The sequence below is a fragment of the Notamacropus eugenii genome, chromosome 1 (genome assembly GCF_028372415.1).
Source record: "Notamacropus eugenii isolate mMacEug1 chromosome 1, mMacEug1.pri_v2, whole genome shotgun sequence".
NCBI classification, from domain to species: domain Eukaryota; kingdom Metazoa; phylum Chordata; class Mammalia; order Diprotodontia; family Macropodidae; genus Notamacropus; species Notamacropus eugenii.
This window is the reverse complement of record NC_092872.1, coordinates 714,148,699-714,219,832: the sequence shown is the minus strand read 5'-3', so window position 1 is coordinate 714,219,832 and position 71,134 is coordinate 714,148,699. Positions and strand designations below refer to the sequence as shown.

At 46.0% G+C, this 71,134-nt stretch overlaps 1 protein-coding gene across 2 annotated transcripts; it reads left to right on the top strand.

The window, feature by feature from the left end:
- Positions 1–12,729: 12,729 nt before the first annotated feature.
- Positions 12,730–68,422, top strand: ST3GAL2 (ST3 beta-galactoside alpha-2,3-sialyltransferase 2). 2 transcript variants are annotated; one of them, XM_072636578.1, is made up of 7 exons: positions 12,730–12,929; positions 53,392–54,714; positions 59,132–59,325; positions 63,901–64,080; positions 64,461–64,506; positions 65,105–65,224; positions 65,871–68,422. In XM_072636578.1, exons 2-7 carry the CDS (start codon positions 54,376–54,378, stop codon positions 66,042–66,044), a joined length of 1,053 nt encoding a protein of 350 aa, XP_072492679.1. In that variant the 5' UTR covers positions 12,730–12,929; positions 53,392–54,375; the 3' UTR covers positions 66,045–68,422. The 2 variants fall into 2 exon arrangements, with proteins under 2 accessions (XP_072492679.1, XP_072492680.1); XM_072636579.1 differs by lacking the exon at positions 12,730–12,929 and adding an exon at positions 42,118–42,217.
- The last annotated feature ends 2,712 nt before the right edge of the window (positions 68,423–71,134 follow it).

Below are 71,134 nucleotides of genomic sequence, written 5' to 3'. Positions count from 1 at the left end.
GAATAGTAATAATTATAAGCCACAGTAATCAATATCTTCACCATTGTCAGTAGTCATTTTTTTAAAAATTCAGTAACCTTCTATAACTTTGTCTATTGGTTTTCCAATCAGGCTAAACATTTTCCTTTGCAGCCCCTGACACCAAAATTTCCTTGTGCTTTTTTCCAACATTCCCAAATCTTTTGACATGGGATGGGGGAGGGGGATGGCTGAAAGCACACGGGCCTATTGCTCCCCAACTCCCATCTAAACTATTCCTTTTTCTTCCAAATTTTCTCTCTCTCTCCCAATCTTTATTGAAGACTATCCCCATTCTCCTTTATATCCGTGTCTAACAATTCACATATCAAGAGAGCCACATGTTTTTTTCTTCTTCTAGTCTTAGCAAAGAGCTTTTTATAATGCATTTTAAACATATCCCTGAAATCCCAAAGCAATCCCATTACACAAACTTTAGCTCTGAGATCTCATTAAACCTGGATTTAAACCCTCAGCCTTCTTCTGGGCTACTTGCTTGAAATTTCTTTGCTTGCTAATTTTAACATTTCCCAATACAACCAGAATGAATTCAATTACCTTTTGGTTGCATCCTATCACAGAAAAACTGCACCTTTAGGTGAGGCAGGAAATGGCCAAATGCTAGGTCAACTCACCCCTCCCCAATCTGAGGGGAAAAGATTTCTCCAGTTCCTTTATCTTTCTTATCTTTCTTTTCACATTCAAAAACTTGGCCAGAGTTTAGAATGCAGAAATAAAGATTTTTTTTTAAAACAACTTTTAAAAGGTTTTCAAACTCTCTATTAACACCATTCCTGTGATAATGTTTAATATAAAATTTTGGAATAATCTCTTTGTTCTCTCTGAAGCAAACTCAGAGAGTGCCTCTTCCTATGTCGGCGGGGGCCAGCCAAGGCTGACTCTACATTCCTTAAAAGACCTTTAACCTAAGACACTATCTTGAATAATGGGACATTTTCCATATCTTAATATTTATAGACATATACTATGTTATGGCATATTAATGGTAAAGAAAATATAGACATCTTAGGTCGTAATTTCTATTGAACTTTGTTTACCCTTTCCTATGTCAGTTATCTGTTTAGGGCAGGAAGCCTGCCACTCACTACTGGTGGGATTTCCTTATCACCAAGACATATGTTTATCCAGCCTGGAATCCCAAGGCCTGACCAACATTGCTTTGTTAATCGTCCTGTCTCACTGAATTTATGATTTGCTCAATTAGGAGAGTTCCTTTCTCACGGCAAAATGTATATAAGCCAGAAGATTTCTGCACTGGGTAGCCAGAACATTTCTGGCTCCATAATGCATTATGTTACCGTTGTCTTTAATAGGGAATTAATTAATTAATTAAATTATAAAATGTATGCATTTAGCCTGTTGCCTTTTCTTGGTAAGTTTTCAGGTCAACACCTGCAAACTGATTAAACTAAACAGTGAAATACCTTTTTCTCTCTCTCCTTTCTACATGCTTAAACTTTCTTTCCATTCCCTCCATTCCCTGGATTAAAGCCTCTTTAAAACTGCACAGACCTTATTTCTTTCTAGTTCTGACCTGATACTTCTCCTACACTCTTCAACTTTCCTTTACCCATCATATAAGTTAAACAATAAAATATTTTTCTCTCTTTCTCTCTCATCCACTCACTCCTCTGATACAAATGCAGGGAGGGAGGAAAAAGGGGGAGATAAAGAGGAAAGAATTCCTTGCTGGTGGGCTGTATTTACAATCTTACACCACAAACATGAAAGATTTCACAAACACACATAGACAAGACATTTGACAAGATATTATAGAGTGTACACCAACTTCGAATTTGAATTCAGACCAGTAAAAAAATTCAGTTGTAATTTACTCTGACTGATTTCTAGCCAATTTCAAAAGGATCTTTCCCAGAATCTGGATTCACTTCTCTCTCGTCCTTTTTTCCTCCTCCCTTCTCTCTTCTTCCTTACTTCTCTTGGGAGCAGACGGGAGAGGAATAAGAAGAGGGTTTTAACCAGTATTCGTCCCCATGGGCTCTTTTGGACAAATACTCCAGGATTTCATCCACACTGGTACTAAATTTTTTAGAGCTCCCATTTCCCATTCTAGGCAATCTTTACTTCTGAGCCTAGAATTCAAGGTAAGACAAAGCAGTACTCAGATCCTGAATTTCCTCTTATTGCTCAGGTGACCCAATTTATGCTCCCTCCAGCCATTCAATCTAGTATTTTACTTGCGTTCCTGGGTTCACAGTGATTCCAAACAGTCCCTGGGAAGTTAGCCGTCCGAAGAGGAGGAACTTGCCTATGAAAGTTCGGGTTGTTAAAAACCCATGAGCTGCACCTCCCTTCCTCCATTGTGAGTTTCCCTTCTTCAGATGCCAGAGATCCTGGACAAGCCCCCAGCTGTGAGAATTGTGCTCATCTTAAACAAAGAACAAATACTTGTGAAATCAGGATACTTTTATTAATTTTTTACCTTCATTTTCCCGTCTCCCCATGAATGAACAGGTAGTTCCTAAGGGACTGCTACAATTTGTTCAGGCCAATGCAAGCCCTTTTATACTGTTCCAAATTGGATTCTCTTGCCTCATCTATTGGTTAGATGGAGCCCCCTGAACACCTCATTTCATGTTCTACTTCCTAATAGGCTCCCCTTCAAACATCTCATCAAGCCTGTGCACAAGTTTCTGATCTTTTACCTGACCATGCTAGGTCACAATTCTGATTAGCTGCTACCATGTAAAGCTGGGAGGAGTTTTAACCCTGTGGAAGCAGAATTCCTTCTTTTGTTTCCCACAGTCTGGCTGCCTATATTGATTACACAGCCTTACCCCAATGCAAACTTGTTTATTTGTGGTTATTCAGTCCCCTCAGATTCTGTTGTAGCCCTATGTGGGGTTTTCTGGGTAAAGACATTGAAGTAGTTTGTCATTTCCTTCTCCAGCTCATTTTACAGATGAGGAAACTGAGGCAAACAGGGTTAAATGACTTGCTCAGGGTCACACAGCCAGTAAGTGTCTGAGGCCACATTTGAACTAAGATCTTCCTAACTCCAGGCCCAGGAACTCTATCCACTACACCACCTACCTGTCCAAAATTTGCTTAAGCTCTTCTTTATAATTTGATTTGATTCAACAATACTTGCTTCAGGCCAGGCACTGTGCTATATTTTGAGAATACAAAGACAACAGAGGAAAAAGTCCCTGACCTCAACAAACTTATATTCTATCAGGGAGAAAACAGGCACCCATGTAAGGACACACACACACACACAAATTTGGGGAAGGAGGGCACAGGTCTAATATGAAGAAGGGTACAATGAAAGGATGAGTGGGATGGGATGACCTAGATGGAGATGGTAGCCAGAGAAGAGCTCTTTGTCCTGGGTGGCCTCCAGATCACAGGTGTTGTGAGCGGGACCATAGGGAAATTAATGGTCACACTCTTAAAGAAGCAATGGTAATGTTGATTTTATTTGGCCAAGATAAAAAAGTGTAAACAGTGTTGTGGAGGTAAGGAGGGTGGGTACAAGGTAGGAGTTTGTGGAGTCTTAGGCTAGGCTAGAGCAAAAATATAGAAAAAAGGAATTCATAAGGCATTGGAGGAGGGGTGAGACAGAGAGAATACTGTGGTGGGATAGGACAATTTATGTTAGAGAGAAAGAATTCCTTCTTTTGTTCCCCCCACCCCAGCCCTGCCCATCCAGTTTCTTCTCTGCACAGAATGAAATGAATGTAGTGCTGGGGTAGAATCTGCCCACTGCCACGTTGAACTGGTTCTAATTTATCCTTTAGTCCCTACCTAAGTGGGCAGCTAGGTGGCACAATGGACAGAGCACTGGGCCTGGTGTCAGGAAACCTCATCTTCATGAGTTTAAATCTGGCCTCAGACTAGCACTGTGTGACTGTGGGGAAAATTACTTACCTCTGTTTGCCTCAGTTTCCACATCTGTAAAATGACCTGGAGAAGGAAATGGCAAATCCTTCCAGGATCTTTGCCAAGAAAACACCAAATGAGGTTATGAAGAGTCAGATGAGATTGAACAACTCCACCTAGATCTAGGGGGAAGAGTCCTGGAGTTGGTGGGAGTCAGAAGACAAGGGTTCTGGTTCAGATAAGCTCTGAATAGCATTCCTTCCTTCCTTATGTGACCTTGAAAGTCACTTTCTATTTCAGTTTGTTCTCCTGCAAAATTACGGTGCTGGGCTAAGATCTCTGAGGTCTTTTCCAGCTCTGATATTCTATAGTTGTGAGATACAGCTGAAACTACTGAACTAATCTAATAGCTACCAGGGGTAGCTTAGTGGAGAGAGCTCTGAGCTTGGAGTCAGGGACACCTGGATCCAAATCTGGCCTCTGACACTTACCTGTTATGAGTATAAGAAGTCACTTAACTAATGTCAGCTTCATTTTCCTCAGTTGTAAAATCAGAATCATAATAGTATCTTAGGCACCTATAGCAAGTCACCTGTTAACCCTGTTTGCCTCAGTTTCCTCAGCTGTAAAATGAGCTGGAGAAATGGCAAATGGCAAACTACTCCAGTATCTTGGCTAACCCCAAGAAATAATAAAATACTAAATAGTTTTTTAAAAAGGATATAAGTTCCTTGAAGGGCAGGTACTGTTTTTGATTTTGTATTTGTCTCCCTGATGTTTTATCAAGTTAAAAAAAAAGTGTCATAAAGAGTCAGACATGACTGAAATAACTGAACCATAGTGTCTATCTCCCAGAGTTATGAAGAACAAATGAGATACTATTTGTAAAGGGCCTAGCACAGAGTAGGTGCTTGATAAATCCAATCACCCCCAGAGGAGCTCACCATGGAAGTGTCAGCTTGTCCTTGTGAATGAAAGGAATCACTCTAGGCAGATAGTGGGGAGGAGAAGCTAGTAGTGGGTGTTTAAGAGAGCTGTATATCTGTGAGTAATCGACAAATATCTGCAAAGGCTATGCAGGGAAAAATCATTGTTTGGCAACCAATTCCGGAGTAGCTGAGTATAGTATAAAATACTTTGTGGGGGTGGATAAGCTGCATGCCGGTGTTGCTTAGGTTCCCAATTTAAGGGTTATGAACTTGGTTTTAAAGATAGACAGATGGATAGGTAGGTAGGTAAGTAGGTAGACAGATAGACAGATAGATAGATGATAGATAGATAGATAGATAGGTAGATAGATAGATATGGATGGATGGCTAAGTAGATAGATAGATGGTGGACAGATGAATAGGTAGCTCAGCCATATTTCAGTAAACTTTATTTTCTTTGTAATTCTGTGTATGTTATGCATTTATAAATATTACTCTGAGAAGGGACCCATAAGTTTCAGCAGACTGCCAAAGAGATCTATGGCCAAAAAAAAAGAAAGGTAAAGAACGCCTGACCTCTTTTACTTCCCAAGCACTGCTTTTCCTTCCCAGATTCCCAGGACTTCTTAATTCAACTACCCTATACTCTTTCCTTGAACCCCAGCCCTTTTGTTTTCCATCTACCTGAACTTCCCCTACCTTTCCTCCCCTTTGCCCTTTACCCACATGCTCCCCAGGAGGCACTGGGAAAACAAGGAGCTGGTACTTGGGGTGCTGTTGCCAGCAATGCAGCACTGGAGACAGGGAAGGAAAAGTCTGCAGATATAGTCGTGATGTGGGTCAAGGAAACAGCTGAACCTGTGGTTTCTTAGATACTTTAAAGTGAAGAGCTTCTTGGACTAGATTCCCTGTGGATCCTTGCCCATTCATATTACCACCATGGTGGGAGATGATCTAGATGACCTCTCGGAGTCTTTGCCAACCTGAGGACTCCATGATTCATGATCACTTTCCAGAAGGCAAAATCATTGATTTAGACCGGGCAAAGACCTCACAAACCACCTAGTCTCACTTTTTCATTTTTACAGGGAAGGAAACTGAGGCCCAGGGAGGATACCAATCGTCACACAGGTAGTAAATAGTAAGGACAGAATTTGAACTCAAGTCTTCTCACTCCAGAGATAGTCTTCTTTTCTGTTGCACCTTGCTGTTTCCCAAAGAGTTGGGGTATTCCTAGGGGGCAGGAAAATTTAAGAGTAATGAGAAGGTATGGGATGAAGAAGCAGGAAAGCAGATTCTCCCATATTTAAAGGTCATCATGAGATCATAAAGGAATTAAAGAAACCAGTCTTGTAGGTGGATTCCTGTCATGGAGGGGATTTCTCATTCAGAAGGGGAATTCTTGGACAGGGGATTCCTGGTGCCAATTGTTTAGGAGTTGGACTGGGCAACGTCTAAGGCCCTTTTAAACTGTAGTTTCTTGAGTTCATAAATTAACTTCTTTAGTTTTAAACAACTGAACTACAGGCTTAACAAACTCAGGATTGAAAATTCAAAGCCCCAATCGTTTCCAGGACCCATTATCATTGTAGTTATCCGTTAATTAGCACCTTTCAACTCTTGGAGGCATTTGGAGTATTAAGGGGCCATAGGGGTGGTGCTGCCAGCAATGCAGCACTGGAGACAGGGAAGGAAAAGTCTGCAGATACAAATCGTGATGCACAGATGGCTGCGATCAGGTGGGAAATGTGGGTTTTACCTCCTACCTTCTTTGAGAAAAGAGGGACAAGGCAAAGAAGTGGAAATAATAATAACTGTCATTTGCATAGCCCCCTTAAGGTTTGAGAACCTCATGTGAGCTCCAGGGCAACCCTATGAGGCAGTTAAGTCAGGAAGACCCCAGTTCAAATCTAGCCTCAGACACTGGCTGTTTGACCCTAGGCAAGTCACTTAATCTCTGTTTGCTAGTAGCTAGTTTTTGTATGTTGCTTTTTAAGATTTGCAAAGGAATTGAGAAATAGCATTTCATGCTATCCTTACAAGAAGCCTGGCTGGTGGATGCTGTTATTATGTCCATTTTACAGATGAGGAAACTGAGGCTTAGCAAAGGCTAGAGTGACGTAAGCCATGGTCGTAGCTCAGCTAGTAAAAGTCAGAGACAGGACTTGGCCGCAGGTTTTCCTGAATTCAGATGCGGGTAGTCCCCACCTTACTGCTACAGCCTCTTAAGAAAAGTGCTTCTTCTTTCAGTTTACCAGCGCCATGGGGAAGACAGAGATTTCTGCCAGGCTGGTATTAAGAGGCTCAAGACTTGTGATGGTCACAGTTCACTTGGTGAACAGCACATGGGCTGCGAGATTCACTTTTCTTGCCTTCCATCACCTCTGAGGTCATTCTAGTCTCTGCTGACTATAAGCTCCAGGAAGGCAAGATGGTGTTTTCTCCTTTTACATTTTCCACAGGCTCTAACCTAGGGCAGTGCCTATGGAAAAGAGTCAATACTTACCAATGGGCTGGCAGTTCGGGGATAGGAAGCAACCTGAGTTCTGGAATTCATATCGCTGGGAGAGCTTTCTCAAAGTGATCTTCCAAAACCACATCACTCCCTACTCATTAATGGCTCCCTATTATCCCCAAGATAAAATCCTGTTTGGTGTTAAAAACCCTTTACAAGCTGGCGCTCTCCTTCCTTTCCAGTCTCCTTACACCCTACGTATTCTATGATGCAGGGACACTGGACACTTTGCCGTTCCGTGAATAAGACATTCCATTTCCATAATCCAAGTATTTTCTCTGGTTGTCCCCTGTGCCTAGGATGCTCTCACTCCTCATCTTCTGGCTTCCTTGGTGTCCTTCCAAGTCCCAGCAAAAACCCTTCTATAGGAAGCCTTTCCTGATGCCCCTTAATTCTAATCCCTTCCCTCTGTGGAGAATGTCTAATTTATCCTTTATTTTGTTTTCGTATATTTTCTCTCCCTATTAAATTGCGATTTCCCTAAGAACAGGAGTCTTTTGCCTTTCTTTCTATCCCCTACACTTCGCACTGTGCCTAACACATGCTTGTTGAGGTATTGCTTTCCTCATCTAGGCATTTAGAGCCCTCAATAGTCAAGTCCCAACCTGCTTATGAGACATTACTCCCCTTTATATATCTAGATTCTAGCTAAATTCTTACCATTCTTAAACGTATCCTATATTACACTGGTGACCACCCTCTCCTCCTGGATACCATCTTCTCTCTGTGTTTTCATGACACCACTTTCTACTGGTCCTGCTCCCACTGTCTTCTCAGTCTCCTTTGCTGTGTCATTACCAAGGTCATACCCCCTCTTTCTCCTTACCTCAACCTCAAGTGGTACAGTGGTCAGAGTGCCTGGATTCAGGAAGAACTGAGTTCAAACCTGGCTCTCAGATCTTCACTAGCTGTGTGACCTGAGTAAGCCATTTAACCTCTGCTTGCCTCAGTTTTGTCAACTGTAAAATGGGGCTAGCAATAGCACCTACTTCATAGGGTTGTTGTGAGAATCAAATGAGATATCCATTTATAAAATATTTAGCCCAGTGCCTGGCATACAGTAGATGCTTAATAAATGCCTCTTCTCTACCATCCCACCCCAAAGGTGTCTCCTTGGTGTTCTCTCTCAAGACTTTTACTTGGTGAGCTCATCATCTCCCATGTGTTAGATAAACATCTATATTCAGATCTTTATATCCAGCCCTAGTCTCTCTCCTGAGAGTTTCTAGTTTCTTGTCACTAATAGGCTAATGAACATTTCAAACCCAGTATCCTATAGGCATCTCAACAATGAACATGTCCAAAATGGAACTCACCACCTTTCCCCCAAACCCATCCCTTTTCTAAGCTCCCCTGTTCTAGAAAGAGCATCACCATTCTTCCCCTCATCCTGTTCACATTATGACATCTTCTGCTCCTTTCTCTCACCTCACCTACCTTACCAGTTACCAAAGTTTCTATTTCTATAACATCTCTCCCATCTGTTCCGTTTTCTGCCCTCACACAGCCACCATCCTAACCCAAGCTTTCATCACCTCTCACCTGGGTCATTGCAATAGATTCTTCATTCGTTTCTCTACCTCAAGATTGTTCGCTGCAATCTGTCTTCTGTACAGCTGCAACAATGATTTTCGTTCAAATTTTTTTACTTTTCTAAAACATAAGGTTGACCATGTTACTTCCTTGATTAATAAACTCCAATGGCTCTCTATTAATCTCTAGGGTCAAATGGAAACTCCTCTGTTTGGCTTTTAAAACTCCATCTTCCCTCTCCATGACATTGCATTGGCTATCTCCCATCCCTAGAATTAGCTCACTCCTTACCCCTGTCTCTTATAATCCCAAGGTTCCCTCAAAACGAGTATTGCCTCCTACATGAAGACTTTCTTCATCCTCCCAGAAGCCAGTTACTCCCTCCCTTGGGGGCAGCTAGGTGGTGCAGTGGATAGAGCACCAGTGCAGGAGTCAGGAGGACCTGAGTTCAAATCTCACCTCAGACACTTGACACTCACTAGCTGTGTGACCTTGGGCAAGTCACTTAACCCCAGTTGCCTCATCCTGGGTCACCTCCAGTCATCCTGAAGAATATCTGGTCACTGGATTCAGATGGCTCTGGAGGAGAAGTGAGGCTGGTGACCTGCACAGCCCTCCCTCACTCAAAACAAAGTCAAGTGCAAGTCATGTCATCATTTCTCTGATGGCGTGGTCTTCTTTGGCAATGAAGGACGAACACACACACACACACACACACTCCCTCCCTCCCAAAAATTACTTTGTATTTATTTCTTATATACATACATGTTATTTCTACAAGTTATTTCCTGATAGAATACCCTCCTGAGAGCAAAGATTGTTTCATTTTTTGTCTGTATCCCCAGTACCCAGCACAATGCTTGATGCCTAATAAGTACATAAAAAAATGCCTTTAAATAGATTGATCCATGTCTCATCTTTCACTGTCATGAATGCCAAGTCAGCATATCTGAAGAATAGTTAAGAGATAAACCTAAACCATGTTGTCCTAATTTCCATTAAAATCAAGGTTAACTTTGAGGGGGTATTATGAGTTAAAGCTAGCCCAGACCTGGTACCCAATAACTCAACAACTTTTTGCGTGTCCTGGACCTCTTTGGCAATCTGGAAAGCCTGTGGACCCCTTCTCAGATTAATGTTTTAAATACATAAAATTAAATGTATAGAATTATCAAAGAAATCAATTATGTTGAAGTAAGTTATGAAATATTTTTTAAAGTTTCCAGACCCCAGGTGAAGAACCTTTGCTCTAATTGTATAATCTCTTGGTCCCTAGAGAAATAAAGGCACATGATGCTTCGTCAAGTAGGTGTGAGTTCACAGAAAGCTATTTTCTAACTATTCTCAGAGAAAAGCTTTGAAACTGCAGATGTCAGATAAAGAGGAAAACCCAAGCAGGGGATGCAGCTATCTGCAGCTAGTTTATAGAAAAAAGACAAGAGACACATGGGGACTGCTTCACTCTCTCCTCCAGCCTCCCAGAGAGATGAAGCTTTTATCCAGGAGCAGGGCTCTCTCAGGACAACGGAAAACAACTTTCCAAACCAACCACGTGGTCAGGGTCAGATTCACCCAGAGGACAATTGGGCTTTTGCCCAGTGGCCTAAAGAATAACTTTGCTTTTTTTGTACCTGGGAAGAGGGAAAATGGAGGGGGGAAAAAAAGCAGAGACCTGAATCCCCTAGGCATTCTGCCCAATGCTCTGGTGTCCTGTAAATTTGCTGGGATCACCTTGGGGAAGCTGTGTTCATCTTGTACCTAGTGCTTAAAAAAAAAGAAAAATCAAACAAATCTTATTTCATTTGTTTCTTGAAACAACCGTGTGAGGCATGTACTATTCTTATCCTCATTTTACAGATGAGGAGGAAACTGAGGCAAACAGAGGTTAAATGACTTGTAATGGGTTACCTTGTTGTTGAATTTGTTCTGTCACTGTTAGATTCTTCATGCTCCCATGGACAAAGTCCTGACAAAGACCATGGGGTTTTCTTGGCAAAGATACTGGAGTGGTTTCCCATTTCCTTCTCTAGTATGTCCCCATTTTACAGATGAGGAACTGAGGCAAATAAGTGACTTGCCCAGGGTCACACAGCTAGCAAAGTGACTGAGGCTAGATTTGAATTCTGATCTTCCTGACCCCAGGGCTCTAGCCACTGTACCACTTAGGTTCCCTGAGGGTTACAGTTAGCTGTGTATAAATGTCTGAGGCTGGATTTGAATCTAGGACTTCCTGATCCCAGGTCCTGAGTTCTAGCTACTGTATCAGCAACAGCCTGTGAAAGTCAGAGTGGAGTGGTAGACAGAACCCTAAACTGGGAATCCAGAAGATTTGATTTCAAGTTCTACTGCAGAGATTTATTAGCTGTGTGACCCTGGGCAAGTCACTTATGCCTTAATTTGCCTTTTATAAAATGAGGGGGTTGGAGTCCATGGCTTCTAAGATCCCTTCCAACTCAAAATCTGTAGTAGAGATGCCTATTGTAGGCAGAGAGGTGCATATATGAGGTCCTTTTCTCAAGGAAAGAGGAGACCAGGACCCAGCTCTCAGGAGCTGGAAAGACTGAATATGTCAAAGAAGGGGTAGTTGAGGAGATTCTGATACTAGAATAATAACAGTCCCCTTGATTGTTTAATGGAGCTCTGTCCTTCAGAAATTTGAGGCATGACACCTCCATGAGCGCAAAAGTGGAAATTATTAGTCCGTTTTTTTCTTCTAGGGAAATTGAGGTACAAAGGCTGGTACAAGAACAACATAGACCTGTAACTCGACCTCCGAGCCCGTTCTCTGATTCCTCCTTTCAGGGCACTTTATTTCCAGATCCCTTGGAGACATTTCTCTCCTTCCGTTGTAGTGGGACCCTCAGCCTTGGGTCCGTGCCTCATTCCCTCCTCTGTCCAATTCAGCCTTCAGAACTCTGGGCACCTGGCCAACCCCAGCTCCAGATTCCTTGGTCTTTGTGGGTTAGATCAGATTAGTTTCCCCCCACCCCCCACCCCCTGCCCAGTTGTAGGCCTGGATTTGGGGGTGGGGGGGATTGATCCTGAGCCCAGGAAGCCCGAGTGGGGTGGGAGGGAGACCCCTTCTGAAATGAACCATTTCTGAAATGCAAGTGTACAGTCTTTAAGCACACTCTGGGCTCCCTCCCCCGGGCCCGGCAGCAGCTGCACAACAGCTGGCGTACTTCATAGCTGAGCAGGGGCCCCCACCCCGGCCAAGTTTGCATTTCCACTTGACTGGTCTCCAGCCTCCTTGGGGATGCAGGTACCGACGACGTGGCTCGGTGCATTGCAGACCTCTTGGCCATAATAGCTTCTTTTCATATCTGCTTTCCAAAGGTTAATCAATCTTCTTTCCCACCCCCACTCCCCATCCCCTTTCCCTGCAAACGGAGGGAGGCCGGGGGAGATCTGCATTCTGGGAATGGCGGTTCCAAAGCCCCTTTCGCCCTCCTTTACCAGGAGACGCCCCCCCAACGTTAGGCAGACTACAAGACCCACAATGCCACGCCCGCCGCGCGGCACCGCGGGGGTTGTAGTCTCTCTTCTCCCAGCTTGCTGTAGTCGGTCTGGGATGAGGGGGCCCCAAACTCCATTTCCCGGCATGCCCACAATGGAGAGGGAGGGGGAGTGGAGAGGATGGACGGGTGGGGGGGATAGAAGAGGGGTATGAATGGGGAGGGGGCAGCCGGCCCCGCTCCCTACGCGGAGCATCCAGCCTTCAGACCCGCGCCTGGGGTGGAGGTGGAGAAAAGAGAAGGGAGGGGAGGGAGAGGAGGAGAGGGGAGGCGAAGGCAGCTCTCCCAGCCAGGGAAGGGAGGAGGGAGGAGCAGAAGGGAGGAGGAGGAGGAGGAGGAGGAGGAGGAGGAGGGCACTCTCACTGGCGGCGGCGGCGGCGGCCAGCCGAGGGGGCCGGCGGAGCTAACGGATCTGGGGCGCAGGCTGCTGCTGCTGGTGGCGGTGCTGCTGCTGCGGCCCCTGCCAGGGCTGGGAGCTGACGACGACTGCCCGCACCCCCAGCACTGGCAGGAGGAGGAGGACGCGGCGGTGGCGGCGGCGGGGATGGCACCCAGGTATCTGGGCGGGGATGCGGGAGGGCGGCGTTGGGGAAGGCTGGCGCCCGGAGCCGTCGCTTTGTCCCCGCTCCGGCAACTTTCCCCTCGGGGACCCGCGCGCGGGGCTCCCCGCTCGGGAGCCACGTGGGGGGAGGGGGTGAGGAGAGGAAGGGGAGGCGCCCCTCCCCCGACTGCTGCCATCGGGGCCGGCAGACTCGCTCCAGACCCTGCCCAGCCTGTTCCCCAGGGACCAGAGTTGCCAAGGTGATGATCGTGCCCCCCCCTTTTTCTTCCCCTTCCCCCAACTTTCCAGCGCACACACCACCTTCCTTCCCTCCTTGGGGCATCCGGTCGCTTGGCCTTGCAGAGCCTTGCAAAGTCCCTAACCACGGTTTGGGGGCCAACCCTGCCTTGACTTGACAGCTGATCTCCCTGGTACGAGGGAGGGGACAGAAAGCAGGGCTCCTCTGTCCTCTGGAAACTCAGAAAACTCAGAGAGATGGGGAGATGGCTCAGCCCGGGAGCTTTGGACTCTGAATCCCATTGTTGGGTCCCGGGGACTCGGTGCTCCCCTGGAAGCAGGCAAAACTTGTCCGACCCAGTGGCGTGGGCTCTAGTTTTCCCAAGTGTCTTCCTGCTTCCTAGCCCCTGGTTTGCCCTCCCATCCCATCCCCCCAGTCCTCACGCCTCCTACCCTCTCCCAGAAGCTACTTCTCACTTCCTCTGGCCTACAAGTAAGTCTCTAGCCTCCTTCATGTGCCCAACCTTGTCTTTGGTTCCTGTTTCTTGCCGCTCTGCCCTACCCCCAGCTCCGCTCTTTCTTTCTTTTCTCCAATCCACAGAGCTTAAAAGGAGGGGGGATGGGGACAGCCAAGGTGAGAGTTGGGCAAGGAGGACTGTTTAAAAATTTTGCATCTCCCAGTCGGGTCCTGTCTCTTCGCAAGTAGCCTCCAGAGTTGTTTTTACTTTAACTGGGTGATTCTAGTCCTCTTCCTCTTCCTCTGGGACAGTTATCTAGGAACCTGGTTTCCTGTCCTTGGTGATCATTTCCTCCCCCCCCCCAACAATTTCTTCCAGGTGGGATCTTAAGATCCCCCAGAGACAATGTGGCTGGGAGAACCATCTCACCTTGCAATTGTCAGGCAATGGGACCTGTGAGGAGGGGCAGGTAGCCATCTGTGACTGGGACACAAAACTCCTGAGACTTATTTTGGATTCTGCTGCTGACTTCTGGAGTGATGCCTGCAAAATGCTTTGAGCTCTTTAGAGAGAGGCAATCTCTGTAGGCGGTGATCTCTGTTCTAGCAGAGAGCTGAAGAAGGTTAACAAGAACCGCAAAAGTATCTCTAAACTTAGGTGTCTGCATGCATAGGCAGGCGGTGGATGTGATGGTGGAGTTTCACAGTTGTATATTTCCTGGATGCCCAGTGGCTTCACTAGCTGGAGGCTTAGCTTTAATCTGAAGTAATGAAATCAAATGCTCATCAGTCCTTGACCACAGAAGAGGTAGTTTAGACGTTGTCAAGTTGTTACTTTGTTTTGTTTTGCTGTTTGGAACCTATCAAAGTCCTATCCTCTGTATCCACTCTCCTTTGGAGTCCTACCTATCACTAATTCCCTGTCCCACAGCCCAGTTTCCCAGCAAGGGCCCTGGCAGCTCTTGGAAGTGTGTGGGAGAGTGAGGCTCTCGAGAGTTTTGCTGTGTCCTGAATGAGCTGTCTTGATCCAAACCAGATGGGCCCCTCTCCTTCCATGGCAGCTAGAAAAAGAAAGCTATTACCCTTGTAACTTGAGAATGAAGGGAAGAAGGGTTGGGTGTGTGTGTGTGTGTGGGGGGGTGTCAGATGCATATTTTTCTTTCTAAGACAAGCCTCTCTCCTCTAACCTTGGGTGTATGTGTGCATGCATGAGCAGGCAGGTCCATGTGGTGAAATGGGTCAGTGGGTGGATGATTGTACTTTTCCTGGATTCCCTTTTCACCAGCCAACCTGAGTGAATTCCTGAAGTAATGAGATCAAACGCTCACCAATTCTTAAGAACACGTGCTTGATTAACCCCCTCCCCCAAAGTACACATACACACAGTCACACACACAAGAGTCTTGGAGAGAGACCTCAACAGGAGTTAGCCAACTCCAGCGGGAACAGGCAGCCTTGGTCTGAAATTGCTGATGGTTCTGCGGCATTGTTCTCTGCTTCCCTTTTGCTTAGGTTTCAAACAAGACAAAATTCAGGGCTAACAGAATCAGGGTTACTAGAACTAGGGGCAGGAGTCCAAGTAGAAAGTAGAGAAACTGATCCTTTCCCAAAGAATTCCTCGTGATGGTGGATGAGGAGCCGCTCTAGATGAAGAAATGTGGGGAAAAGAAGGAATAAATTCTCAAGGTGGAGGAGAGGTCTTCTTCTACACCTTGTTTCCTCCAACCATTTCCCAGGGAGAGAGCTCTTGCAGCCACTTCCTCTGGCCCCCACGTCTCATTGTTCAGCTGATGGTATGGATATTTTATATACTCAGGCCCATCCAAGCAGACTTAATCTTTCAGAAATTCTCCGTTGACACTGAAATCCATTGACAATATTAGCCTGTAGCTACTTAATAGAAGACTGTGAATTGAAAGACTTTAGGACTAGAGGAGTAGATGAAATTGCTTTTCTAGAATGACTTCAAGTTCAGGAAGAAATCCAGGCTTTCTTCTTTGTTGTTGTTGTTATAAAAGGAGGCTGTGGCTTCTTAGAGGCCTGAGGGCTCAGGTTTGTCCAGAGACCTCTTATTAAAGGCAGCAGATGTTGACAACCTCAAACAAAGAGAAGGGGAAGACCCAGTCAGGCTAGCTCCCAGGAGAGCCAAAACATCTGGAAAAAGATTAATAATCACTTGGGTTGAATTTAATACTCAAAAGGTTCTGGGATCTCTGATTGAGAGGGGAGCTCCCACCCATAAGACAGCTTGAATCCCAACTGTGCTTGCCCATTGAATAGGACTGCCATCCTCCAGAAAGTTCAGGTGGACCTCCTGGGGCGAATTTTTGGGATTTGTAGTTAAGCATTGTTTTTAGAAACTGCTGCCTTTTGTTTTTACATCATACTCATTTCTGAATGTTCCCCTCCCACCTCCCTTACCCAGTGAATCATCCCATGTTATAAAGATTAAAATAATAATAAAAAATAATAAAAATATTCAGCAAAGCCATCTTCATCTTAACTGTCAAGTATAAATATATAATTCCACATCTATCCTTCCCTGTTTCTGCAGTGAAGGGAAGAAGGTGTATCTTCTTATCTGAGCTTAACCTGGGCACTAGAATGATCACATTCTGTTTTTATTTCTCCAGACCCTTTCAATTTATCTCGTTTTTTCTTCCAACATCGCCGCCAGGTACACAGGGTGACTGCTCTTATCCCCAGAGAGGGAAGCTAAGATCCAGTGAAGTAATTGCCCTATATTACACAGAAGGACCAAAGCTAGTGCCGGGCCTTGACATTCAGGTTGGAGCACCCTAAAGTCTTCTGGGCAAATGTAGGATCACCCTCTGAAGTAGGTCTCCCCTGGAAGCCAGGAGTCAAGTGGGTTCCAAATTCCCTGGGCTGCTGAAGTTTTTAGGAGCTTACGGATCCATGTTTGTGGTGATTGTTGACTTTCTGGAAATCTGGGCTCACTTCCGTCCTAAAGAAGTGAAACATAAGGTGATGGACAGACAGCTGTTGGGATCTGAATCCTAGTAGATATTGAGGCTGGCTAGGTAGGAATAGGGCAGCTGAGTACAGTGACTACAATGCCCAAGTCTGGAGTTAGGAAGACTCATCTCCCTGTATTCAAATCCAGCCTCAGACACTTACTAGCTATGTGACCCCAGGCAAGTCACTTTACCCTGTTTGCCTTAGTTTCCTCATCTGTAAAATGAGCAAGAGGAGGAAATGGCAAACCCACTCCAGTATCTTTGACAAGAAATCCCCAAATCAGATCACAGAGAGTCAGACACAACTGAAAAATGGCCAAACAGCTGACACAGAGATTGAACCTCTAATTCATTGCTCACCTCCCTCTACCAAGGCAGGTTGGTACCTTAGAGCATTGCCCAGAATGTTGAGAGTTTACAAGACTTGCCCAGGATCACCCAGGGACATCATGATGGAGGTGGTATGAGAGGTAGCTTTGAAAAAGGCCAGGGGGCTGACCATGAAGCCAGCAAAGTTATTAGTATCTGATGTTAACAAGGCTTTAAAGGTTGCAAAGTGGTTTTAAAAATTTCTTTTAATCTCACAATAACTCTTTTAGTCCATTGTCAATAAATATTAAGTGCCCATTATGTGCTTGGCACAAAGTAGGTAAGTACTGAACGAATGACTCTGTTTAAAGAAAGTGGGGCTTAGAGAGATCAGGTGAGGGGCCTAAGGTCACATTTTGTCTCTGGACAGATGAGTGCCCGAAGCATCTTTCCTTCCCTTCCCTGTTTACACACACACACACACACACACACACACACACACACAGACACACACACACACACGCATGCACGCGCACACACACACACACACGCACACACACACACACACAGACACACACACACACACAGACACACACGCACACACAGACACACACACACACACAGACACACACACGCACGCACGCACACACACACACACACACGCACACACACACACACAGACACACACACACACAGACACACACGCACACACAGACACACACACACACACACACCCTTGTGAGCATCTTTCCTTCCCTTCCCTGTTTACACACACACACGCATGCACGCGCACACACACACACACACACACACATGCACGCGCACACACACACACACACACGCACACACACACACACACACACCCTTGCGATCCACATGGACTTGCCTAGTTTCCTGGGGGAGTTTCAAGGCCCTATTCCTGCACTGTACATTATTTACTGATAATAAAAGGGGATTGCCTCTTGGACAAAACAAGCTAAATGGCATTTGAGAGGGAAGGAGTTTGCAGCTCTCTGGCTATCTGAGGGAAATCAGGTTTTCATCCAATTTCTAATTCACTAGTAAGTAATTCCATTATGTTTCTGGTTGCTTATTAATAATATGTTATGTGCAATTATAAGCATGTGTAATTATAATTTTATCAGTAGAACTTTGATATTACTGGTACAAATTTCTGTTACTAAGCCCGAGGGAGACAGGCAGGGTTTGGGGTCACCCAGTTTTCCAGCTGACTTTGGGGCTGAGGAGACATATATCAAGGTGTCTCATGTGCTCCAGATTGTCTGCTTTTTCTAATTTTTTAAAAAAATTCAATTTTCTTTTTAGTTTTGCCTTTCTCCTCCTCTCCCCTCTTCCCCTACCCATCCCCAGATCCACTTATGACAAGGTGCATCCCGCTAAAGAAAAAGACAGGCATGTGAAGCAAAAACAGGTTATCATCCTGAGGACTGCCTAGGCTCAATGCCAGGATGGCCAAATGTTGCCTCAGATGGAAGGGACCGTAAGAGATTATCTGGTACATGTTTCTGGCTGCAGAAAAGTAAAATACGATTACCCTTGTTTTACCAGTGAGGCAGCTGAGGAGCAGAGAGAGAGAGAGAGAATGTATGTGTGTATGTGTGTGTGTGTGTGTGTGTGTGTGTGTGTGTGTGTGTGTGTGTGTGTGTGTGTGTATGTGTGTGAAGGAGACACACATGGTGTGGGGGGAGGATTCAAAACCAAGTCTCCAGATCATAATACAAAGATTTTTTTTCTAATGCCCCACCCATAGCATGTATTCTTTTGGCAGCAAATCCCCAGTATTCCTGAGGACAAGACCAGCCCTCCATCCCCACTTGGAGAAGAAGCAGTTGGGGTAAGGAGGTGGTGCTTTGGGTTCACTCTCTGCACTGGAATTAGTGGAGAAAGCATGAGAGTGGAGGGCTCATCTGTGAACCCAGACAGAATATCTTTGAAATCATCCAGTCCACCTGAAGTTGAAGACACTCAGGCATCTAGAATACAGCCAGAACCAGGAATTAATAGCCTCCCACAGGCCTACCCTCTGGCTTTCTCTGGGGACCAAAAAGTAAATAGCTAATTGGTCCTAAGGGACCTGGTTTGGTAAGGAAAAATCAACAAGTTATTTATTTTGGGTGACTACAGGGGGTATTTTATTTGTTGGGTATGTGTAGAGGAACAGGAGGAGAACTAGGTATAGACAGTGTGACTTGGCAGGTGTGTGTGTGTGTGTGTGTGTGTGTGTGTGTGTGTGTCTGTGTGTGTGTGTGTGTGTGTGTGTAGGGGGCACTTAATAGACTCCTGGTGGTCTAAGGCCAGGCTCCTAATTTCCTCTCTCTGGTTTGTCACTTGTCTCTTCCCCTCTCCCCGCCTTCGCTTCTTTTGGAGATCCAGAGGACAGTACTAGAGAGGGCAGAATCTCTCTTGTCCTACCTGTCACTCTCCCAAGGCCTATGATCTGATTGTCACCCCTACTGCCAGCACACACCCAAGGCTGCTCTTTAAAATACTCAAATGGCTGAGGCATCCTGGGTATCTGTCAGGCACTTCAACTGGAAAGGGAGAGCAGAGGCAGGGCTGGGCAGGCAAAAGTCTTTTTTGAGACTCTCCTCTACTACTCTCCTACCAGAGACTCTCCCCTGTTCCCAAATCTCTTGAGTTCTGTGATGCCTTCAATGGGTCTAGGGAAGTGCTTACCAGCTCTGGTTCAAATCTCCTCCCTTCCCCCAACATCAAAGACCCAGGATCCCAGGCCACTAGAAAGTTTCACTGTGTAGCAGGAAAGGGCAATTCATTACTCAAATTGCCTGGTCTCCCACATCCTGTATACTATAATGGGTTAGAGTCAGATAGTGCTGCTGTAGGGCAGGGGGGACATGTAGGACATACAGGGCTTGGGGAGAAATACTGAGCAAAATATGGGTATATTCTCTCAATAAAGAAGGGGAGAAAGGAGGTCTGGTCATTACATTGAAGTACAGTAGAATGAAACCCATGGAAACAAAGGAGACACCAGCCCAGTTACTCTTTGCCCAACAAAAAATAATAGCGGGGTAGGAGTGGGAGGTGATGAGGAAGCAGTAACTCTCTCTGGTCCCTCTTTCTCTGCTCGTCTGTGGCGTCCACAGAAAACTCAGGAGTTTCTGACCAAAGTGGTCGTTGTTTGATTAGAAAATTTCTTGTGAGTTCAGAAATCCCAGTGGCAGAGGGCAAAGAGAGTTTAGGTGGCATCTTCTACTGGATCTCTGTTGAGAAATCACTTTTTTCATTTCCAACTTAGTGGTATTTTGGTGATCGGTCTCTGTGACTCAACCATCCAATCTTAGCACTTCCTGTTGGACCCAAGTTTGCACAGCTCCCAGCTGTGGTGAGAAGGTTGGTGGGTGTTCTTTGGAGAATCAACCAGGGCTAAAGCTCCAAGCTGGGAGGCCAAACAGAGAGGGAGGTCCTGAGCCTTGAACAATTGGAGTCTTCCAAAGGGCATTAGACAAGGAGCAACCCATTTGCAAAATAATGTCCAGAAAATGGAGCTCTCACAGGGAAAATCACTTAGGAACATAGATCTGTAACTAGAGGCCATCTGGTCCTACCCCTCTTACTTTACAGGTGAGGAAGTGGAACTTCTACAGCCTGGGACCCTTTATTGTCATTCTCTCTTGCCAGAAAATAGTAGCTGCATAAGCTCTGGTGGAAAATGGGGAGGGGGGATGGTTAAAGATGTGAAGATGAACTCGTAGTCCTCACTAGTAAGAAACATATCATAATCAAGACTCATTTACTATATTCCTGCTGGGCCTCAGTTTCTCTATCCTGCCTTTGATGTCTCTGGGTCCTTGGGAAACAGTGGTATCTTCAGAATGCTCTCAGCATGCCCTAGAGACTCTTAGGTCTAAAGAAATATAAGTACAGTATACAGTAAAAAAAAGAAAAAAGGATGTAAGTATAGTCTAAATACAGTACAGATTTTGACTCTTAAGCAGCTACCCAGCTTGCAAGCTAAAAAATGAAATCCCACCCTAAATAATAGTGGGGCACCCCCATGAGCGGAGAGATTCAGGGCCAGGGAGCAGGGAACTGAGTTACCATTGGCTGATCTTGACCTTTCCCCCTCCACCTATTCATTTTTGTTATTTGTTGAATATCCTTGGATAAGCAGGGCCATCGGTGATCTGGTGATCGGATTGTTTTCCTAGAGGGTCTGTATTATTGGTATCAACAATGATTGGGACAGTTTTTCCACCCTGTCTGAGCTGCTTTCTTAGCACCTGCTTCCAGCAGGGCCCGGAATCCCACACTACCTACAGCCTGGAACTCTCCTTCCGCCGCCTCCGACAGAATTAACCAGTGCTGTCCTGAACTGCCTCTGCTAATTCTTCTTCACTCCACCTGGAGTCCAGGAAGCATCTTGCTAGAGTGGGAAGATGACTGAATATTTCCTAGCCATGTAATCACCTGTCAAGCACTTCAACTCTGGGCCTTCAGGCTCTGCATCTGATGTTGGGGATGATCATACCTGTAACAGCTACTTTATGTTATACAGCCCAAATAAGATAGCATATGTGGAAGTCCTTTGCAAACATTCCAGAGCTATCTGAATGTCACCTAGCTTCCTTTAGAACTCAGCTCAGGAAGCCACCCTTTCTTTGGACTCTCCCCCCATCCCATCCCCCAACATGTGCATGTATTGTGTGTATACAACTAGAAATAAGCTTGCTGTGAGGGCAAGGGCAGCATCTAGCACATAGTAGGTGCTTAATAGATGCTTATTAATTAATCAAGTATTACTAAAGGAGGTAGAAAGAGATATAAAGCAAAATCTTACCTACAAAAATTTATAATCTGAAAGGATTATATAAAGGATTTTTGAGAATTACAAGATAGGTGTCATAGAGATTTGTCAGAGAGAGAGGTCGCTTAACCTTTTCTGGGTTGTGGTCCTCTGTAGTGACAATTGGGTGAAGCCTACTCAGAATTGTGCTTTGAAATGCATGAAATGACATATGTAGGATAACAGAGGGAGCTAAATATATTAAATACATAAAAATATATTAAAATATTTTTTTAAAATTAAGGTTATGGACCTCAGGTTAAGAACCCCTGTCCCTAGAATGTTCAAAGAAAGCTTCATTGAGGAGAAGGCTTTTGAGAATGGGAAAAAGGGTGGGCTTTGGAGCCAGGGCAGCTAGCAGGCTGGCATTTGGAGTTGGGAGTTTTTGAGTTCAAATCTGGCCTCAGAGACTTACTAGCTATGTGACCCTGAGCAAGTCACTTCACCCTATTTGCCTTGAGTTCCTCAACAGTCAAATGAACTGGAGGAGGAAATGGCAGACCACTGTAGTATCTCTGCCAAAAAAACTCCAAATGGGGTTATAGAGAGTCAGACACAATTGGAGTGATTCCACAACAACAGCTACAGTGTTGGGGAGAACCCATGGACAAGTGGACCTCTGGGGAAAGGAAGAAGGCTGCCCTGAGCTCAGAAGGCCTTAGTCTGGAGAGAGGATAAGGCAGGCCCCCTGAGGTCTAGGGAGGAAGGCATCTGCACTTCCTGCCCTGTCTCCTGCTGGGCTGTCGGCTGGAGCTGTGTTTGCAGGAAATGTGCATGGAGGGCTGGTTTAATGCTTCTCTTTGTTCTCTGCTGTCTGTGAGGATGCCAAGGGTCAGCCTGATAAGACGGGAGAGATAAATTCCTTGAGTTTTATGCTCCAAACAGCTGTTTTCTCTCCCAGGGCATCACAGAAACTGACAATCTGTTAGAAAACTATCCTCGCCTTTCCTCCCTGAACTCAGCTTTCCTTGTGAAATATACAAGTCCTTTCCTGAGGCTTGCCCACCACCAGCCTCCCTTCTTTTGTGACCCAGGACACCTGGAAGGAGGTCTGTGCCTATGGAGGGGTCTAGTCTGATAGGGGTAGGCTGGGATCAAGCCTGACTTGGAGATTTCAGCTAACTCTAGATGGAGGTGGGTGTACTAGATTCCTCAGTCTTGAACCCTCATTGGTCAGCTTCTCCAACTCCCCTCTGCTAAAGATAGTCTGGCCCTGAGCCACCTATCCTAGTGGCCACTGAAAAAGAAAACAGACAAGCCTCCTGCCTACCTCCCTGTTACTCTCTATTACTGCTTCTTTTCAAGGAATAAAGGTACCAGGTTTGGTGGGCTTCCCTGACAAGAAGACTGCCATGGTGACTTCTCAGGGCTGTGTAGTCCAGATGGCATTTCCCCTTGAGAGGACAGGATGAGTGCATAAAGCTGGTTGAACTGTCTTCCCATCTATGAGAATATAGTAGGTACAAGCTTAGTCCTAAGGATCCCCAGAGGGACGTTGGCTTAGGATTCAGGTCAGATCTTCTGAGCTTTCCATGAGTACTGACAAGCTATAAAGGCCATTATTTTCTCTGCTACCACCTGACTTCCAAAGTAGGGAGAAGCGTCGGTCTCTCTGGCTTCCCATCATTCTTGCAGAACCATTCCCAACAGATATTCTCAACACATCACCAGTACCCCATTACTTCCCTGTTTAGGAATAGTGGTTGACTTGTCTCACCAGTCAAGTCTTACTTCCCTTACATGGATTTCACAATCCAGGGCCATTTCTTCTGCATCTCCCATGGTCTAAGAGAGTGCCGAGCACTTGGTAGGTGCCTGGCAAATATGGGGTTGGTTGTTTCCTACAATAAACTTGTTAGGTCTTTAATGTGCTTAAGATTCTCGAAGAGAGATTCCATGGAAACAAGGTGATGGTGACGATTTAATTGATCATGCCTAGCATTTATTTAGCACTTGAAGGTTTCCAAATTGCTTTACATGTATTTACCTCATTTGATCCTTTGAACAGCCAGGAAGAGGTTTTTAAAATTGTTTTTCAGTGATGTCTGACTCTTTATGCCCCCGTTTGGGGTTTTCTTGAAAAGATACTGGACTGGTTCACCATTTTCTTCTCCAGCTCATATTATAGATGAAGAAACAGAGACAAATAGGGTTAAGTGACTTGTCCAGGGTTATGCGACTTGGAAGTATCTGAGGCTGGATTGGAACTCAGGTTCTCCTGACTCCAGGCCCAGGACTCTAGCTACCGTACACTTAACTGCCTGTGAGAGGTGGGTGCTATCATTTTTTCCAGTTTACAGATGAGGAAACTGAGGCTTGAGAAGGTCAGAGTCACCCAGTAAATCTCTGAGGTAGGATTCTAACTCAAGTCTTCCTGACTCCAGTTCAATGTTCTATCTACCATGTCAGGTTTGTAGACTTCCTTCCTTCCTTCTTTCCTTCCTTCCTTCCTTCCTTGCTCTCTCCTTTTCTTCCTTCCTTCCTCCCTTCCTTCCTTTTTCCCCTCTTCCTCTTTCCTCTCTCCCATCCCTCCCTGCATTTCTCCCTCCATCCTTCCCTCCATCTTTTCTTCCTTCCTCCTTCCATCTCTCCCTGCCTCCTTATTCCTTCCTTCCTTCCTTCCTCCCTCCATTCTTCCCTTTTTCCTTCTTTCCTCCCTCCCTCCCTTTCTCCCTCCCTCCCTCCCTTCTTTCCTCCCTCCCTCCTTTCCTTCCTTCCTTCCTTCCTTCCTTCCTTCCTTCCTTCCTTCCTTCCTTCCTTTCTTCCTTCCTTCCTTCCTTCCTTTCTTCCTTCTCCAGTGCCTTTTCAACTATACCACTCACTCTGCTTCCTGTGTTTGAATTCTAGCTCTGATACTTACCTAGCTATGGAACAGGTCACTTTTCCGCTCTGTGTCTCAGTTATCTATAAAATGGAGACAATATTATCTGCGCTATCTGCCTCACAGAGTTGTTGTAAATACTAACCCTCACTGAATGGGAAGGAGTCTGATTTCTCAGGGAACATTGGCTGGGCAGTGGGGTGAGGTCCAGGGAAGTCTGTCTTGTGTAATCTGAAGATTGCCCTGAAGCGCCCCCGACCCCACTATCTTTCCCCTCAGGCAGGCACCCAGCTTTTAGAAACCCCCTCTTTTGAGCTAAGCATTGCCCACTCCAGGCATCCTCTGGTTCTGCAGATGACCTCTCCTGAGAAAATGCTCCATCCTCCCATTTCTCAAGTCTGTCTTGTCTTCTGTGCCTTTCTCTTTGTTCATGAGAAGGGTAAATAATATACATGTTAACGATCAGCTGATATTTTTTGTACATTCAGACCCTTGGGGACAAATTCCAGAAGCTTTTTGATTCTCCAAGATTTGCTTACCCCCTTGCCTTATTTATCCTACCTTTTATGTGCACCTACTCCTAGCTGCCGGTCCTTCAGTATGGCCCGTCCTTGGTGAAGGGGAGTGGTGGTCAGCAGGTCCCCATGGGATAGCTCAGGAAGTCCCAGTGTGGGTAGTTCTTACAGATCATTGCCAGGGAGAAGAGGAGATTTTATTATATACCTGAGGCAGGATTTCATCCCAGGATGCTTGGCACCAATGTTAAAGGGCATCCAGGGCTTCCTTACTCACATGGATACACCTATTGTTCTTTAGGCAACTTTGATTTGAAACATTTCCTTAATTCACTTCAGTGACTTCCCCAGTTCCTGTGCACACACAGTCACTACTTGGCCATTTGGTCATGCCCGCCTGCTGACTCTCAGACTCCAGTCATTTAAACCCTCCCAGTTGGATGCAGTAGGTATGTTCAGTCACACTGGTCTTATCCATTTTTATTGCATAATAACAGTCTTAGACACAAGAGGAATCACCTTTTCTCTGAATGCTACAATCGTTGTCACAGTCACTTTACAATAATAGCTGATTCATAGCTGTTCTCACTCATTGCCTGTTACACATTAAGTCCTTAACACCTTAGTATGAATCAGTTTATCTGATGCTTTTGTCTTATGACAGGCATCAGCACAGCCCTGAGCCTAGAGGCTCAGGGAGGGAAAGGAATTCTGAAAGGGAGAGTGTGGATACCCTAAAGACAAACTTTGTTGGCTTCCCAGTTGGGGGAAGAAGAGGCCCTGATGGCCTCTGGTTTCTTGGCTTCTCTCTACTAAGCCTTAATGTATCAGGTGTGTGTGTGGGGATGACCTATTTAGCCTCTGGGTGCCTGGTCCAGTCTCCTGGATGAGACATTCTTTCGGCCCTACAGGCAGGCACAAGAGAGTTGCTGGGATCACGGAATTCCATGGAAATAGCTGGAAACTGCAGGCCACACTGGTTGTCAGTGTAGATAGTTTTATTTCCTCTTCTGGTTTTCTGCTTTGTAAAGACTTCACATTGGGTAGCTAGGTGATACAGTGGACAGAATGCCAGGCCTGAGGTTAGGAAGACTCATCTTCCTGAGTTCAAATCTGGCTTCAGATACTTACTAGTTGTGTGACCCTGGGCAAATCATTAAACCTTGTTTGCCTCAGTTTCCTCATCTGTAAAATGAGCTGGAGAAAGACATGGCAAACCACTCCAATATCTCTGCCAAGAAAACCCCAAATGGGGTCACAAAGAGTCAGCCAAGACTCAACAACAAGGACCTCACCTTGGTCAAGATAGAACCACCCTTGAATTTCAGAGAGACTTTGGACCCAGAGATACAGTGACCTTCTCTGCCTTAGTCCAGGCCAACTAAAAGACAGGACATCTGGGCTCTGGCTTCTGTGACCTTGAGAGGAGCTCCAATATGACTGGCTGCTCTGTTTTATAAATGGTGGTCATTATTTGCCATGCCCTGTATTAGAGAACCGAGTCCCTTGGTGAGGATGGCCAGTTACTTTGGCAACTACCACCATGACTCATCCCGTTGTGCCGGTCAATGGAGGGGAGCAATAGGGCAGCTGAGGCCAGGGCTTTAGAGTGGTCAGCCTGGCTGTCCTTAGAGAGAAAGGGGAGGAGAATACTCCTGTTCCCTAGATGGTGTGAAGTTGCCTTCAGCTGCCTGTTCCACTTTCCTTCCCACCTCAGGCATAACAGATATTTGTTCTCTAGAGAGAGCGTGTTCATGTTTTATCACGCCTTCACTGGGCTGGAACCAAAGCTGTCCTATGCTTTGGGCTCCTCTTTTGACCTGGGTGTAGTGTAATGCTACTGCCTTAGAATCCTCCTGGCTTGGGAAGCCTTCTCCCTTTATTGTGACTGTCTAGAGCAGGGATCTTACCCTGGAGTCCACAGACCCTCAAATAGTTCATAGACAGATTTCCAAGGACTCTCTAAACCTGGATGGGGGGAGAAAGATATGTGCTTATTTTCACTGAAAATTTCTAACTGAAATATAGCATTTCCTTTTATTAAAAACACAATTCCAAGAAGGGGTCCACAGGCTTTACCATACTGCTACAGGGAAACATGATTCAGAGGTTAAGAAGCCCTGCTTCAGTGAGAGGAGGTGAAGAGGTTTAATGCCTCCAGCCTATGACTGACTGACCTTATTCCACACCTCAACTCCCATTGGATTTCCCTCTGCCCCTTTTCTACTTCTCTGGGTCTGACCAGAGAAAGCAGTCACAGAATGTCAGAGTTGGGCCTCTGTGGCCATTGAATCCAATCCATGCCCCAAAGACATAAGGCATTCCTACTACAGGAGTGTTCATTCACTGCCTACTTGAAAACCTCCAATGAGGGTGAGGGACCCTACCAGCTCTGAGGCAGCCCATTCTGCTCCCATTGTTAGGAAAGTTTTCTTGGCATTCAGCTGAAATTCATCTTTTTACACCTTCCATCCCTCTTGCTTAGCTGTCATGGGACCAATCAGGCAAAACAAATCCCTCCTCCATATGACAATCCCTCCTCCTTCCCAAGCTTGGTTTGAGCCATCATGCCCCACCCTCTGTCTCCCAGAGGTTCCCTGCCACCTCTAGAATCAAACGCAAACTCTGTAACATAGTTCAGCTTACCCTCTTTGCTGTTCCTCCATCTACCTTGGCACTGGCTGGTCTCCCAATCGAGGCATACCTACCCCTCCTTTGCTTCTGAGGATCTCTAGCTTCTTTCAAAGCTCAGCTCCCCTCCAAATTTACCTTAGACCTGTTCAGATTATGTTTTACATAATCGCCTTTACCTCCCATGATACAAAGTAAACTCCACCCAGTCTGGGCCTTCTCATTTCTGTCTCTGCATGGGTGTCTGGCCTACTGGTGCTGTTTAATATGTGTTCATGCACTGATTGGTTCCAGGCCTGGGGCTGAGCTGCTTTCCAAGACCACCCCCTGCCTGCCCCCGTGGTTCCTCGATAGCTGTCCCCTTCCCCTTTGGGCTATCTGGGAGGAAGCCCTTGTGAATCTGGGGCCCCAGGCCGTGGGTGAAGCCTGGGTCGGATAAGTCAGGGTCTCTTTGTTTCTGTGTAGCCTGACTTTCCTCCCCATTCCTGATTCCTGTAACCTTTAGGGAATAAAAACATCTGGCTTGGTCTTTTGGAGCCAAGAGTTTTCACATTTCAGAAGGGGAGCCAGATTTCATAAAACACATCCAAGAGACACCACCTCCTAGAAGGCAATGGCCCATGTAGCTGATGGGGCCAGAAGCTTGGCTGTGCTCTGGGCTTTGGAGCAAATAACTGCCTTGTGAACTCTGATTTTCTTGGTGGGGCAGGGAGAGAAAGAAATAGTGTCCAGATCTAGAAAATCCTCATCTCAAAATTTAGTGTTTTTACAATTAGGCAAAAGGGAGGGCCATTCAGGAAGATGCTGCTGGCCCCTGACCCTTTCCCTCCCTCCCCCATCTTTTTTCTGAATTTGGGTCAGAATTTTTCTTGAGCTTTGACCTTTTCTCTTCTCCCTCCCCTGTGCCTTTCTGAGTTCCTTGCTAGCAGGTGTGGCAGCTGGTGTCTTTCCCCTGAATTGTTTTCCAGACAAGACCAGTGGCTATGACCCTCTCTGACTTCAGAAAGCCACTCCTTCACTGTTCTCCCTAGCAGGTCTTTTCCTTTTTAAGGTTAGGAAACTAAATCTGAGTGGTCTGTCCTGGCTGCCATCCTCCTTGGATTCAGCTGAGAAGGTGGGCCCATCCCTACTCACCCTGCCTCAGGCAGAGTCCCCCTGACACACCTGATAGCCAAAGTTTGGCAGTAAGAAACATCCTTCTCAAAGGGGACCAACCACCTTGGTGGACCACCCTGATAATTCCTGCCTTCTTTTGACAGCATGATCCCAAATCAGAATCATCACTTTGCCCCAGCCTCTGTCAGACCAGACAACTGGGTGTCTGTGTTTTATCCTTGGTTTTCCTCTCCATCTTTTTGCATGGTTCTCTTTGGTTGAAAGCTGCCGTCGACCTTTCCCGAGTCTTTGCAAAGGGAGACAGCTGTAGTGTCCCCCTCTACTAACAGAAGGAAGAAAGCTTCACATACCTAGGAGCAGTGGGTAGGTGGGGGTGGAGAGTTGCCAAGGGGAAGGTGAGAAGCCAAACGGGAGACTGAGCCCAGAAGGACTCAGTTCTCTTCTTTGAAAATTTCCAGGTTTTCATGTGTCTTCTCTAACATCAATATGCTTTCTTTAAAATTATATATCGTTATCTTTAGTTCTTAAATCATCTTTATTTCCAGATATATTCTTCCCCCTCTTCTCCTCTCACCCAATGAACTATCCCTTGCAACAAAGAAATAAAAAAGAAAAGAAAGACGATTAGGAAAATCAGCCAAGGCATCAGCTCTACCTGCTGGGCAGATACAAGCAGGATGCCATACCTGTCATCCCCCACCCCATCAAGGAAAGGAGGGAAGTGCATGTTCTCGGTTCCTCCTAGGGTGGAGCTTGATCATTCCGATAGCGGGGCTCCAATTTGTTATTCTGTTTTGTTCTTTCCACTTACAGTGTTATATGTAGCGTTCTATGTGGTCTATATTGTGTTCTTGGTTCTGTTGACCACTCTAGATCAGGGGCAGGGAACCTAGGGCCTCGAGGCCACACGTGGCCCTCTAGGTCCTCAAGTGTGGCAGGTTCCAGATCATTTCATGTAAGTCTTCCAGGACTTCGGGATTCTTCCTAGTTTAGTTGTCTTTTCCAAGGGGTGCGGCCGTGGGCTGTTACATTGGTGCTCTGAGGTTTATTTCGCCATTTTCTGGCTGATGGCTCTCCGCTTTGGGCTGAGCTCTGTGCTTCACAAAAAGTGCTGCTATGAATATTTGGGTGAAGACACAGCAGCTCCCTGTTCTTCTTAACTGACCCAGTTGGCTTCTCTGCTACTGGGAGCTGCCATCGCAGAGTCCTTGGCTACTTGAGCCCTTGCTAGACCTTAATTTTATAGATGGGGCAACTGAGGCATAAGAGATGACTCTTCACAAAACTGTGGGGACAAAGCAGAATCATTGCTCTCAAGCTCCAAAGATATCCTCTGGACAAATACCCAGTTGGCTCCTGACCAGAGAAGAGTCCTGTCTCAGCTGCCTTGGGCAAGCAGAAAACCACAAAGTAGTGGCTGGTCTCTAATCAGTGTGGGCTATTTTCTTTAATTCTCCCAAACCACAACAAAACAGAAGCCATCTAATCCTGTTCAAAGTTAGCTAAAAGCCTGGATACCAAACTGAATTATCAAGCTGCTAACAAGCTGCTTCCTGTATTTCTTTCCTGCTTCTGAAACCTACTGGGATTTGGGCAGAGCAAGAGAACCATGTGCATCCTGGTGCAGGATGTGCCAAGATGCCAGGGTGTTCAGTAATCAGGTATTAATTTGAAAAAGCAAAATCCTCTGGAGCCACTGTCCCAGGAGAGATCAAGATGGTCCAATAACTATTCTGGGTTTCAGGTAGACAGATGACTAAGCAAGATGTGGGGGAAGGTGGGAAAGGGTTAAGGCACTGGACTTTTGCATGGCAGAAGTCTTTTTTAAAAATTATTTTATTTCATTAAATATTTTCCAATTACATGTAAAAAAATTTAATAATCATTTTAAAAAATTTTGAGTTCCAAGTTCTCTTCCTTCCCCCCATTTCTCCTCCCTCCTTGAAAAGTCAAGCAATTTGATATTGGTTATACATGGGAAGTCACACAAAACGTATTTGCATATTAGTCATGTTGCAAAAGAAAATACAAATCAAATAGAGTTTATTAAAAGTATTCTTTAATCTGCACACAGAGTGAACTGTTTTCTCTCTGGAAGTGAATAGTGTTTTTCAGCATGGGTCATTTGGAATTATCTTGGGTCACCTTGATTAGCTACATCTTCAACAATTGATCATTCTTACAATATTATTCTTACTGGGTAAAAGGTTCTCCTGGTTTTGCTTATTTTACTTTGCATCAGTTCATATAAGTCGTTCCATGTTTTTCTGAAACCATCCTGCTCATCATTTCTTATAGCACAATAGTATTCCATCATAATACTATACCTGTGTAGCAGAAGTCTTAGACAGTTTGTCAGGCCCAACTCAAAGTATTCTATCTTTGTGGTCAAAACCCTGAGGGTTTGGGCTCTGGAGACTATAGCAATGAGTCTTCTCCTTGGCATCTTCTGTCTAGTTACCCATGAGCCCATGGTAGAGGATCAGGATCCCCATACAGCCCCATGGGTCTTTGTTGGACATCAGCACTTAAAGGCCCATTGGTGATTTGGCCAGAGGGCCTGGATGAGAAGCTAATAGGCAGAGGCAGGGTTAGAGGAAGGGGAAGATTGATGACCAGGGTCTGTCCAGTCCTGAAAACTGAACCAAAGATCTTTTCTCCTTGGCCCTCTGAGAGCTCTGGTTATCTGCACCAAGTGGTCATGCTAATAGATGCCAAGTGTGTTTTACTTTAGGACTTAAGACAGGCAAGGTGTAGGTGCCCATGGCCCGTCTGCTACCTGTAGAGTCGGGACACTCTGTACTCCCCCGGGGAACTAGGAGGCAGAGCTGATGGAAAGAGGCCTCAGAATGATTCCTGACTCAGAGACTGTTCTACAGAGCTGAAATTTCCTACCATGATATCTCATTGCTATTTTGGCTCTGAGCGTTGTTGGATGACTAGGACCAGCAAATAACTGGCCCTGTGTCATTGAGGCTTGCCCACTCTGGGTTGTAAAGTTGTCTTAGGGACAGAGTGGGGACATCTCCTCTTAGCAGAATTCTCATCTGCCACCCCTAACCCGCCCCTCACTCTCCATTCCCAAGCAAGGTGCTGACCAAGGTCCTTGGCCTTGATTGGGCAAGGCTGGGGATTTGACCCTACTGCTCCCAGGTCCTGAATCCACCCCCCTGCTTACTACTTGGGCTTGGGAAACTCGGGTTATATGGTCTTTGGGTCTTGTTCTGGGTGATTCCCAGACCACCTAGCTGAGGTGGAGGAGTGGGTGGCTACGGGAGTCGAGGAATGCATGTCTTCACTTTCCACTGCTTTTTATCTCAGCCTTTGGCCAGTACTTGTACTTGGTGTGGGCCTGAGGAGTCTTCCAAACTGAACGGTCAACATCAGTTGCCACTGGGGGCCAGAATTGCTTGCCTTTTGACAGGGCTTAAAGAAAGCAGCAGGAAAAGTCACTGGATCATAAATTGAGAGCTGGAAGGAACCAGCAGTCTAAATTCAGGGGCAGCTAGGGGGCTGCATAGCGCACAGAGTCCTTGGTGGGATGTCAGGAAGACCCAGGTTCAAATATGATCTCGGACATTTCCTAGCTGTGTGACCTTGGGCAAGTCACTTAACCATGTTTGCCTCAGTTTCCTCATCTGTCAAATGAACTGGAAAAGGAAATGGCAAAACGCCCCGGAATCTTTGTCAAGAAAACCCCACATGGAGTCAACATGAGTCAGAAAGGACCAAAGGACCAAAAATGACTTAGTGAGTCCACCTTCCTTCATTTTATAATTTAAAAATTAAGGCCAAGAGGGTTTGAATGTCACGTAGTGAGTGGCACAGTCCAAATTTCAACCCAGATGAGTGAATGAGTGAATGAATGAATGGAATGTGCCAAGTGCTAGGGAAGCACATACTAGCAAGATAGGTGACCTCTGCCCTCTGGGAACTTACAAGTCAGTGAGTAATTAATGGCAGATAGGTGGTTAAGAAAAGGGCTGGGCTTGGAGTCAGGAAGACCTGAGTTCAAATCCTACCTAAGACGTCCTGACACTAGGTAAGTCACTTAACCTCTAGGTCTCCATTTCCTCAGCTCTAAAATGAAGGAGCTGAACTGTACAGTGTCTAAATGTCGTTCCCAGCTCTGGATCTTGTATTCTTTGATTCTAATAAGGGAAGACAGCATTTAAAAGGGAACCAGGGAGAGGGGGTACAGACTAGACTGAGCTTGATTTGGAAATGCCCAGGAAAGGGCCCTGCAGCCTGATTCCTGCCGAGACAGGGCAAAGCTTTTCCTCTTAGAGCCCAGGGCCTCACAGCTGAGTTCCGGTTGGAGGAAGGAAGATGTGTGGGCAGAACCGTTTGGGTATTGACAGAAAGAGGCTCAGACTCCAGGGGTGCCCTGGCTCCTCCCCCAGCGGGAGAGACAAGGGTTGAATGTTGGCAGGACCTTCATGGAGGACGACCAGACTGAGTGTGATGAAATTGGGTCTTACAGAGGATATTGAGAGAGATCTCTTTCCTGGCAGAATTTTGCAGAGAGAAGTAAACCCTCTGGGCAAAGGGGAAGAATTAAGCTTCTAGGGGTAGGAAGTGGAAAATAAAAATCAAGTTACTAGATAGTGATTGAGTGATCCTTGGACTTCCTGCCATGGAGGAAGGCTGCTAGATGTGGTGGATGGAGTGCTGGGTCTGGAGTCAGGAAGACCTTAGTTCAAACCTGGCCTTACATGTTTACTAGCCATATGACCCTAGACAAGTCATTGTCTGCCTCAGTTTTCTCAACTGTAGAAGGAGGATAATAATGACATCCATCTCCTTGGGTTATTGTAAGGATAGAATGAGATAATGTTTGTAAAGGCCTTTGCTGACTCTATTACATAAAATGCTGTTATTACCTCTGCCTCACCCCTGAGGGCAGATGACTAGCTGCTTCCCCAGAGGCATTGGGGTGTGGCCTCTGGTTTCACATCTAATTTCCACTGGCTAAATCCTCCATACTAGTTTTTGAGCCAGTTATTTTCCTCCCTGGGCCTGCTGCCTTTCTTTGACTTGTAACAGAATCGCCTTCTCTTCCCTTAATCAGGGAGATAAGGGTGTGGGAAATACTGTCCGGCAGCTCTATGGGTGCTGATGGTCAAGCCCTCTTATCTCCTTCTGCCAGGACTTCAGGCTCCAGCTGAGAAGTCAGTGTGGGGAGATAAAAATCCATCCCAGTGAGTCTGTGGAGGAGGGCCTGGGGGTTTAGAGGCTAAGGGCTTCTAAGCATAACATTCTCTCCCACCCTTTGCCACTCTCTTCCTTAGGTAGGATTCATTGATATCTTGGAAATGTCCAGGATGTCTTGTCCCCCTGGGAGAAGGGTGGAGAGTCATTGGTTCTGGAATCTTCTTTAGCATCTGAACTTTCTGGAGAGAATTCTGCTTTGGGATTTGGTATGGGACTTAAGAAAGAGAGACTTCAGGTATGAGGGCATCTCCTACATGTTGTGTGAACCACCTCAGCTCTGGGATGGCACCAGAAAGCCTGAAACTCCCAGGCTACCACCCTGGCCCAGGGCCCTAGGGAGGCTGAGTCTGCATCTAGTTTGTATTTTCCTTGGGGGTAGGGGTAGGGCAGTGGAGAGAACTTTGCCCTCTTTCCTTTGGCCAAAATGGTGAAATAAAGGGAAATTTCCTCCCATTTTATTCCCTGTGTTAGAGCTGTTTCTACAGCTCAGTCTATCCCTCTGGGGGGAAGAAGGCAGAGAGTGAATCGACACAGTTTTTTAACCCAAGGGGTCTATGGATAAATTTCAGGGGGTGCATGAACTTGGAAAGAAAAAAAACCCCTGCATTTTCACTAACTTCAAATGGAAATGGAGCATTGCCTTGAATTATTTCAAAACCTTAGTCTGAGTCGTCCCTTGGCTTTATGGAACTTGTCAAAGAGGGTTGTGACCTATAAAGTCACACACCCTTGGCTTAGGTGACCAAGGCTGCAGAGAATACCATTTTGGGAGCAAGAGTGTATTTGAAAGAAGGGGGACCAGAGTGTGGAAGAAAGAACCTTTTTTTGGGAAGTGGTCTTTAGCTGGAGGGTTGAGTATTGAACTATTCTCTCCCTCTGTCCTGGGTCCTCCACTATTAGTGATCTACCTTAAGACCATGCTAGAAACATCTCCCAGAGGAAAGGATGAATTCTGGGAATATAGGGACCTGGCATTGGGACACTAACAGCACCAACTGTCACCTTTTCTCAAGATGCCTAAAGATCAAGTTGGGGGAAGCTGGGTGGTGCAGTGGATAGAGAACTGGGCTTGGAATCATGGCTTCAGACACTCATTAGCTGTATGACCCTGGGCAAGTCACTTAACCTTGTTTGCCTCAGTTTCCTCACCTATGAAATGAGAAGAAAATAGCAAACCACTCCAGAATGTTTGCCAAGAAAACCTCAAATGGGGTCACAAAGAGTCAGACATTGAAAGGACACTACAATCATCACCACCAAAATCAAGAGAGGCAACCATGGTGAAATGCAAAGAACATTGGAATTCTGACCTTGCTGTCATCCCCTCCTCGACCATCTATCTCACTGCCCTTGTCTGAGTCTTACCTTTCTTGCCTGAAAAACCAAAGAATGGATGAAAAGGAATTTATTAAGTACTTACTGTGTGCAAAGTACACATGAGGGGAAGAGTGATGTGATCTCTAAAGGTTCTTTCTAGTTCCAAATCCCATGATTCAATGGGATAGGTTTGTGGCAAGGGATTCTGGTCTCTAAGGTAGGAGTTCTTCCCTTCTGGCGGCATTGGAGGGAAAGCCCCTTCTCAGAACCACATTTTTAAATACATGAAATGAAACACACAGGAGTAAAAAGAAACTAATTCTATTAAAACATTTTTTTTAAACCAAGTTTCCAGCCCCCAGGTTAAGGAGCCCTGCTGTAAGGCCTCCAGTCTCTTGGTTTTAGAGGAGAGGCCGTCTTTGAGGAACATGGTCTGGGAGAAACCAAAGGGTGGCCAGCTTCTGTTGATTTGGTACGGCTCACTCACCAGGTGTGGAGTAGGAGGAGATTTAGTGTTCTGGAAGAATCCTCAAGGTTTGTTTGTATGCTTAAAGTTCTGTGTAAAGAGTGCTTGGAAATCTTCCAGGGGAAAAATGTATTGTCCCTTTTCTCTGATCCTTCATTGGGAGGAGGGGAGGGGGAAAAGTTCTTCTGTCTTGGGAAAAATAAAACAATGGATTAAGGCATTGAAGGCCTCCCTTAAAGGTAGGGAATGAATGTGCTTCACCAAAACAATGAGTTCCTTTGGTTTCCCAGGTTAGTCAACCTAAAATGAAGGTACAAGGGAATGGATTATGGGACAAATAATGAAAGAGGAAGTCAGGAAAGACCACCTCTGTGGCAGAATGACAAGCCTTTAAAAGGGTCTTTGTATTCTAATTGCCTCAAGTTGGATTTTGCACATCAGTTGTGCTTAATAAGTATTTGAGTGAATAAATGGTCAGAGGGATGGAGGGAGAGATAGATAGTGGATGGATGGATGGATGAAGGGATGAATGAAAACATGCATCAAAAAGGAAAAAATCTTGCCATAAGGGTCACTTGACCATCCATAGCTCTTGTCATACTCACTCCCACCAGGTGATCAACAATAAATAGATGCTGGACGATTTAATAACCTCTCCTTTTTAAGATCTTAAAGCACATTTCTGATACAAATGTGGAAGTAACAAAATGAAACCCTGAGCCCCTGACTTGTGACTGAGATGAAATTCATAAGAAAAATGCTATAAATGTCAAATCACTCCGAGTTTCCCTATTGTTTGAAAGGAATTTGGAGCATGTTATAAATATCTGATCTCAAAACACTCTTGAGCACTGGGTGATTCCCAGTAGCTTTCTAATTTTGTAAGTGAGGAAGCTGAATTAGGAGACCCGTGATCTGCCCGAGGTTACACAGAAAGAAAGGGTCTCAATTCTGTTTTCTTTCCTCATCTTAAGCTCTCTATGTCCTGGACCACTTCAGTGGCAGTTAGCTGAAGCCCATGGGCCCCTTTTCAGTATCATATTGTTAAAGGAATAAAATAAAATGCATTGGGTTACAAAAGAAACCAATTAGATTAAAACAAAGATGTGAGATTTTTCTTCCAAAGTCACAGACCCCCTGGATGGATGGATGGATGGATGGAATAAACTTTTGTTAAATGCCTGCTACGTGCCAAGCACTGTGCTATATGCTTTACCAATATGACCTCTACCCCTGAAATCTCTCCGCTGACCCCTTGGAGGGCCGGGGAGGAGGTGCCTGGTCTAGTTTTGGTCCTGTTATGCTGTGTGAGCCCCAGCTTCATCTCATCCTGAGCTTTCTCACCCAAGGCCACCAGAAGATTAACTGGGCCAGACCACTTTGCATCCTTCAGAGGCCTACCTTGATGCTATCCTCCCCCCCCCCCCCCCCCCCCCCCCCCCCCCCCCCGCCCCAATCCTTCTCCTCCTCCCTCCCTAGCCCCTGAGTTTCCTGTCCACATCGGTGAAACTTCATGATGACCTTACCTCATAAACTCTGAGAGAATGGGGTACATTTTTGGGGGGATAAGGTGGTTATCTTCCATCCAGTGGGTTGCTGAGGCTAACCAGTTGTGGATAGATTGAGTAAATTCTGGCTGAGCTCAGGGGAACAGGCTTCTTGCTTGTATGAGCTTTTGCTAAGGTAAGAAGGGAGCTGTTCTCTCCTCCACCTGGTGCCCCCGGAGTCTCTCTGCCCTTCTTCATGGTCTGAGGCCCAGCAGAGTGGAGCACAGAGCTCCCATTACTGTTTTCTTTGGCCTAATGCATGCTAGTATTTCTCTCCAATCCGAGGTCCCCAAGCCCAGCCCTGGGGAAGTCCAGGCCTAGCTAAAAGCATAAGCCTGACCTTTTATTTCCCCAGGATGCTCTGTCGAGCTTTGGCTGTGAGGAGGGGCAGGATGGAGTGGAAGAGAGTGTGTTATAGCCTCCAGCTGTTCCCAAGAAAGAGATGAAGCTGGGTTTGACCATATTAATGTAAGCTTTTGTGGTGGGAGGCCCTGAGCAGAGACCATCTGGCATCAGATGGAAGGTATCAGGGATGGGGGTTGCGGTGGGGAAAGGATGATAAGGGGTAGTCTAGGTCAATGGCAGCCATACCTTAATCTGAGGTATGTAAACATAACAAAAATATTTTTTTGTTAACTCAGTGCCATTGGTTTTCTTCATAATCCAATACAATTATTTTGTGCCTTTGAAAGCACTCTTCTGAGGAGGGGGTCTACTGTTACTGTTTGTCCTTCATCCTTGAAGAGGACCATGACATGGGGGGATGCCATGACTTGCAAGTGAATTGGATTTAAATGATGTAGGGCTCTGCAAAGTCACCAGGGCGTTGATGGGCTTCACCTGACTGTTACCAAAAGGAGGTGACAGACAGAAGAAGTTGAGATCCCTGAGTTAATGTTTGGGAAGTAGAATTGTCTTGTCCCATCTCTCTCCAGAATAGAACGAGAAGGAGCCAGGGTAGGACCTATCCTCGGCAGCCCACTGGGTGAAAGAAAAGATTACCCCCTCCCCACCAAAACATTACCCCTGTTCTCTCAGAGTTCGTGAGGTAGTTGTCATCATAACTTTCACCAATAGGGATGTAAAGTTCAGGGACCAGGGAGGGAGGAGAAGGGCACGGAGTCAGCATCAACGCTAGCCTCTGAAGGATGCAAAGTGGTCAGGCTCAGTTAATCTTCTGGTGGTCTTCCAGAAAGAGCTGGGCGTAAGATGAAGCTGGTTGGAGGCTATTTGTGCTCTGGGTCTGGAGTCCCAAGGAAGCTGATGGTTTGAATTCAGGTGTTTCCCAGCTGCCTCACTTAGTTCCATTAGAATTTAAACCCCTTGAGGGCAGGAGTGTGTTTGCCTTTCTTTGTAGCCCTGATACTTGGCACAGTGGGCAGACAAATAGTAAGTGCTTATTCAATGTTTGTTGATGAAAAGCCTGTCGCTGAAAAGCATAATGTCAGCTCTGCTACTAATTTATTAAATCATATTTATATAGTAAATATGACCTTGGGAGAAATCACTCAGAGTCCTCTTTCCTCCGCCTTCCACTTCCCCTTCCCTTCCCCCTCCCCCACTCTGTTGCAGCAAAGGTTCACTGAGCTGTGATGAAAAGATAAGCCTGCTTCCCTGGAGTCCTCGAGGTCTGTGTGGCTGCCTCCAGGTCCCTCCTGGGAAGGAGCCCTGGCATCTCTTCCCAGATCCCTGAATCAGTAAACAGCATAATGTTAATACCTGCACAGCCCAAAGGCACTGACTTTATGACTGAGATTTCAGTTAAAGCTCAGTCAGACCCTAAGCTTTAGGAGAGCAAAGCCCAATGTGGAGAGAAACAACAATGATGCTGTTGGAGATCTGGGAAAATAACCCCTGATTTGCTGGTCTGGCTACTAGAAGAAACCTGTCTTGCCCAGCCTCCTCCACCCAGCCTCATGTAGGTTTGTCCTCAGGAGTGCAGGACAGAGCCCTTGTAGCCTGCCTGTAGCTTTGGCCATCACAACATCAAACCACTGCGCTCTGCCTTCCTGGGAGATGGGTCATGATCTGGGTGAGTGTCCCCCAGATTTATTTCACAATAATTCCAGGAAATCGGGCTCATTTTCCAGCAGTTGGGCTAATGCCTGTTCCTTTATCTGGGAAAAATGTAAAAGCTGCAAGGATTCAGAGGCGCCTTCTCTCCTGTAGCCTATAAGGACGAGTTCCCCTCCCAGTGTTTCATGTTGGGACTGGCAAGAGAGAGCAGAATGTTGGCAGACCTTCCTTCCTCAGAGGCTTATGGCAGTGTGGATCTTTGGAATGAGCTCATGGAATTGAAAATGGGAAGGAACCTTTGAGATAGTCAAGGGCAACTCATTTGTTTTTACCAATAAGGAAACTGAGGCTCAGAGCTGGGAAGCAGTTTGCCCACAGCCATAGCTAGTAAGTGACAGTCTGCCACAGGGCTCTTTCCTCTAAATCTCATTATCCACTCTCATGTTAGGTCTGGGAAAAGTATGGTTGGCCACAGCCCCCATCAGCAAATCCTTAGATACTTCTGTATTGCTGTCCAACCCCAAACCCTTCTCTGCACATTTGAAAGTATACCATTAGAGAATCATTCCTTTGGCTTAAAACTTTGCCTTTCATTAAAGTACAAATACTCTTGGAAGGGAAAACTCATTAGGATTTGGCTTCACATGAATAAGTTTTTTCACATCTCTTACTGAGACTAGGAGAGACAATCCCTCCTACCTGAAAGGAGGAGACATTGAAGACATCACCGAAAACCATAAGAAGGATAGAAAGGGGAAATCAGGGGCAGGGAAGATAAAATCCCTATTTCACATTTTTTCTGAGGCTCAGCCCTGCCTGAGAGATTCTCCCTAAACTGAAATGGTCCTGCCTGGGGCATATGTCTCCTCTGTGGTCTTGGGGCTACTTCGATGCCAAATAAGCACTGTCTGGGTGGTATCTTACTCACCACAGTGTGAAAGATTCCCACCATTTGAGTCTGTCCTTTAGACTGAAGCATTGAAGGCTCTTGTTTAAAAAAAAAGACATATTTGAAGCTCCTTCGGTTTTTCCAGATTTGTCAGCCTAAAATCAGGGTCCAAGGGAGTGGAATGAAGAAGGAGGACATCAGGAAAGGTCTGGAACACAGCCAGGGCTAGGTGTGGAGAGACAGCAGCAGGACCAGAGACCATCCATTTTCTCTCCAGCCAGCGTTATCCCAGTCCTGCCTAATCATGGGTTAGGCTTTCGTATCATTTTGTCAGTTAGGTAGAGCAGTGGTCACATTACTTCCTGAACTTGGCAGTAGGAAGATGCCAGCTAGCAGCGAGACATTGGGCCAGTCGCCCTCTCAGCCTGTTTCCTTCTCTGTGAACTGCAGATAATAATAGTAAACTACCTCACTGAACTGGTGGGAAGATACTTAGAGGACCACGGGAAGGCTCGATTTTATTATGATTGATGATTACGGAGGAAAGGGAGATTCACAGAGTGAAAATGACTGTCTCAGGGTTACCCACCAAGTAGCAAAGGGACGACGATAATCTTGGGTCTCATGACCCCTCACTTGGCTCCATGCCAAAGGGATGAGTTGCTTCTGAGTCACAGAAGCCTGCTTGGGCAACAAGCCCCGAGGGAGAGTTTGGGGCATCAGGAACTGGGTGAGAGCCAGCCTGTCACTTGACTTTTCTTAAAGTCCTTCTTAGCTTGAAGCCTTAGGAATCCAAATCCTCATTTTCTCCCACCCTGAAATTAAACAGGAACTTTCTGTGGGATTCACAGAATCTCATTGACCTCTGGGGCATAACTCAAGATAGGCTAAATCTTTGGGTGTCTGGGAAGCTGTTAGCACAGTGCATAGAGCCAAGAAGACCTGAGTTCAAATCCTGCTTCAGACACTTACTGGCTGCAGATCGCTTAAATGCCATCTGCCTCAGTTTCCTCAAAGGTAAAGTAGGGATAATAACAGCACTGGCACAGTGAATAAGAGAGCATTAGGTCCTGAGTCAGAAAGACTTATTAGGTATATGATGCCCTGTTGACCTCAGTTTCCTCATCTGTAAAATGGGGATAATAATAGCACCTACCTCCCCGGGTTGTTGTGAGAATCAAATTTGATAATGATTGCAAAGTGTCCAACACAGACTAGGCTCTTAACAAATACTTGTTCCCGTCCCTATCAAAGCCAATGGGCAACAATGAATTTATGTTCTTGGAGTGCTGACTCGGGACACCAGGAAGTTAAATGACATCCTGGTCCCACAGCCAGGATATGGCAGAGGTGAGACTTCAAGGCCGAGCAGGCTTCCTGTCTCCAGTGATTTAACCCCCTAGAGCCCACACACCAGAATGCTGAAAGTTCTCTCTGAGCCACCGGCCTGCTGGACAATTGGCATCAGCTGGACTGGGGTCGGGCCAAAGCCTGGGAGGCTCCGCAGCCCTTTTCAGGCCTTGCTGTCTCTGCAGCCAGCGGGCTTTTTACTAGTGTGTGACACGAAGCCAGGGGATGGGGAAGGGAGGAGGGGATGGTAGGGACCCCAGCCCCCTCCCTCCACCTTATAAAGGCCTGTCAGGCCCTCCGAGCCTCTCTTTCGCCCTCCCCTGGGCCTTGCTCTTTTGGAGAGGAATGAGGTTGGGAGGGGCCGTCTTCACTGGAACCATTTATCAGTTTGCCACAGGCTGTCCTAATCAGCCTGGCGGCTTTTGCTGGCGGGAGAGTTTAGGCATCTGGGAAGAGATGGTGTCATAGTTCTCTCTCCCAAGAGGAGGGAGCTCTCTGGGGGAGGGGTGGGGTGGGAATGGACAGGAATCCGAAACTCGTCGGTACAAATAGTGCGGTCCTTTAAGAAAAATACTTCCGATGTGAAGAGGCCAGGTCAGCTGGAAGGAAAGGTGAGTTTCGCTGGAGCTCTCCTAATCTCTCCCTAGTTTTTAATTCCCCTTAGACATCTCCCTGGTGGCCCTCCCCCTTCCCCCTATCCTTTCTTTGTTCAACTATTGAGCAGACTTTGGGTGTTTGTTCTGTTAAAGCATCGTTGACTTCCATTCTTGGTCCAGGTGGAATCAGTGTGCCAAAACCTTCGGAGCACTAGGGAGGGGAGTTACCAAGACAAGCCTTCTAAGAGGGAAGGGAAAGAGTAGGGCTAGCATCTAGGAAGTTAAGATAATTTCCTAAGGATCTCCTGGGGGGGAGGAGGGGTGCGAGGAAAGGGCCTTCTCCTGGTGTCGCTGTGCTGGAAATACAACCGTTAAAATATTGTTCCTTAGGGTTAAAAATTATCCTCTTCTGGGATCCTTTTGATCTATGCAAATCCCTTTGAAAAAGGCATTCAATCCCGAAAGCCTTCAGGCAGTGGCTTTAGCAGATCCTTTCTTCTGTGACCAAAGAGGTGGCTTGGGGGCGCTGAGGGTCTGGGAAGGGGTAAGATCACTGGGAGCAAACAATATGCCTGCTCCCCGAGACTGCCCAGGGCCAGCTTTGGTAAGAAGTACAGAGCAGGGTACGAGAAGGATGAGATTTGATGCTAGAAGGTTATGCGGGTGTTTTTGAGAGGAGACAGATATAAGGCAGAAGAACAGGATCCCTGCCCCCTCTAAAAAATAGATTTTTATTGCTATCTTGTGTTTTTATCTGTCTGCCCTGGATTTCCCTCTGTATTCTACCCTCTCGCTTCCAGAGTGCTGTTTCTAAAAACAAAGGAAAAAAATGTCAGTAAAACCATTCACATCAATTAAAAAGAAACCAAAACACTCACGGTCTACATGCTTCCTTCCAGCTTCTGCAAAGGAGGTATCTTCTCTTATCTCATCTTTGTGATTTTGCAACATCTGTGGTGGTTTTCTCCATTTACAGTGCTGCAGTCCTTGTGGGTGTTGTTTTCCCAGCTCTTTATTTCATTATGCATCAGTTTATCGAAGTCTTTCCATGCTTCTCGATAGTCAGCCCCCTTGTGGTTTCCTAGAGCGCTGCCGTATTCTATTACGTTCATATACCACAGTTTGTTTTGATCTTTTCCAGTTGATGGGCATCTATTTGGTACTTTTTTCTGCTTTTGGGGCTATGTCAGTGAGTGCCTTGGCGTATATATCTAGCAGTGGGACCTCCAGGTCAAAGGCTGTGGACAATTTGACTGCTTTGTTTCCTCCTGCCTTCCTTCTTGATGAAGCTAGCAAGGGTCAGTTGGAAGTAATGAAGAGGTTCTCTCCCTTTCTGCTGCAACAGTTATGAATGTAGGGCCCCAGGCCAGGGTCAAGATTTCACGTCTGTGGTTCAAATGAACCACACTATTGGGGATGAAATAACCAGTTTCCAGATGTATGAGGGTGTGCTTCAGTGGAATTGGGAGTGGGACTTTTCAGCTGATTCCTGCAAGATACTGGGCTTGCTCCAGATGGCATCCCTGACTGGGCAGGCTTTTGGGACACTAGCCTATCTCCAGATGGCAGGGGATCTGCTGTATAGATCCTTGACAACAACATCAGGGTGGAGTGTCCTTTTGCTTGAAGGTGATAGGTGTTTGGGGGGGTCCCTCTGGCCAGGGCATACCGAGGTCAAAATGCACTGAAGAGATGGGGTACGGGGGGGAGGTTGTTGAGGAATGTAGTCCTCAGCTTCCGTGGGATTGGTTGCTAAGGGCAGTGGGATGAATTGAGCTTTTCTTTTCCTCAGCCTGTGGCCTGACCTTACCCCTACCCTACCCCCACTTTGACTCCTAGCCAAGTCCTGTGCCTCATTTGGATGCCTTGGCTCTCTGTCTGCCAAGAAGACAATGTTCAGTTACAATGATCTAGAACAGTGCCATGCCATGCCTACTTAGGTTAATGCCCTGGTCCCTTCTGTGGGCAGCTTAGGACCAGGAGCATCCATCGCTGTTACCTTGGCCTTGAAGAAGAGATCGTTTGGTCTTGTATTGTTGCAGCCTTGGGCAGATATAATGCTATGGGACTGCCCCACTTCCTGCCTGAGGCAAGACCTGGGAGCTCATCTATTCTAGCCAGACCAGTGGTGCACCAGGTTGGCAAACTAGGAGGAGAGAGAGAGACAGGTTCTAAGCCTCTCCTCAGAGTCCTCACTCCACTATACTTCTCTAGTAGAGTCTACCATGCCATCTACTCACAGTCCCGTGATGCCACTACTTCTTTCTCAAATCTGGTGCTGCTGAGAATTTCTTTCTCTGATGGGAGAAAGGGGGCTGGATTCCTGCCAAAAACTGGAGGTGGTGGCTAAGACCAGCAGGAATAAGTAGGAAAGAAAAGATAGACATACAGACATGGGGGAAGAAGTAGAATTGCTCTAGTCTAGTTGGGGGCCCTGAAGACCCAAATACTCCTTTCTGCTTGTGGCCTGGAGCCAGTGGAGTCCCTTCAGCCAAGACTGGGTCGTAGCCCTGGAAAGAGAGTAAGAAGGGGTGAAAGTGGTAGAATAATGACACTAATAATAGCTTACATTTGCATAATGCTTTTGGAGTTGGTGAGACTCTTTTAGAGGTGATCTCACTTGATCTTCACAGGAATCCTGTAGACAGACAGGCTGGTTATTCCTCCCATTTTATAGATGAACAAGTTGAGGCTGAGAGAAGATAGAGACACGCCCAAAGTTAAATACCTAATTAGTGCGATGGCTGTAACTTGAACCTAGTTCTCGTAAAGTCCAGCTGTCTTTCCACTGAAACTAAGTGATATGTAATTATATAATGACCAAGCTTAAGGATGCACCTCTCTGCAGAGGTGGGGGACTATGGAGGACGGACATCACATATGCTCTGCTGAACTGCCCCCCTCCGCATTTTTTAAACTCTTTATTAAAGGAAGGGAGAAGAGGGAAATATTGGGAAATAGAAGTGATATAAAAACAAAATATATCAATAATTTTCAAATGGCAAAAAAAATCTGTGATCCTTGAGCTAAATCTCCAAGAACTTGGAAAGATGAAACTTGACCTTGCCTGCTCTCTCCTTTCTCTCTTCCCCCTCCCCACCAACCAGCCTTTTTCCTTTCAAGATATCAGTGCCCAGGTAGGGTTTGGTTGCATCTCCTTGGACTCTTCATCTTTCTTTCTCTGGCCTCATACCATGAGCCACAGACTTGGGAACGCTGACAACCAAGTTCACTTTACAAACAGCTGGTTCCCCAAGCTTGTTTACATGCCTTTTCCCATGCACTGGTAATCCACCCACTCCCGATTGCTCAAACCAGCAACTTCAGCAAACTAAGCTGGAGGAGGGAAGGGGAACAGCTGATGTCAGTTTTGGTTAAGAATTACTCTGTCCTCATCTGTCCTTAGGAACTTGGGTTCGGGGCTTAAAAGGGATGGTTCCTTCTGTCAACCAAACCTACCCAACCTTTCACTTGGGGTTTATGTCCCACCTTAGAGGTTGGGAAAGGATTATGTGGCTTTTGGCAAGTCATTCCTCAGCCAGGCAACCTGGACCTCAGTGTGTGGGACAGAGATCACCACCACGATAAATGTCAGAGTCTGGAGATCAGAAAAGATCTTTATTCTTTCCCCTGAGAAAGGGCACAGCCCTTGTGGCTCAATCAGCAGTAGCCAGGGAGTACGCTCACTGGTCGAGGGAAGCAGATTTTTAGAGCCCTAAAGCAAATCTCCTACTTCCCTTCCTTATCCGTTTCCCCATTGGCAGAGTACTCAGGACATACAATCTCAACACGACAGCTACTTTCCAATAGAAACAATTATGCCCATATTTAGTGGTGAGAAGCATATGTGTACCAGGAAGCAGGGAGGGTCACCATGTGAATTGTGGAGAATGGTAACTTACCAGGGCTACTGAGACTTAAGATGGTGTGTAGAAACTTAACAAAAGGGGAAAGTCCTAGTCTTCAACTGAGGGAACTACACTAGAGGTCATCTCCCACATCAGCATTGGCCTCAGCAGTGAAGCTTTCATTGGTACTTTCTCATCCTCTGGAATTCTTGTCTAGATCCTCCAGAGAGAAGCTACTATGAGGGGCTAGAGGTCTTCTCTAGTCTAAGCCTCTCAATGAAGAGCCCTCAGGGGTGGGGAACCTGCAGCCTCCAGGTCAAATGTGGCCCCCTAGGTCCTAAAGTGCAGCCCTTTGACTGAATCCAAACTTCACAGAATACATCCCAGGACTTGAGGACCTAGAGGGCCACATATGGCCTGGAAGCTGAAGGTTTTCCCACGCCCCGCCCCAGACTGTCTATCTCTCTCAATGGCCTATCATCATCACACGTTAACTGGGTAATAACTTTTACTCAAGAAGTGGAGAAAATGTCTATGAAAATACTTGTTTTATTAGTTAAGTTCAGACTTTTAAAAAAAATTAAAAAGTGGAACAGATGATACCATCCGTAACATGTGGCAGCCTGTTTATACCTCTGTGTGTCTAGTATCACTTGCAATTTTGACCCTCCAGAGATTGCCAGGTTCTGTGAGTTATAGTCCTATAGCACCCCCAGAAGAAGATTGGTGTTTAAAAGCTTGTGGTTGTTTTAAGTGCTGTGGACAGCCCCCAGTGCAATTCAATCTGCCTCCTTCCTCCTATGCAGTCTGGGTCCGGCTTATTGCTCTCTGCAGTGCTTCTGCAAGATAAATGCACTGATGGACTCTCAGATTTGGGGGGAAGAAGGATGCTGATCCCCACGTGCTGTTCCTGCTATGCATCCTGATCTTAGCAAGAACTATTCTTCATCCGTTTGGGTTTTCTTGCATGGATTTTTTTAAAAGTTGCTATTTTTTTCTTTTTATGTCACTTACATTCATCAATCCATCCTTCCACCTGCTCCCTCCCAGAGAGCTAGCTGTCTCTTATAACAAAGAATGAAAGGAAGGAAATACAGCGAAACTAACCAATACACTGAAAAAGTCTGACAGTATCTGCAGTGTCCCCCAGCCTCACTCCCGCACCTCTGCAAAGGAGGGAGGAAGGTGCCTTCCTGTCTCTTCTTTGGGCCAAATTTGGTCACTATGATTTCACAGCTTTCAGTTTGGATGCTTTCCATTGGTATTGCCCTGGGTTTTGTTTTCCTGGTTTTCTCTATTGATCTTTTCATCAGTTTAAGTTTTTCCATTCTTTGTATTCATCATTTCTTAAAGTACAGTAATATTCCATTTCATCCATGTGCCCTAACTTGTTTAGCTCTTCCCCTGTGGGCAGCTACATTTTTCTCCCCAGTTCTTTGCTACTACAAAAAGTAGTACTATAAATTCTTTGGAGGAGGTGGAGCTTTTTTTTTTTTTTTAATTGTTGACTCTCTTAGGCATATGCTCAGCACTAGGATGTCTGGACTAAACGAGGTGAGCATTTTAGTCACTTTCTTCATGTAATTAATTTTTTTCTATTTAAAAAATTTATTTATTTTTACGTGATTCCTTTTTTATATAATATTTTATATCCCCCCATTACATGTAAAAACAATTTTAACGTGCTTTTTAAAAAAAAATTGTGTTCCAAATTCTCTCCCTCTCTCCCCTCTCCTTTCCCTGAGACAGTAAGCAATCTGATAAAGGTTATATGTGTCATCATGCAAAACATATTTCCATATTAGTCATTTTGTCTTCACATAATTCCAAATTTCTTTCTAGACTAGTTGGACCAAATGACAATTCCAGCAACAATGTATCAGTGTGTCTTTCTATAACCCGTCCATCACTGACGATTCCCATCTTCTCAAAAGAAGAATTTTAAGCTATTAACCATATGGCATGGTGGGTGGAGAACTGGTCTCAGAGTCTAGAACATCTGAGATGAGGTCTTGCTTTATATGCCTACCATGACCCTAAGGGAATCATGTCACCTTTCTTTCAATTCTCCAGGCAACTAAGACTCTTAAGTTGCAGAGAAAGGTACCTGATCTCTATTGGAAGAGAAAGCTCCTCACTGGGAATTCTCTACCACATGATATCACAGATCTGATCAAAAGACAAAATAACCATATGAAATATTGCTCTAAATTATAAATCAGAGGAAAAGTCCAAATCAAAACAATTCCTATGTTTTACCTCATTCTCAAGAAATTGGAAAAGATGAGGAGGAGTTTGTAGGTTGGGATTTTTTTTCTTCCTTGTTTTGTATGTATAGGTTGGGATTTTTTTCTTCCTTGTGTGGATTGTTAAGAGTCTCTCTTTAGGGGTTGTTCTAGGGATTAATGCAGTTACCATGAGATCGATATCCACAAGCAGGAGTTATCTGGAGAACTTTACCATCTATTTATAGCAGGGGTCCTTAACCTGGGGGCCAGGAATTTGTTCTTTTGAAATATGTTGGCATCTGTTTTTCACTAGAATTCATTCTCTTTGTCATCCTATGTACTTTATTTTATGCATTTAGAAGCATTTCTTTTTCCTATGGAGCAAGGCTCCATACATTTCACCAGTCCATGGTCAGAGGTGTCCATAATTACATACCAAAAGTTTCTGTTGGGGAACCCATTTTTCTATGTGCCTTCTGTGTAGGGCATCTTCAGTAACTGACGGAGACCCCTTTGGCAAAATCACATCTCATTGCTTTATGCTTAAGAAGATCTTTGAACACAACTGTCTCTGGGGTTGTGTCCGTCAAGGAATCGTATATGATTTTAACGTATGAATGAAACTCTTTGTTGAAGGGGGGCTCTTAAGACTACATTTTGCTGATTCAGTTTTTCAGAAATCAATGAACAATGGTGGGATCCTGTATTCTCTGCATCTCTCAGTCAATTGTGTATGACTGTGAAGATATGGTCTGCTTGAGGAATTCATTTGGGAAAGCCTGTCTTTGTTCTTTTCATATTTTCATTAAGAAATATGTGTTGTCAAGAAGTGTTGATTGAGTACCAAGGACAGCTAGGTGGCACAGTGAGATAGAGTGCAGGGCTTGGAATCAAGAAGATTCATCTCCCTGAATTCAAATCCAGCCTCAGATATTTCCTAGCTGTGTGATCCTGGGCAAGTCACTTACCCCTGTTTGCCTTAGTTTCCTCATCTGTCAATTGAGTTGGAAAAGGAAATGGCAAACCACTCTAGTATCTTTGCCAAGAATGAAGAGTCAGACACGACTGAAATGACTGAACAACAACAAAAAATATACGTCAGGCTCTGTGCTAAGCAATGGGAATAATCGGCAAAATACAAAATCATTTATGCATAATTCCTTTTTTTAAAATAATATTTCATTTTCCCCTCTAAGAATTTACATTATAAGGAGGGAGAAACAAGGTATCTGCAAGATAAATTGGAGAAAACCTTAGAGGGAAGGCACCTGAATTGAGGAGGATTGGGAAAGGATATGTGTAAGCAGATTACTCTCCAAAGTAATTTACAGAGCAGAGAAAAGAGGCCCAGGGTTGGTAGCTATTCATGTTTTCTTGATCTTGTCCCTGGGGCAGTTTTGCCCTCTGATTTTTCCCGGACATTTGTCATCTTCACATTTTTCACTTGGTTCACATCCCAGTTTTGCTCTTTGCTACCTGTGTGGCTTTGGCCAAAGCATTTAACCTCGTTGGGCGTTCAGTCATTTCAGGCATTTCTGACTCTTTCTGATCCCATTTGGGGCTTTCTTGGCAAAGGTGCTGGAATGGTTTTGCATTTCCTTCTCCAACTCCTTTTACTAATGAGGAAACTGAGGCAAACAGGGTTAAGTGACTTGCCCAGGGTCACACAGCTAGTACGTGTCTGAGGCTGGATTTGAACTGGGGAAAAATGTGACTAGCTGACTTCAGACCCAGCACTCTATGGACTATGGTCCCTCCTAGCCATCCAAGAGGTCCCTGGACCTTAGTTTCCTCATTTGTAGAATGAGTGAACTGGAGTAAATGACCTCCAAGACTCTCTTGGAGTAGAGGAAAACTTGAAACATGGTCTGAGAAGACAGTAGTTCTAGGCATGGGTGTTCTAGCATGGTGACATCTAGGCAATCTGGTTTTTTGTTTCTTGGGAAATGGTTTCTTCTTTTCTCCTTCTCTGCCTTCACCTAGAGACAAAGGAAACTCTTTGGGCTACAGGGAGTATGTGCTGTGGCTTGCCTGGAGATAAGAGGCATACCTCCAGGTATGCCCTGGCTCTTTGACTGAGTTGGGCTGTAATAGATGACTGAGCTGTGATATTATCAGCTGCATATGTAGACCAGAGAACCTCCCCCCCATCTCCAGACACACTGCTGGGAATTTGGCATGGAGTCAGTGTTTATGAAGAAAGGCTGAGGCTGAGGTTCTGATACCAGAAAATCAAGGTAAACACCATGGGGGTCAGGTCAAGGGAGGGAAATGGAGGACTGGAGGACAGGACAACTGGAATCTTCTCCCAGCTCACTCACTGACTGGCCTCTGGGACACCTGTGCTCAGCATAGATACCAATAGTGACTTCCAGGAGCCACTCATCTGTCTTTAGTGTAGTTCCACAGCAAACTCTGATAGGAACAGGGATCACTAAACTATCAGTAAGGATGCCTATTGGCCACAGATTGACTTAGAAAACCAATATGCTTCTAGATTTCTTTTTAAAAAAATGAACCCATCGACTATTAAAATCATATAGGAAGTCCATTTGAATCTGGTTTGGTGGTGCAGTGGTCTACACCTCTGGCCTCCAGCGTAACCCAGGAAATCTTGACTGCAGACTCAGAACTTTTGTCAAAAGCAAATAGAAGAGAGGATTCTTGGGAAGATGGTGGAGTAGATCAGAAAACTTTTGACTCTCCAAATTTCCTACACAAAAAAAAGGCCAGACCATCACTTCAGAGCAGTAAAAGTTGACATGGAGTAAAACAGTTGTCCTCTGGAGGCAATTTGAGAAGACTCCACTCTGTCCTGAATGCAGTACAAACACTTCCAGGCCACTCTTGGGATTCACCAAACAACAAGCCCTGGGAGCAGCTGGGTGGAGAGGCAGTCTCAGCCTTAGAAACTTGGATTTTGCAGACTGTGTGGGAGGTGTGGGGTCGTACAACTCCTGAGTAGGTGATTGAACCTTCCACTGTTGAAAGACGCCAAACACAACTGTGGTGACCAGTGTCCAGGGCTGTGGCTTTGGGAAGTAGGAGCTAGCACAAGCTGGTGAGTACAGTAGGAAAGGTCAGGGACCCTGTTGGCTGTGGGCACTCACAGGAGAGCAGAGTCCCTGGTTTTGGTTTGGGGACAGAGAGGACAGCTGTAGCTTACAACCACCGAAGGGAAGGCAGGGAGCAAGATCATGTGCTGGACGGTGAGGCTGGGGGCCATAGCCATGGCTTAGGAGGGGAGAAAGCCCCAGGTTGGGTCCTGAGACAGACCTCAGAAAATAACAGTAAGAAGAACCTGAGGTTTGGGGCATCGTTCCCTATAGCTGCTAAAAACAAAACAGAAAATAAATAAAAATGAGTAAGCAAAGGAGAAAGAATCCAAGTTACTATGGGGTGAAGATCTGGGTTCATATTCAGAGGAAGATAATGGAGCTAAAAAAGCCACTCCTTTTTCAATGAGAAACATCAAATGGTCCCCAGGTACAAAAAGAGTTCTTGGAAGAACTTAAAAAGGACTTTAAAATCCAAATAAGAGAGATTGAGAAAAATTAGGGGAAAAAAAGAGCAATCCAAGAAACTCAAGGAAATTGTGAAAAGAAAGTTAGCCAACTTGAAATAGAGAAGCAGAAACTTGAAGAAGAAAATAATTCCTTGAAAACTAGAATTGGCCAAGGGGAAGCTGACATTCTAAGACGCCAAGAAGTCATAGAACGTAATTTAAACAATGTAAAAATAGGAGAGAAAGTGAAACATCTCATCAGAAAAACAACTGATGTGGAGAACAGATTGAGGAGAAGTGATATAAGAACAGTTGGACTACCTGATAATTACAATAAAAAAAGAATTTTGATACAATATTATAAGAAGTTATCATAGCAAAAAGTGCACAGCAGAGAACCAAAGAAAATCAACAAGGAAGCAAGGAGAAGCTGGGCAGCATTGAAAACAATATATAGTATTATCTAAATTTTTCTTGAAATGGAAATTTATTGTTTTATATTGAATCCTCTCAAGATCTGCTGTGTATAAGGCAATGTTTTGTTTTGTTTTTCCTTTTCGCATTTTGTATTCAAGCTTAAAATAAAAAAATTTACCAAAAGACCCCAAAATGATGACATTTGTTTTTACATATAATTGAAAAAATGCTATTTTTTTAAAAATTGGAAAAAAAAATAGAGATCTTAAAAAAAAAAAAAGGCAAATAGAGAGGCAGATTGGGTTGGACCAGCCCCAACCCTCTTTCCTCTCTAGGAACCCCCCCCAAAGAACACACAGACCCTGGGGCAGTTGGGAATGGTCATAACTGATCACTTGTCATTTAGGAACCCTTTCATTCTAAGCAACAAACCAAGGAGATATCTAATGTAGCACAGTGCCCAGCACATAATAACCATCATCCTTTATAATGCTGTATTTATTGATCAATCTATCTGCCTAATCTAAGCTCTGCCAGGGTCTTTCTGTGCGACCTCAAACATGGCATTTAACTTCTCCAGGAACTTACTTTACATATTGGCTAAGATGCAGATAGAAAGGGAGATGGGATCTATTTCTAGTATGACTACTATATGGTTTAGAGGGCTCCTCTCCCCAGTGTTTTTTCCTTTCGGTCATAGATTTAGAAGTGGAAGATATTTAGAAGCCATCTGATTCAAGCCACTAATTTTACAGATGAGGAAACTGAAGCACCCACCATTAAATGGCTTACCCATGGTCTCATAGTAAGCGTCTGAGACAGGATTGGAAACTAGGTCTTCCTGAGTCCAAACCCAGCCTCTAGCCATTATACCACACTGTGGAGTTCAAAGTTCAAAATTCATGAGTTCAAATACATACACTTGTTAGTTGTGTGACCCTGGGCAAGTCCCTTCACTCTGTTTGCCTCAGTTTCCTCATCTGTAAAATGAAGTGGAGAAGGAAATGGCAAACCACTCCAGAATTTTTGCCAAGAAAACCCCATGTGGGGTCACAAAGAGTGAGATATGACTGAACAGCAACATGGACTGGCAGTGGGCGTCAGGGCAGGAGCAACAAGAGGTTGCACAGGTGGTAGTAGCAAAGAATGTTATCTATACATCAGTGTTTTTCTTCTCTGCAATTTCAACAGACCTGGATCTGACCAGCAGAGGCTGCCAGGGGATTAATCCTGCTGAGGACACCGAGCCCGGGGAGCAGGAATGGGCAGAGGGGCAGCTGAAGTCCGGCCAGCACTGCTGGGAAGAAGGCCAAGGAGAGGCCAGAGGGGCATCAGAGCAATTGCCAGTGACAGGGGGAGCTGCACCTCTGGAATGACCACTTTGTAGTCCCTTGGGCAGCCAGGGCCAAGGTGTTGGCAGCCTCAGAGGCGGGGAGGCTTTGTTGTAGAAGGACAGGGCAGGTTTCGAGGTAGCCTGGAACATTACCACCCTCCGCTGAGTGTCCTTGGAATCTTGTCAGCCTGCTGAGGGTTTTTCTTCTTTGTCCTCTAAGAATCAAGACCCTGGTCCTCCCCTCTCTTTTTCCGGAGGGAACAGGATCAAGTGAACTTGGGGCCACGCCTGGAGTTCTCTGACTCCTCTGTGTGCTCTTCTCCACTCACCCCATCCCACTTGTTGGGTTTTCTATTCTGGTTGAAATCCTTGGTTTCCCCAGGGGGACAGAGCAAACTCCCCTGCAGCAGGGGAGGGAGGGACAGCCTCAGTGTCTGCCCATGAGCCACAAAGACCCCGGCTTCCCCAGACTGGACTTTTGCAAATCACCAAAGAGGAGGTTTCCTGGAGCTGGTACCCCACAATCCCAAGGGACTAAAGGGCTAGGATGGACTGACCTCCCCCTCCGTGGGGGGGCTGGAGACGCACAGCCCCTGTGGCCCAGCTAGTGGCAGGTCTGGACAAAACTTCGACCAACTGGAATCTCCGGGGGCAGAGGAAGTCACAATTACCTGATTTGTTTTTTTCTTGCCTCTGAGGGAGACAACGGGTTCCGTGGCTCAGGCCTCTATGCTCTTTCTCTGTGGAGCCAGACCAGGTGGGCAGCGCTGGGGTCAGCTGGTGAGGGAGGGACCCCGGTGACCCCTGCCCCAGCAGGGGGTCCTGCCCCCCTCAGCCAAGCCATGAAGTGCTCCCTGCGTTTCTGGTTCCTCTCCACGGCCTTCCTGCTGGTATTTGTCATGTCCCTCCTCTTCACCTACTCCCACCACAGCATGACCACCCTGCCCTACCTGGACTCTGGAGGCCTTGGCAGCACCCATCGGGTAAAGCTGGTGCCGAGCTATGCGGGCCTGCAGCGGCTCAACAAGGGGAATGTCCCGAGCAAGAGCTGTGCCTGCCGCCGCTGCATGGGGGACACGGGGGCCTCCGACTGGTTCGACAGTCACTACGACAGCAACATTTCCCCCGTCTGGACCAAAGAGAACATGGACCTCCCCCTAGATGTCCAGCGGTGGTGGATGGTAAGGGGCTGGCTTTCTGTGTGCGTGTGCATGTGTGTGTGTGTGGGACTGGCGGTGTGTGTGTGTGTGCGTGTGTGTGCATGTACATGTGTTATATTCAGGTGGGTAGAACGGAAGCTTCTTCCATTTTTAGTTAGGTAGTACTTTGTTGTATTATTATGGAATGCAATGGAATCTTCTTTTCCTAGGACCTTCTCAGGTTTCCACTAAATCCGTCCCCAGAGCTTGGCATGTGGACTAAAATTGGGGTCAGGAAGGGGTGAGGGTAGAGATAGTGACTGACCTGATTCCATCCTCAGGTTAATGGCTTGTGTAGGATAAAGTGAAGAGGAGGGACAAGGAGCAGACAAGCCAGCCTGGGCTAGAGCTTCAGGTAGCCAAGCTAAGTGTCAGCCCCTGGGCATCTAGTCCCATCTGGGCCAAAGATCTCCAGTGAGATGCTAGAAAGGCTGGTCCAGCTCAGCCCAGGGAAGAGCCTCTTAGGCTCCCAATGCTCAAGGCCCAGACTACTAGATAAGAGCTTTGAAGAAGCCAGGTTGTGAAAGAAATCTCAGCAGTTTAAATTGAAAGCATTTTCCAATGTCCCAGACCCTGGGATGGCGTAGAGGGGAAGGACTACTTGGGGGCTCTGAATCCTAAGCAAGGAAGACCTTAGACCCACCTGGACCTTCTCTCCTTTTCCGCTTTCTTTCTCTGTGCAATTTATCTTTACCTCTGCTTCTGAGAATTCTGAGAATCTTTACCTCTGCTTCCTTTACATGAAAGCTAAAAAAGCTTTTTCAGTTATTTTTCAGTCATATTAACTCTTTGTTACCCCATTGGGGGTTTTCTAGGCAAAGACACTGGAGTGGTTTGCCATTTCTTCCTCTAGCTTACAGATGAAGAAACTGAGGCAAACAGGGTGAAGTGACTTGCCCACGGGCACACAGTTAGGAAGTATCTGAAACCAGATTTGAACTCAGGAAGATGAGTCTTCCTGACCCAAGGCCCACCTAGCTGCCACTGTCCCAATATAATAGAACATAGATAATGTTAAAATATGATTTTCTAAGTCACTGTGTGGCCCACAGGGATCCTTATGTACAGGGGCTTTTGTTTCTGTTTGAATTTGACATCATTTCTGTGGACATTTTAAATTCAATATATCCAAAATTAAACTCATTATCTTTCACCCCTTCCCCCTCCAAACATATGCACCCAAGTTCCTCACCTTCCTGTTACTGGCAAGAACACCGAACTATGTTAGCTGGTCTTCTTGTAGCCTATCTTTTACACCACATATCAAAACTGTTGCAAGTTCCTGTCCATTTTACCTCTGTATACTCCCCCCTTTCTCCTCTAACACTGTGCAGGCCCTTGTTGCCTCAGGCCTGGACAACTGCAGTGGCTACTCATAGATCCGAGTCCCTGCTCCAGGTCCTCTTCTGTTCAGCCCCTAAAGCACAGATCTGACCATGTCAGCCCTCCCCCTAAAGACTCCCTATCACCCCCAGAATCAATGATAAAACCCTCTGTTTAGCCTTCTAGATTCCTCTTAACCTGGTCCTTTTCCCTGCCTTCCCAGTCCTATGCCATAGGACACTGACCTCCTTTCTGTTCCTCCATCTCATAACCCCTGGCGTTTCCCCTGGTTGTTCCTCATACCTCGAATGATCCGTCCTCATCTTTGCCTCCTGGCCTCCCATGCTTCCAAATCCCAACTAACGTGTTCTGCAAGAAACCTTTTGTGGACATTCTTAATCTTAATGCCATATATCTGACATTACTCCCAATTTATCCTGTCTATATCCTTGTTTGTACATAGCTGTTTGATGTTGCTTCCCCACTAGACTGAGCTCTTTGAGAACAGGCACTGAGTTTGCTTTTTTTTTTTTTAATTCTCTAATACCTGGCACAGAGTAGGCACTTAATATATGCTAGTTGATTGACTGACTGATTGGTAGGATTGGGACTTAGCACAGGGTATTGGATGTCTTCTGAGTCCCAGCAGCTTCTCCTGGGAAACTTTGAGCTTCTGTGTACCTTGGTTTCCCCAAATGGGAAAAGCAATAGCTCACCTTTATATGGCGTTTTGAGGTTCACAGAACACTTTCCTCACAACAGCCCTGTGAAATAGCTAGTCCCAACTATTATTATCCCAGCTGGGGGATACAGTGGATTATGCCCTGTATCCAGAGTCAAAAAGACAAGTTCAGATCCAGTTTCAGACATTTACTAGCTATGTCTCCCTGGCCAAGTCATATAACCTCTCAGCCTCAGTTTCCTTCGTTGTTGTTTACTTGTTTTGGTTGTGCCTGACTCTTCATGACTCCATTTAAGGTCTTCTTGGCAGAGATTCTGGAATGATTTGCCATTTCCTTCTCCAGCTCACTTTACAGATAAGGAAACTGAGGCAAACAGTTGCTCAGAGTCACCCAGCTAGTAAGTGCCTGAGGCTGGATTTGAACTCAGGAAGATGAGTCTTTTTGATTCCATGGCCAATGCTCTATCCACTAAGTGCCCTCACTTGTAAAATGGGGCTAATGCCACCTGCATCCTAGGCTTGTTGTGAGCAACAAACAAGTTAATATTTGTAAAACCCTTTGCAAACGTAAAGTCCTGTATAAGTGCAAGCTATTATCCCCATGTTCTGATAAAGAAACTGAAGCTGAGAGACTTGGTCAAGGTAAAGAGCAGGGAAAACATTTGAACCCATCTTCAGGCTCCAAACTCAAAGAAGAGAAAAATCGATCTCCCTACTCTTCCCTTGCAAGAGGATAGAACTGAAAGCCCTGTCAGTGTGCCTGGGGAGTGGAAAGGGCAGCTCCAGATAGCCAGCCTGAGAGCCACTAATGGCAGAGGCTATGAGAGCCAGGGACAAATGGGCACGGGCGGCGTCTTTGATCTTGACTGCTCAGAGCCCTTTCCTGACATTGCCTGGTGTCCATGATCAGGATCCTTGTTTTATAGGTGAAATTGAGGCCTCTATAGGACCAAGGACTTGCCCACGATCTCACTGCCAGGCTGTCACCAAGGAGGGCCCAGAGAAAACCGCTCCCCCAACAGCCCTGGGCTCCACCACACATTAATGTATTCTGAACAGGCAATTAACCTTCAAATGTGCCCCCTCTCAAATGCTTCTCCTTGGGGCCTGGTCCCTCCTGAGCTCAGGGATTCTTGACTCAGAGCCAAGCTCCCTCTCCATACTGAGTTCATAATCCATTCCTCGAGCTCTTGAATCATTCTGTGTCCCTGACAGCCCCGCCCCCACCCCCTCCCTAGTGTTCAGAGGGGAATGCAGCCAAATTTCCCTCCCTCCTTACTTCCTAGGTTATTCCCAGTGGCCCAGCTCCCATCTCCTGAGGGTGTCCCAACAGATCAGGGAGAATGAGTTTGGTTCCTGCCCTATTTTGATGTTCGGGTTTGACAGTTTTAGAAAAAATAAATTTAGTGGCCAGCTGGATGGCACAGTGGCCCTGGAGTCAGGAAGCCCTCAGTTCAAATCCAGCCTCAGACACTTGTTGGGTGATTCTGGGCAAGTCACTTAACCCTCATTGCCTCCCTGCTCCCTTCCCAGAGCAGCCTAAGAGCAACAACAAAAAAAGAAAATGTAAGTTCAGTTTTTTGTGCACATTAAAGAACCAACTTCAGTTACTCTTTAGGTTTAGTGCTAGCTCAAGTAGTTGGTTGTGTGGTCCCTGTCCCCATGGTGCTGGTCACTAGTCTTGTCACCATGTATCCTGTGACAGTTGAACCCTGAGCTTTGAAACCTAGATTCTGCCCATTGCCCCCCTGCTTCGAAGCTCCAAGCCTCTGAGTCAGCCATGGGCTGGGAGGTGCTAAGGCAGGGAATCTCTGGATCTGTCCATCCTCTTGCTCCTTTTCCGGTCCCTCTTCATGCTTTTCCTGCTCCCTAGTTCAGAGCTCACTCTGTATCTGGGACCCAGCCTGGAGTACCTTCTGTGGATTTTTGAGAAGGAACATCCAAAGTCTATGCAACCTCTCTCTCCTGTGTAGCACTGGGGCATTGCAGACTTTCAAGGTTGACTGAAGAAATAGATGGAGTAGGTGGTTACCCACTCAAGTGATCTGAGTGACATTGAGACTGGTGTCTGAAATTGGCTTCGGGCACCTGTTCAAATGCCAGCACATTACCCGGTAATGAGTAGCACATTAACCCACTAACACATCAGCAAGGAGTAGTTTATCAGGAGAGAGCAGGGCCCCAAGAGAGAATGGAAGACAAGGGCAGGCGAATACTGATGAGGGAGGGGAAGGTATTTGGCACGGCCTGTGAAAGAGGAAGCCTAGGTAGAATGCCAAATTAGGAGGCTCTGGGCACCAGGCACGATTGGAGGCTCAGAAAGAAGAGAGAAGGGCAGACAGAGGTTTGGTCTTCTTCCCCAGGCTTCCCCCCTTTTGTCTTCCCTCACCACAGATGCTGCAGCCTCAGTTCAAGTCACACAACACCAATGAGGTGCTGGAGAAGCTATTCCAGATTGTGCCAGGGGAGAACCCCTACCGCTTCCGGGACCCCCACAAGTGCCGGCGCTGTGCCGTGGTTGGAAACTCAGGCAATCTTCGTGGCTCTGGCTACGGGAGGGATGTAGATGGACACAATTTTATCATGAGGTGAGCTTTACCTTCAAGGACCATGGGATCAATGGAAAGAACACATGGGCCTGAGTGAGGCTGGTGAAGTGGATGGATGGGTCAGCTGAAGTCAATCTTCTCTGGCTCCAAATGCCCAGGCGTGTGTGGAGACAACCGGGTGCCTGCCTTGTGGTTATTAGGAAAGGGAAGGTGATGGCTGGATTCTAGAGAGCCCTGCATTCCCCCCTGGAAACTGCCCGAGACTGTGGAACCAGACTAGCATGCTGAGAATCCTTCAGTATTGTTTTGTTAAGGTTTTTTTGTTAGTTCTGCTTTTTCTTCCTTCCCTCCTTCTTGCCTGCCTGCCTCTCTTCCTTCCTCTCTCTTTCTTTCCTTTTCCTTCTTTTTCCCTTTCTCCTTTCCTTCTCTCCTCCCTTCCTTCCCTTCCTTTTCTACTCTTTCACCTTTTCTTCATTTCTTTTCTTTCTTCTTTCCCTTTCTTTTCTTCTCTTATCCTTTCTTGCTTCCTTCTCTCCTTTCCATTCCTCTCTCCAGTTTCCCTCCACAAAATTTAAAAACAACAACAATTCCTTCTAACAGGTGAGCAGTGTTACACAAAACAGCTCCCCATGTTGACTCTGAGTATAAAATGTACGTCTCATTCTGCACCTTTAGTTTGCCAGCTCTGTGAGGAAGCATGCCTCATCCTCACTGCTCTGGAGTTATGGCTGATCATTGCATTGATCAGAATTCTTAACTCTTTCAAAGTTGTTTTCCTTTGCATTATCATTGTCATTATATAAATTGTTCTCTTGGTTCTGCTTACCTCAGTCTGTATCAGTCCATGTAAATCTTCCCAAGTTTCTCTGAATTCATCACTTCGTTATTTCTTATGGCCGATAACATTCCATTGCGTTTCTTTGCTATGATAAAAAGTGCTGCATTGAATACTTGTGTGCATTTGGGGCCTTTCCTTGTTGCCTTTAGGTTTTCAGGCTCTTTGCCCAGTACGGGTCTGAGCAGTTCATTTTGTAACAAGAGTGGCCCAGTCCCAATCCCTAAGCCTCTGCAGCGTTGGCTGAAAAATGCCGGCTGCTCCATGAAATCTTGCATGCTGAGTCCTACTGAGAGCATCTGCCAAGGCCTTTTATTGCACATTTTTGTCCTTTTATCTTCATGAGACTTGAACACTTTATTTTACTTTTTAAAATATTTTATTTTTTTCTCCAATTATGTATGAAAAAACAATTTTTAGCATTTGTTTTAAAAATTTTGATTTCCAAATTCTCTCTCTTCTCTTTCCTTCCCTCCTCATTGAGAAGGCAAGCAATTTGATATAGGTTAGATGTGTGCAGACACTTGAATATTTTTAAAAATTACTTCCAAGCCTTAATTTTTTAAAATTTAAATCCTAGTGCCCCCCATCTGCTTCTGAATTATTATATTCCTTTTGGGGTTAGACCAAGGCCTTGGAAGAAAGTGGGAGGCTGCAGAGGAAGATCCAGAAGGAAAAATAGGTTGAAAGTTCCCTGTTCCTCCCAGGCATCTCCTGAAATCAGCATCCTAGGAAGCCTAGGCTGTTCAGGAAGAAAGAGGAAGAGCCTTGTCTTAGAGACTTTTGCAGGGCTCTGTTGTCATAGTAACACCAAGACAGCAACATGTCTATGCATCGGAGGCTCCCTAGCCCTCACTCAGGGGAACACAGGGGCCTCCATTTTCTCTGCCAGAAAAGTGTTCATTTGACTGAATCAGGGTATTTAGAAAGCCCCAAGTTTCCTCACATCCCTCTCTGCCCTAGAGCTCAGTCTTCTTACGATTACCCCCTTCAGAGGGAGAGTGAAGGTTTGTTCTTGCTCAGCTGTTTTCAGTCAGGTCCGACTCTCCATGACCCCATTTGGGGTTTTCTTGGCAGATATGCTGGCAGAGTTTGCCGTTTCCTTCTCCAGCTTATTTTACAGATGAGGAAACTGAGGCAAAGAGGGTGAAGTGACTTGCCCACGGTCACATAGCTAGTAAGTGTCTGAGGGCAGGTTTGAATTCTTTTGAAAAAGAGTCTTTCTGGTTCCAAGCACTACCTCCTGCCCATGTGAAGAATCCTCAAGGCCAGTGACCCAGGCTTAGGATGATCCCATTAACCTATACCAGTATTTCTCAAACTGTAGTATTCTTTGCTATGTAGAATTGTGCACATTGAACACTTGAGTTGGAAATGCTTGTTGCTCAGCCTTCGTTCTTGAAGAGGACCAATGACATCAAGTAAATTGGATTGAAGTAAGGCAGGGCTGTGCAGAGTTCCTCCAGAGGAACCCTTCCAGCTGAGCCAGGAGTCTTGGGCATGCACATTTGACTGGAAGGGGAAATTCCATACAATTTGTGGCACACTCTGGAGAGACTTGGGTGACATAATAACAGTAACAATAAGTATTTGGATTTGATCTCAGGCCCTCCTGACTCCAGGGCTGGCACTCTATCCATTACACCGCTTAGTTGTTCCTAAGCATTTATTAAGTACCTACTAAGTGCTATGTTTCTCTTGGAGGGAGAAGGAAATGGCAAACCACTCTGGTATCCTTGCTAAGAAAACTCCAGATGGTTTCATGAAGAGTTAGACATGCCTGAAAAATGACTCAACAAATGTTCTAAACACTCTGATGCCATGGAAGAAAGCTTTTATCCCTTCCTACTTGTGTATCTCCCCAGAGGAATAAGGAGTTGTCAGTGTCTCTTTGTTCTTTATTCTCCTGAATTGAAGGTCCTCAAGAGACCCCAAATAAGGCACAGAGACTCTCCTGCCTTGGAACCCACCAGTTACAGGGTTGGTCTCTCCAGAGTAAGTAAGATTTCCAGATCCAACTCTCAGTCTAATCAGATTTCCAACTTCTGTCTCTTCTCCCTGCTTGGGGTTTTGAAAAGTCAAACCTGCTCAGTGTGTGGAGGGGAGTTTTCCAGGAAGATAGGATTTAAGATAGTCCCAGGAGGATCTTGTAAGACTGATATGAGAGTAGAGGCTCTGGCTATTGATGCTGTGGCCAAGAATTAAGGGAGTGACCTTGGGGGAGAATACCCAGGGTGTCCGAAACCCCTCTGGTCCACTGGTCCCTTGAGTGCTCAAGAGAAAATGAAGATGTTATCTTAGAAACCCCCTGCTGCATTGCAGTCCTAAGAACAGAATGTTGGGGCTTCTTTGACTGACCATACTTCCATATACCATTCCCTGATGTGAGGAGTCTACTCGTGGTTTCTCTTCAGCCCTCTAGGAGGGAGTCCTTACCTTTGCTCTCAGCCTAGCATTTCTGTTCTTCCAGAGCCTAAGCAGATCTTCTGGGCCCTGGCTCAAGGCAGCCTTTTCCTACTAATTTGTTCCTTAATCAGAAGGAAAGATAAGGATGAAGATGAATCTCTTCTCCACTGGTTTGCACATCATCTCCAGCTAAGGTTGTACCTGAGTATCTCACCCTGCGCCTGCTTGACTATGGTGTAATGTTAATAATGTTAATGAGAGTTAAAGATCTTCCCCATCCATTAATGGGCCTGCCCATTAAGGAAAGTTTGATTAAGAGAGATGTGTTTTGTTGGAAGGCCCACACCTTTTGTTAATTTCTAATGAGGCGCTGGTTCTCAAGGGTTATTATGCCCTCTGGCTCTGAAAAGTATATAAATACTCTGAGGTGAGGTTTTACTTTGAGGCTTACTCACTGGAAGTGTTTGTTTGGCTAGATAAGACTCTGGGCATCCCTAAGAAGCCCCCCACTCCTTGTCCCCTTTGAAAGCCCAGATGCTTGTGCTTCTCTCTGGTAACTATGTACGTATTGCTTATGGTCAGACAGTTGGAAGCCCTCTCTGTTGGTTTTTACTTCCCTGCATTTTCTCTGAAGTTCAGGGTGCTGACTTTTCCCCCTGAACTAAGTGAACGATATATGTGCTTGGTTAAAGTAGATTGTTGACTCCTCAAAAGTTGCTTTCCTTTTAGAAAAGCAGTTCTAAGAACCTGTACAGCAGGCTCTCTCCTGTGTATGCCAGGGTCCTCGCTGATCCATATGGCCTGGTGGCAAATTTCCCTGTGGTCAATTTAATTATGAGTAATCATGGTCATTTCTATACACATACATTTAACAGCTAATTGGTAATGGGTAGACAAGAGATGGCTTTCTCTCTTTTCCAAGGAGAGCCAAAATGTCTCTGGGTCTCAAAGAATGATAGTGAAAAGGAAACTGAAGCATCTAGCTGGGTATCAGATGTCAGTAAAAGAGAAGGGTTTTTTAAGTTCATTAGGAGCTAGGCATCATAAGAGACCAAGGAAATTAGACCTGGACTGAAACCAAGAGAGAGAATGATGAGTTCAGATGTCTAGAAGGAGAGACCTGAGCTGGGACTGGGGGTGGAAGCGACTGGAACCAGACACAAAATTCCTATTCTTCCTGGACCATGAATAGGCTGGACTTGGGTTGCTAGTTAGAGCAGTTCCTTCTAGATTCAGGATTCAAGAGTGGGCCGTATTAAAGTTTTCCTACGTTAGACCTCTCTGGCCTTCACGTCAGAAAAGATCAAGGTGTGAGAATTCTGGAATTCAGGCCAATTCCCCTAAACTTTCTGTCCATCTTCTCTCCCTTTTAGGATGAACCAAGCCCCAACAGTGGGCTTTGAGCAAGATGTTGGCAGCCGGACCACCCATCACTTCATGTATCCAGAGAGTGCCAAGAACCTGCCTGCCAATGTCAGCTTTGTGCTGGTCCCCTTCAAGGCCCTGGACTTGCTATGGATTGCCAGTGCCCTGTCCACAGGACAGATCCGATTGTGAGCCCTTCTCCTGGGGGATAGGGAGGGTGAAGTTTTTAAAAAAGCCTCCTGGGTCTCGGAATCCTTGGCACACTCAGCTGAAAGGCCAGGGAGGGGTCGCTGGTGAGTAGGGTTTGGAGTGTTAGTTGAGTTTGTTAGGGTTGGTCAAGGACCATTTCCATGTTGTAACTTACTGGGTAGGAAATAAGAGAAGGGTAGTATAGAAGGTAAGTGGCAGAGGCAGGACTCTCTCAATTTAACAAAACCTGCCACTGAAGAAGATTAATCTGGTGGTGTACACGGGGAACAGTGGAATTGGAAACTAGCCGAGGCAGGAGAGTTCTGTGATGGGCTGAGGACTTCCTCCCCATTCAATGCAGCCTTCTCCCTGTTTACAGCACCTATGCTCCTGTGAAGTCCTTCCTCCGAGTGGACAAGGAAAAGGTAGGCTGACTCGCCTTAGAGTGGGGGAAAGGGAAGGAGAAAGTATTGGGATATAGCGCTCACTATGTGCCAGGTACTGTGCTGAGCAACTCTTCCAGGGAGGTGCTACTATAATCATCCTCATTTTACAGATGAGGAAACTGAGGCAGAGAAGTGACTTGCCCAGGACCACACAGCTAATAAGGGTTTGAGGCTGAATTTGAGCCACAGTTGTCCTGACTCTAGGCCCAGCACTCTGTGCACTATGGCGCCACCTAGCGACCTAGCTTTTCCTCTACTGAATAGAAGTAGTGGTTGGATATCAGATTCTGGGAAAGGCCCATTTGCAAAAAGTATTAGTCCATCTCCAATGCTAGAAGTGCCCAGTCTGTTCTAGGCAACCGGCCCATGGGACCCCTACTTCAGGGCCTCTGGCTCCTCAACCCCTCGGCATTGATAACCTTCAGTTATCCCTTATTAAGCATCTGCCTCATGAGGGACAGGGCTCAGCAGCTACCAGGGTCACCTGGAAGGGGCCAGAGCTGTGGACATCCTTGTGGCTTGGGGCCTCCCTGCTGCAGTCTTCCCGGGACCTTCCTTACCTCTTCTTACCTCCCAGGTCCAGATCTACAACCCAGCCTTCTTCAAGTATATCCATGACAGGTGGACTGAGCATCATGGGCGCTACCCTTCCACAGGCATGCTGGTGCTCTTTTTTGCTTTACATGTGTGTGATGAGGTAGGTGAGCCCAGGGACCTTGGGCACCCTCCCTCCCCTAGTGCTATGAGGTAGGAAGGGTCCAGATTTAGGGAGTAAAGACCAGGTCCTAGGGCGTTTGTTCTGTGTCACAGATGGGACTGGAGATTATTAGGCAGAAGCTGTCTTAATTTGATCTCTTCCTGGTTCTAAGATGGAAAAATCCCTAAGACACTCTAAATAAACAGATTAATAATAACAATAACCAACATATACATAGCGCTCATTACGTGTACTGTGGATCTGGGGCAAGAGGTTGGACACTTTAGGATCATTATCTCATTTGAGCCTCACAGCAATCCTGAGGTAGGTGCTATTATTATCCCCATTTTATGGATGAGGAAACTGAGGCAAGCAGAGGGGACTTGCCCAGGGTCTCACACAGTTAGTAAGTGTCCAGTGTCTGAGGCAGGATTTGAACTCAGGTCTATCCACTCTGCTGCCTAGCTGCCTCTTAATGACTATTTCCTTAACTGAAACCTCTGGCTGTTCCCTAGGTGAGTGATGTGAGATCATCCAAAGGCCTTCAGAGAGGAAGGGAGAAGGCTGGACCAACAGGCCTCTTGACCCAAACCCTTTCAGCTCTGCTCCAGCCCCTCAGCTGACCCTTGCCCTCTTTACTTCTCAGGTGAACGTCTACGGGTTCGGGGCAGACAGCCGAGGCAATTGGCACCATTACTGGGAGAATAACCGCTACGCTGGGGAATTTCGGAAGACGGGAGTACACGATGCGGACTTTGAAGCCCACATCATTGACATGCTGGCCAAGGCCAGCAAGATTGAGGTCTATCGGGGCAACTGAGCCCTGGCCCAACTGTACCTTTCTGCTGCTGTGGCCAGAGGCACAAGGGACCCACTGCTCTCCCTTTAGAGGAGCCTGGAGGCACCTGCTTTGTCCCAGGAGTGTTGAAGTTTCCCAGTCAATCATGAGAGACTCCCTTTGGGGTCTCTGAAACCAATCAGGAGCATCTGTCTTCCCTCCCCCCACCAATTATGGGAAATCCGGAGAAAGGCCAACTTCTGGCCCCAATCGCAGGGTTAAGGAGTGGAGGCTTTTGTTCTCCAAACCAATCATGAAGGACTCACGGGTGAGTCCAGTGCCTGGGACCAGATTGCTGTGACCCAGGGACTTTGGCAGAGGCAAGTGACCTTCAGAGTCAAGCCAGTGGCTACTTTCCCCTCCTGCGCTTTTTGAATAGGGGTATTTTGTGTGTGTGTGTGTGGAATTACTATTATTATTATTTTAAATTTAAGGCAAACCAGTTGGTTTAAACAATCTCCATGGTAGAAGCCGCAGTGGGTGATATTCAAGACACACCTGAGACTGGAGAAGAAGAGAATTCAGCAAGTTTTAAGTCCCCCTGAAGCAGAAAGTAGCATCCCTATTTCAGGAGGCCCTTCCTGACCAGGGAGGAAGAAGGCTAGGGGGGGCCTTCTTAATCTACCCAACCGTGAGTGCTTGGAAAAAGGCACTGCTTCCATTCACTGTCATCCTCTTCTGGCCAGTCATCCTCTGGCCTCTTTGGAGAGGTCACACTGAGGCTTCCACTGTCTCTAAGACATAATCAGATTGTTTAGGGAAAGATGGCATACTGGCCTCTTTCACTTGTGGGTAGCTTTGACCAAGAAGTTGAGCAGGAGTCCTTCCACAGCTCTCTAGGCACATAACAATTGATCCAGGATATTCCCTTTATTTCCTCAGGGCTGGAGGGTACAGTAGACCTCACTGAAGCAAGATGCAATCAGAGTGGGAACCCTTAGCCCTAGGGGTGCCCTCATTGTGACTCTCCCATCCCAACTTCCTTACCCCTTGGGTCAGCACTTAACTCCCTATGGGAGAGACTTAGCTGGAGCTCCCAACTTCTCACTTGGGAAGTCGGCCCCTCCCTGGGAGCTGGGGATGGAGAGATCCTGGAGCAGAGGGTGCAAGGATTATGGCCCTGGGCACTAGAGGGATGCCCAGGCACCTCAGATCCAGCAGGCCTTCAATCTACAATCACTCCAACTCCTCCTATTCCCCTTCTTGGCCCTTGGCCCTCATTCTTCTATATACCCTACTCCAGGGGGAGGACCTAGGCAAAGAAATCCCCCCCGAGATCCAAACCCCACTGTTTCTGCACTACTCAGACCAGCGCTGGGGAGCAACCCTTCCAGAAGGTTCTAGCTAAGGGACTCTAACAACTCACCAGCTTGGTGCATGCATTCCTTCCCTCTTCTCCCCACCATGCCAGGCAGGTGCAGGAGGCCTGTTGGCGAGGGGTGTGGGGTATGGGATCTGCTTCCATTTTACCAAGTAGCTAACCTGAAGCTGCCAGCCTTGGCTTGGGCACCAAAGGGGGAGGGGGTGTTTTATTTTGTTTTTGGTTTTGTTTTATGCTAGCCACGCAGCTTAGCCAGGAGCCTTGCTGGGAAGGGGGTGGGCCTGCCCCCACTGCATGCCCCCTCCCCATCATCCCTTTCCTTTGGGTCTCTACCCACCCCCTGCCCATTTCAGCTCTGGAAGGGGCAGCCAAGGGTTCCATTCTGACTATCTACTTGGCTGCCTTAAACTTAGCTATCTCCCCAAGGGAAGACCTTGGTTGAATGCTAGCCCTTCAGAGTCGGAGGATCTTGGGAAGGGCAAAGGCTTCTGTGAAGCTGCCCCACCTCCTCCCCCAGCACTGACACAGTCTCCACAATTCCTCCTGGGCAGACACACACACACTCTCACACTCACAAAGCCACGGCCTCTTTTAGGACAAAAGGCCCTTCCAGGATGGCTGAGAAAACCCTGAGTTGATGGGGCTGGGCAATGTGGGCCTCTCTCCCGGTCAGTCCCAAAGGAAGGGCAGTAGGAATCAGATGGCTGGGACAGGGCAGGTTTTGCTGCTCTGCCTTTGGGAATGAACCTACCCTGCCCATCCCAGAGGGACCCAGGGGGCCTGCTAGTCTCCTCGTAAAGCTTGGGGAAAAGGCTGTTTTGAGTGTTTAGAAGATAGGGGTGCGGGAACGGGGGAGATGCAGTCATGCCAAACAGTATTGAACAACGTAATTTATTTCTTTTATATCATCATGGAATCCTGTTCTGGGAGACATGGGTCTCAGCTGGCCCTGATCTCCTTTTCTGCAATAGTTATTTAAATGAATACTTCTTTCTTTCTTGCCTCCCTCTTTATTAATTAAAAGATTTTTAAAAAGTGATTTGTGTACGGCCATTTCTTCTGTTTGAAATGTCTTTTATCAAGGCAGGAAGAACGAACGAATGAGAAGTCATTGATTAAGCATTTACTCTGCTTCCAACGTTATACCAAGTGCTGAGGATACACGGAGAAAATCAAGACATCCCTTGCCTGCTGGGAGCTCCCATTTTAATAGGAAGAGACAACATATACAAGGTGTCCCAAAAATCTTAGTGCAGGTGTGACCGTTAATAGCTTTAAACAGCACTATGATTTTTAGGACACCCTGTATAGGTGAATGGTAGGTGGGGAGAGGGGTTTTGGTCAGGGAAATCATGGGGAAGGGGAATTGATTGACATGCCCTCTCCGTGACCAATGGTAGTCTTGATTGATGATGTGATTACACTTCTCAAGGGGTTTCAGAGCTGGGGCAGGATCCCATTGGCATTCAGCGCTGAGTGGCACCTCATGGGCATGGTCTTCAAAGGCCATTTTGGAGGTTGGATTTGGGTACAGACAGGACAGGAGATGAGTTTCTAAGGAGAGCTGGTTTCTAAGAGATGGTAACTCAGCCTCTGAGAATGTTGGAGGAGAAAGGACTCCTTTTCATACAACCTCCCTCATTTGACAGATGTGGAAACTGGGGTGTGGCAGTTCCAGTTATTTTCCCAAGACCATAGAAGTAGAGCAGAATGTCTGCTCTCCCAGAAGTCTCTCCCCCTTTGCCCTTGTCCAGATTTGCTGACTTAAAGACCTGTAATACAAAGGTTTTTAACCTGTGATCTACAGATTCCCAAAGGTTTCTGAACTTGAATGGGAAGAAGAAATCACTTATTTACCTTCACTAACCTCTCAGCTGAAAATGAGCATTTCTTTTAATTATAAATGTGGTAATAAATGTTCCAAGAAGGAGATGAAGTATCTTGTTTGAGCAATTTTGTGTAGACCATTGTATAGCTGGATTATAGAGGATGTGGAGGAGAGTAAGATAGAAGAAGACTGTAAAGAGAGGAAAGGTCTGGGTCAGGGGTGGGGGACCTTTGGTCTCAAGGTCCTTAAGTGTGGCCCTTTGAATCCAGTTGGATTCAGTTGTGATCCAGGTGATGAAAAGCTTTAAAAACCAAAGAGAGGAGTTTCTATTTGATTCTAGAGGTATTAGGTAGAGGGGCCCAACATGGTCAGACCTTCAGTCATCACCTCGGCTGTCGGTCTTTCCTTTAAAAGAAGTACAAAACCACCCATTACCACCACTCCCCCCAAAAAAATCATCTAGGAGAGAGGAGTTAAGGCTAAGCCCTTGTGATCATAAGACTCATCAAGAATGAGGAGAAGAGGGGGTTTTGTTCCTTCTCTCAGGGCCAAAACACATGGAGAGGGTAGCTTTTCTGGCAGCTCACCAGTCTAATTAAGAACACGCTTCAGAATAGCCCATGCATGGTCTAGGAGACATTCTGGATTGGCTCACTATGTTTTCTCCCCATAGCATCTTTGGCTGCTCCCAAAACCCAGCTCTCCCCTACCCCACACTACAGCTTGGATCTTTGCTTGTTTCTGGACTCCAGAAGTCCCAATGAAAGGAAAAAGAGCAAAGCTCAGCCTGTCACCCTTTGAGGCCTTCCTTTCTTGAGGAACAGTGTGGCAGGAAGGCCTATCTCCTCTCTGGTAGGGGGTCTTGGTACCTGCTCTGCTCAGCCCTCTTGGAACCATCCTGGGCCCTGGAGAGAATCAAAAGGAAGCAAAATTCTCCAGGGTCACAACAGCTGAATGACAAGTAATTTGGGGAAGAGGCAGAGGGCTGCTTACAGACGGACAGGGCCAGAAGACCCTGAAGCCTGTCTCCTTTGATTATCTGAGTAGACCCTGTTTCTAACTCCTTTTTTTCAAACTTCATTTTGTGTTTTGATAGAACTAGAGAGGAGCTCACTTGGGCTTAAACCTCATCATCCAAGGGGTGGAGTCAAATGTTGATAGACAATGAATGAAGCAATTAGACTATAAGGTTTTAACGAGAAACCAAGTTAAGATTTCATTCTCCTGGAGCTCAGGGACCTCATTTTTGTCCCAAATCCTGAACAGATCATGCTTAGAATTTAGGAGATGCTTAGTACTTAATAAATGCTTGCTGTTTAATTGGTTGCTTGGCTGATAGATTCTAGGCCTACCTCCTTATTATCAGAAGTGAAAAGAGAATGAAAAAGGAAAATTGGAGAGAAATGTGAGCTGAATTAAGTGGCTATTGGGTTTGGTCAAATGGCCAGACTAATTCTCCCAAGATGGGGATGTGACGTCATGGATCATTCAATCAACAGCTGTTGCATTGGGACCGCTAGGTGGTGCCATAATTCATAGAATGTCAGGCGTAAAGTAAGGAAGAGTGCTGCTTCTTGGAATTCAAATGTGATCTCACTTAGTAACAGTTGCTCTGGGCAAGTCACTTAACCTGGTTTGCTCCAGTTTGTTCATCTGTCAAATGAGTCAATCAGAAAAGCATCCATTAATGATTTTATTATGAGTCTGCTGGAGATGCAAAGACAAAAAGGAAATGACCCTCGAGGACCTTACATTCTAACAAATGAACTAGTTTCCACCCTCAATGAGCTTGTGTGTGTATGTGTGTGTATATGCGTGTGCATATACGTGTGTATATCTGAGTATGTATGGATACACAAATGTACATACATGTCAGCAAAGAAACATTAATTAGGTATCTATGTGCCAGGCACCGTGCTAAGC

Coding starts and splice junctions, on each gene's coding strand:
- ST3GAL2 (XM_072636578.1), top strand. CDS start 54,376: ATGAAGTGCTCCCTGCGTTTCTGGTTCCTCTCCACGGCCTTCCTGCTG. Junction 59,326..63,900: donor GGACACAATTTTATCATGAG/GTGAGCTTTACC, acceptor TCTCCCTTTTAG/GATGAACCAAGCCCCAACAG. Junction 64,081..64,460: donor TCCACAGGACAGATCCGATT/GTGAGCCCTTCT, acceptor CCCTGTTTACAG/CACCTATGCTCCTGTGAAGT.